The following is a 72089-nucleotide window of genomic DNA, read 5'->3' as shown; positions in this document are numbered from 1 at the left end:
AACCAATGGGCACAAGTTTACATAGGGGCACATATGTGTACCAAATTTCGTTCGATTTCATGCGGTAGTTTTTGCTGTAGAGCGGCTACAAAAAACTGGTCACACACAGATGTGACACACACACATACACACAGACAGGCAGACATTTTCCAAAAATAGTCGAAATGGACTCAGCACACCTCAAAACGTTCGAATGCGTCAAAATTCGAAATTCGAAAATTTGCACGAATCCAATACTTTCTTCTATATATTAGATATAGAAGAAAGTAAAAAGGGGATGTCGAGTTATAAATAAATTAGTTTTAGCCTAAGTAGCCAATTGTTTAATAAATAATAACCTCAACAAGTGGAGCAGCAGAAGAAAGGTCTTGATTTTTTAAATCAATATCTTATTCTTGAAATCTGTTTTACAAGATCTACAAATCTATTAACAAGCCATATTTTAATTCAAAACTAAACCAAGATATAAGCATGAATTTTTCTATTTTTAGGAAAATAAATAAACTTTTGAAGACAAATCATCATTCTTGAAAGTTAAAACATTTTAAAAATTTTTAATTAATATCAAATATTTTAATAAAAATATTTATTTTAATACAGGAGTGGATTTTTTAATTTTTTTTTTTTTTTTTTTGTATACTTTATAATTTGACAGATTAACATAAAACGTCATCTGAGATATAGTGCAAAAATGGTTCCAGCAGTATTTAGTAAATAAAAGTCTGAAATAGGTTAAAAGACATATATAAAATTAATTTATTATTAAATTAACAAGATTTGTAAATTGACTCATAACTTTACGAAAAGCAATCCTATTTGATAGATAGTTACTAAATTAGAAGATCCGCTCAATACATACCTTCTTTTCAGGGGTAACAAGTACACCTTTCGTAGGTGTCGCATGACAATCCCATGTTTTTGAAAATACTTTCAAAGGGCTTTGTTCTCTACTGCTAACAGATGCTTCACTTTCGTCAGCTACCTTGGATATGTCAACAGTATCCTTGAATTTATTGTGAATGCATTCAAAGGAACCAGATGTAGAGCTACAAGATGAAACACTAGCAGATCCTTCACTATCACTCTCAAAGTCAGGCGTGTATACAGTATCTCTGCAGGGCGATGATTCAACACTGCTGTATGGTGAAGGACTTTGAGACACACTCAGGCGATTTACAGAAAAACCACCTCTGTGATTGTGCACAGTTAGCTCACTTAAAGCACTTGTAATATCTAAAAATAAATCAAAGGTAAGCTAAGTTTTTAAGCAATAAAATCAGTCCTGTCATTTTAAATTTTTCCGGGAGGAAGAATACCACATTATATAACACACTTTTTGTAAAGATTTGTTGTCAACAAAGCATAGCAATAAAAATAAAATAAAATGGACTAGCAATTATAAATGTTTTCATAATTTGTTTAAAGATACTTTGAACATAAAAGTAACTACAATAATGTTCAAAGACAAAAAAATTTTAATTGTAAACTCTAAAATGTTACAAAAATACTTTTTGAGTGATCACACTAGCAATTTATTTGAATACACATAAAAGGACATTTTAACAATCCCAAAATGTTATACTGAGCATTAAGAAGGTTGTGGCAATTAATCCTTATTTACTTTTTTGAAACTCTCCCCAGATTGATGAGTTTAAGCAACGTTAAATAAACATAAAAGCATTTTATTAATTTTTTGATGCACATCTTGTTTTGAAATATTTTATGAAGATTTAAAACAAAACACAATGTTGTCCATGTTTACAAACATAAAATGGAAAGGGTAGATCAGTAAATAAAAATGTCTGCACATTTAATAAGTTTAGCTATGAAGAACTAATAATGAAAAAAACGAAACTACTTCAAAACATGTAAATATACCTTCAGCAGATACTCCCCTCTTCGGAAAATTCTCGCCAGCAAGTATTTCTCGACCTTCAATGATGATAGGGCGTTGACTGCCTTGATCTAAAGTTTCATCAGACAACCATTTTATAGATTGAGAAGGCTGCCAAGAATGCATTACATCTTCCTGACTTCGAGACAAATGATTTTTTCCAATTTCATTCGAGTTCCCATTGCTCATACTATCTTTATCCTCTTGTTGAGAACATGGCGAATTACTGATATCTGATTTTGAGCCCTCATCGCTTTCCATGTACATATGATCCACTGTGGGCAAAACAGATGTTTCATACATTTCCTCCTGCTGACAAGAGCCTGAACTTTGAGACATTCTATCTTCATCCATGAATATCTCATTACTGCTAATTGATACATTGGAGTGAATGGAAGAAGGACTGGTTATTTCATCAGTTAACTCCTCCTCAATTATTTCATTTTGCAGGCAGAAGTTACGATACATTTGATGAGAATAATTTGAGTCAGGTGAAGGATTTGGACTTTCTGAATATTTGACGGCAGCTAAAATGCAAAAAAAAAAAAAGATGAATTAGTTTTTGCAATTTAAATTATATCTTTTTTTTTCAAATGATATTCTGGAAAAACAAGACATTTTTTAAAATAATTCCCATAAAATTAAAATAACAGTTATTTAAACTATCAAACTTTTGTTTGTTTCATCATTATGATCATTCTATAATATTTGTAAGATATGAAATGCATATCTTTGTAAAAAAAAATAGTTGTGTAACAATCATTAATTAATTTACACAACTGTATGATTATTCTATCATAGCAAAATTAGTGGTGAAATTTTTTTAAAACAATTTGTGTGAAACTGATGTATCTAAAAGGCTTGCAAAAGCTATCGATAAGTTGCAACTTGTATTTCTCGAAATTTTTTAGTTTGAATTTTAGTCCCAAACATTTTTTTTCTTTTAACCTAAAATGTTCTAGAGAGAAAAAAAAAAAGGAAACAAAAATCAGTATTTTAAAATTGTATATATATTAAAAAAACAAGCTTTTTTTCCCGTTTTTGCTAGCAAAAAGGAATATTTTGGTAATTTTTAGCAAGGGGGTAAAAGCTGCGATATTATTTAACTACTTCAACCATTTCTGTATTCTCTCATTCAAAATGCTCAGATTTTGTTTTTTCCACAACACTTGTCCAGTTATTCAAAGATAATCCACTTTTATTCCATTAAAATTAAAAAACATACTTTTCAAAACCCAGAAGAACATTTAATACTAATTTTTTTAAAAATTGGAACGGTTGGGGGGGGGGATTAAAAACTGACTATTAAAATACAAAAAAAGAAAAAAAATAACAATAATAAAAAAATTAATAAAATACAAAATAAAAATTTGAAAATTTACGAACTTGGCAAAAAATGAGGATATACAATCAAATCTTGATAACTCAAAACTTATAACTTGAATATTCCTTTATTTCAAAGTTTTCATCGGGTTTCAAAATCTTGAGATTGTTGTTTTAGCTGGTAACTTGGGACTCCAAGTTATCGAGAGTCGACTGTATTTCCCTAAGGTTCAGCCACGGTGGGAGGAGGAAGGTCCAGAACTTTATTTTTTTGCTTTTTAAACTTGTGATTCCTTGTCTGAACTCTTAATAATCCACTTTTGAATGCATTTTCAATTCAGATTTTTGCTAGTATTTTACTATCATTATTTTGCCTTTTAAATACTCATTGGCTCCCTGTCTCCCCTCATGAATTGATTGCCTCCTTGAAGAGTCAAATTGGTCTTTTGGGGGCAATTACCTCCTGGTTGGGAACCACAGTCTTATGCTTTATCATTGCATATTTTTTGCATACGTATACCTACATAAATAAAACGAAAAATATATATTTGTGTATATGTTTACATATATGTGTGTATGTTCCCAATATAAATCCACAGTTTACATCGGATCTCAACCAAATTTGGCAGGGAGGTACTTGGATACTCGAGAAGGGAAGTAGGGGGAGTTTTAAACGCCAAAAAAGTACCGAACCATTCAAATTATAATTTTATGTTTCGAAAATGGCATTACCTGACTCTTTCTACTGGAAATAATTATCCAATCAGTTCAAATTTAGCACCATGCGAAAGCCCGAGAAAAATACACCTAAAACTAAATTAATTCCGTCGAATTAAAAAAAAAAAGCTGTTAAATCATCAGAAGAAAAGTTTTAAGCATTTTCATGCCTAATTGAACAGAAATTTTCTATCGGAAATTTATCATGTGACCTCGTTTTAAATTACTGTGAATAAAACCATTCAGAAGGCTGAAACATTTTTCCTCGAATGTGACTAAATAAAATTTTGTTTTTGTTTCGAGGTAAAATTTTCCTCTTTTGATTGTTATTTGGCGATTTATCTTTTTTTAGGATCTTAGATGCATTTTTGAGGGTTGCATTTAATTTATTCGGGAATTTTTGATTTGTCGTTTTCTTTCTTTATAAGAATGATTATTTTGACGGGAAATTTTACAGTATTTTTTTTCCCTCTATTTAAAGCCTGATTGTTGAAAATGCGTCACTTGACATAACTTTTATTTTCAAGGTAGACTGTGCAAAGTTGGGCAATGCAGCTAGTTAAATAAATAAAGCTCACATTGTCTTCATTAATTTGTGGAAAAAAAAATCACTTAAGACAACTTTAGACTTTTTGTTTTTTAAACATTTTTAAAGGGGAACCACAATTGCTTCTTTTGGACTATAATGGGCAAAACCATGGCAAGAATACCTTTTAAGCTTATTTTGATAATATAAAAAAAAGAAGCTGTGCATTTGGTTTCCTAGAATTTACTTGATACATGTTTAGAACTTGCTTTCATTTGTATTTTTGACACAAAAAACAAAGGTGCCTATAGCTATACAAGGGAACGAAATGACTGCCAATGTTTCAAGTCTGCTAGAGTGTTATGGATTGAAATAAAAAGAAGGTAAGAAAAACTGTTTTCTTTATATAAATAAAAGTTACCAGTATTTTTTATGTATATAATGTAATGCAGAACGAAAACCAGCTGCTCATCTCAGGTTATTTCTTTTAAATTTTTTACTTTGAGTACCACCATTACAGAGCTGATAGTGCTATTATAGTTCCAAGGTCACATAAACTATCAAAAAATGATGTTCAAAAGAGTTTACACCATGATAATTCGAAAAATATTGCTAAATTTTCAGATGTTTTGAAAAATAGAATTATGTCCCAAACGAAAGAAACGCTTTGAATTAATGTACATAGTTGAACTGTGAATAGTTTATCTAGGTTCTATGCTAGTATAACTTTAGCTTGGATTACATATTTAGAGAATAACTGTAAATAACAGTTATATCTGCAGTACTATTAAACAAGCATTAAAACAACATTATTGAAATAGTTAATTACATTAAAAAAATGCTTGTATGCATGAATAATTACCTGGTGATGATGATGTTGAATCACAAGTGTCAAGATTCATAGAATCAGAGGATTCCTTTTCATCATCAACACAAAAAGAAGGATTCAATGTTGGTATCACTTCATATTCTTGAAGTAGTTCAATAGATCTACTGGGCACAAAACCAATGAGAGCCTCAGAGGAATCTACAATTATCGCCTCGTCAGTTTCGGTGTTGATTTTCAAAATTTCATCACTGTCTCCAGAATTTTCAAAATCATCACAAGGTAAATAACTTTCGGTTAAAATTGTCTGTTCCCCAGTCACCAAATCCTCCACTATTACTTCACTATAAGGATGAAGGGAATGATCATTTTCTTTCATAGCAACATCTCTAGCATTCTCTTGAGCACAATCACTACTGAAAAAGCCATTAAACTTTTCAGACGGGAACGAATTTGATTTCTGAGGCCTTAAATTGCCCGCAAATTTTACTTTATTTTCAGCACAATGAAATGGATCTGGTGACACATCAAAAGCATTTTGTGAAAGTTTCGACTTTGAAATATCAAATTCTTCTGAAGAATCATCTATAAAACTAAGTTGTGCATTAGCATAATTATTTTCATGACTTTCTCCAATGAAATTTTCATTTTTATCCAAACTCAAATTTTCCAAATAAGTGAGGTTTTTATTTTCATTCATAAAAGGACTGTCTTTCAAAATGCCAGCAATGGAAGAGTTGTTTGGAGAATCAGTTGAAATTGTTTCAAAGTGTTCATTTATTGAGTTACTATTTGTATCATGAGTAGTGTTTTTACTAAAATCTGGAGAGTTACTTAGAGAGTGAATCAGTTCTGATTCATTAGTTATTACAAACACATTATCTTGAGAATCATTTGCAACAGTTGGTTGATCAATAGAATCTACTGGAAACTGGGAAGTTTTTAAATTATAATTTTCTGATTTGGCAGTTGCGAATTTCTCAGTTACTAAAATATCACCCACATCATTTGAATTCAAATCTACATCTTCAAACTTTTCACTCTCTAGGTGTTGGGAATGAATTCTAGAGTCACCAACATTGAAATTAAATAGCACATTAGAATCTGAATCAGATACTGTGGGAGTATAATAACTTTCTGTACTTATTTCAGTGGACAATTTCACCGGGTCTGATAAAGTATTTACAGATGATTCTGATGCAATATTTTTTGATGTACTGAATGATAACTGAGCAGTAGCAAAAGATTCACAAGAATCTCTTCCCAAAGAACTTTGATTGCGAATGTTAAAATCTGCATCATCCACTTGAGAATTTATTTCTTCACGACAATTTATTTTTACTTGATTCATTGAACAAGGTTCTGCTGTTGATGCTAATTGTATGTTGTTTTTCTTCTGTGACTCAGAAAAATGATTATGTATTACATGATTACTGTTATTTGAAAAAGGACTATCTGTTGAGAAGTCTAAAATCTCATCATTTGTACTATTATATTCAGAACTTTTCATAGGAGTACTTGTTAAAGGCTGAATGGCATTACTGTCTGAAAATTCCAACAAGCCATTGTATGACTTTTTAGTAGAATTCTCAGAATTTTTATCACTAGTATTAGCCTCCTGAAGTAAAGAATCTGATTCGTCTTTGAAAACAAAACGAAAGGATTTTTTCGATTCAGGACTACTTTTAACCAGTTCGTCACTATTATTCAGATCACATTCAATGGAATCATTGGACTGGTTTATAATAGTTGGTGACTCAGAAACAATAATGTCAGGTACAACTGATAATTTTTCAGGTTTGTTTTGATTGATATCTAAGGCGTCATTTACTTCAGTTTGATTACATTCAGTCACATTTGTTAACATTTTGTCTTCAGTATTGATTGTTTCATGATCTATATTTGCATGAATACTAGGAAGAAATACTTCTATTTGCATATTATCTTTTGAATTATTTACAATAATTGAACTATGTACATTAGGCAAGTCAGAACTTTTTGAAAGATTACTATGATGACTAGAATCATAGCTAGTATTTTTACTGAAAGATTTATATGAACCTGAAGTTCTTTCATTTAGATCTCCAGAGTGACTAAATTCAGACATAGAACTACATGAAAAACTCTCTTGTGATTTCATTATTTCCTTTGCATTGCTATTATTTACATTTGACTCGACAGAAAATCTGTCATGCTTTGATAAAACCTGATCTATTTCTTTCAAAAATGCTTCATCATCTTTTTGGTTCAAAGAATCCATGCTAAGAGTATATGGCGTCCCACTGTTAAAATGCTGTAATGTTGAGTGTCTAGACGTGTGAGGTCCAGGATTAGAGAGCACTAAATCTAGATCTTTTATAGCTGCAGAAATTTGTTTATGGACTTCGGTATCTTCAATTTGACAATGGTTCAAATCATCATCTGATTGCATGTTGTCTTTGTCAGATATATTAGAAAGAGTGTCTGCATCGTACTTTTCATGGCCAAAAGAGACACTGTTTACGAAAGGATCATTGTCAGTGAGACCGTCAATGCTGCCATTTAAAACCCTTAGACTTGGGGACAAATACACATTTAAGTTATTTGACGGTATTGTATCATACGACATTTCTAAAGAAGAAAATAATTCTCCATCAGATGAGCAATTTTGGGTATCACACTTTTCTGAGAAATCATTTTCAAATTTTAGTGGAACAGGTTCATTTACTGAAAGGTTAATTTCGGTGTACTTAGATTGCAGAGCATTCCAGCGCTGTTCGAAAGATGCCTCAAGCGTCTTCAAATTATGACGTTCATTATAAAGCTGCACAAGAAATTTTTCAATCTTCTCCATTGATGGTCGATAATGGACAGGTTTCCAACATTCTTTCATGACTAAGCAGCTAAAAATAAATAAATAAAATAAAATTAGAAACAATACTGAGCTTTTTGGTGATAGATTATAAGAATATTTAAACGGAAAACTTACGACAAATATAAATGCCATTCATGTTATCTTCTTAAATATGTACATGAGAAATATTTTTGTTGGAATGTTATGAATTCCTTCTTTTAAAATGCAGTTATAACTAACTGAGTTAATTTTGACAAACTGAAGGCACACATGGATTCCATACCAGCATTTATTGCTACATTTGTCAGAATTCATATGAGCCTTCAAGAGCAAAAGTAGTCTAAAACTATTTTTTTTTTTTTTTAAATTTGTATTCACATTATCAGAAATTAGTTTTAACTTCATTCTACTGCATGCGAAAGTGGCGTGAGTCTTTCAACCGGTTGCTGATAGACAATAAACCTAAAATGGAACAGCACTTTTTTGCTTTATTAAAAGTGGTTAGCAAACCATTCATTTACTTACAATCTTGTTTTTTTGACTTACACACCTTTTGCTTTCATATATAAAATATGGAATATGAAAATTATATACCATGTTTTTCTCAAAAATAAGACCTAATAAAAATATATATATATATAGGACTACTTCTACCCCTGCCAGACGGGAGCCTTATAAACCAATAATATTAAGGGCGCCCAAAGTCCCAAAAACGCAGTTTTAGAATATCTTTGGACAGTGTAAGGAGGGGTAGTCTTGAATTTGTTCTCTAAAACATGGCTGGATTGATGGTTGTTTATTTTTTTTATGTTTATTGAACAAAAATAAATACACTGAACTTTAAAAAATGTAGCTCTTAAATTAGAATAAATGCGCTGATTGAACTTGAATGAATGTATTTTTTGAGCATGAACTAATATCAGTGATTGCGCACAAAAAAAGACGACATCCCCTGAAAATAAGCCCTAGTGCATATTTTGCTATGAAAACTATTATAGGACCGGGTTTTATACTTGAGGAAACACAGTAGATACAGAAAGTATATTTATTTGTCTTACCCTTTTAAACTTGAAAACTACCCAATGGATTTCACTAAAAATTTCTATTTGTTCAATTTGTTACTCGGTGAAACTTTTAGAAACCAGTTGTAAAAACATCTGATATGTACTTCTTTTTTTGTTCTAATTTTAAACAAATGTTTCAGAATTCCGTAATTTGAGAACAAAAAATATTTGCACATATTAAAATTCCATATCAATCGAAAATCCAGATTTTTCAGCAGGATGTAATTTGTTTGAATCTTTTAAATTTTAAACCAGGGTTGGCAAGATGTTGGACACTACAGTAAAAACCCTGGTTTTTACCGTCCTGTCCAAAACTATATTTTAGAAAAATTGTATTTTGTGAGAAAACATTAAAAACAGAATAAAATGTATTCAAGAAATGTTTTATATTGAACATTTATTCAATGAGAACAATTAGCTCATTTATGCAGCTGATTTTAATCTAGTTACATAGAAGTTAAATTCTTGATTAAAATTTCAATTTGTATGCATGAGTTTATTTTATTTATTTATTTATTTTTGTGATAATAGTAACCAAATTTCCCTTTGTTTAGTCATATGTGTAAATGAAAGCAGGGTTGGCGAGGTTTTTACCATCCTGTTCAAAACCCTCGAGTCCGAAAGTGTCCAAAACTATTTTTTGAGAAAATCTTTTGTGAAAAAATATCAAAAACAGAACAAAAAGTGCCAAAATTATTTTTTTGACTATTTAATATACTTATTCAATGTGAACATTTAAGTGTAAATATATATGTAACTTAGCTATGCAGCTGATTTTACTCTAGTTACATAGAAATAAAAATCTTCATTAAAAATTTCAGTTTGTATGCAGGAGGTTTTTTTTCCATTAACCAAACTTTTCGGCATTATTCATGAGTGCAAAAGAAAGTTTTCAAAATATGGTGCAGTAATTGACTTAAATGCAATAAACTACAAATTTTTGTAGTTACAGAATGCATTATATTAAAAATATGAACTAAAAAAAGAATAGCACAAGTTTTATAATATAAGTGTTCAAGCATCAATTTCTTGTTCTTCAATTTATGATTTAAGAAATAATTTTCATTAAAACATCATGTAAAACGTATTTGCAAAAACCATTAAAAAAGTTAAGCTTTTTCTTTTTTTTTGCACCTAAATATTGCACATTTAAACATTTCTTTGAGTCAGAAATGGAATTGAAATTAGTTGTCTTGGTAGTGTTGCAAATTTCCTCCTAGAATTGAGCTACCTATACAAGTTAAAATTATGAGCTCCACAATAATGATTTTTTACATAAGTAAAACCAAATTGGAGGGTAAGACTAGTAAAAATCAGAAATTTTTTTAAAAAGGGCCTTTTTTGAACCGCCCTACTGTGCACTGAATAATGCATTTTTTTATTTCTGGATCATTTAAATGTGTAAGAGTAGCTAACAGAAGAAAATGAGTAAAACAGCTAATGCTAAGTTAACTCCATTAAAATTGATAAAAATGTTAAATGAAATATTAGACATGAATAATAAAACAAACAATTTAAGAGCAGTTTAACAATATAAGAAAAGAAAGAGGGATTTGACGATGCAATTACTATTTTGAAGGCTTTAGTTTGTGCTGATTGAAAAATATCTGATACATATCAAAATAGTATCAGATATTTTTGAAACTATTATGATATTTTCAAATCCTGACCGTTGCACACGATATTACAGTCATATTGAAGTTGCTAAAACCAAATCTAGATTCAAAATTATAGAAAAAAAAATGACTGATTCATTTAGGATAAAGCATAATACATACATCTCATTTCTAGATTGAAAATCAAGAGTTGGAGGAGGTAGTTGGACACTTCTTTCAACTAAAACTTTTTGGATAACTTCTTCATTCGTTAACTCTTCATATGGCAGTTTTCCAAACTCAAAAATTTCCCACAAAATTACACCAAATGCCCTAAAAATGAATAAAACACAATATTTTAAATTCAGAATGCTTTTAAAACAAAAAAAAAAAAAAAAACTAAGACATTTAGTTGAGAATAAAAAAAAAAACTGAGTGCAACGTTGTTCTCATTATTTGATAAGTCTTGATAAATTGGTTTGATCCCCCACCCCCTAGAATTTTTTCTTCTGCTTTTTTAAAAGTAAGAAAAACAAAATATGTTTTATTTTGGGGATTTAAATATTTTCATATGAAAAAAATGTGATTTTGAATTTAGAAAAAAGGATTGTCATTTTTTAACAACCAAGATTTACCATAGATAATATCATTGATTGTTCAGTTCTTAGTAGAAATTTTGCAACATCTCATTTTGTTTTAGTTATTTTAATTATGAACACTTTTGGCATAAAGACATGCTTTTCATCTAGATTTTAAAATGTTAAGTTGACCTATAACAATGTATGGAATTTTTTTAAAAATCAAATAGGGAAAAAAAATAACATTCATATTTCAATAGTTTTAAAAATATCATTTAGGGAAGTAAAACTTTAATGCCTAGACAATTTTTTCCCAATAATTTCAAATAAGAAAACCTTTATTTATTCTTAGGCTTTCTATACATTAATTTGTACATGAGTGTAGTAGGTGTGACATCAATGTCAATATTTTAGAAAAATCTATGTATTTACCATAAATGGTTTATGGTCGTTTTTAAACATCCAATGTTTTTTCAATATCGATGAATTTATGTTTGAACAAAAGTTTCATAAAATTTGGTGATTATAGGTAAGAACATACAGTTGTTAAAAAAAGTTACAGTATTAATCAGAGGAGGAAACTTTCTATATTTTGTTATCTTCAAAGAGTAGCCTTTATAGGAGAAAAAGGTTATATCAACATTTTTTTCCTTAAAATTATAAATGTAAAATATTAAAACCCAAAATAATTAGAATAGTTTTTCCATTTAAACAGATAAAATAAATATTAAAGTAATAAATATCACTTGAATGGTACCTTACCATTTAGTAGTTTGTATATTTAACACTACTGTAACTACTTCTATTATTCTTTCGAATTAATTAGTGTGAAAATGTAAGAATTTTTGATTAGTTGTTGTACTTAATAATTTGTACAACATTTGAGCATCACGTTATTATTATTAATTTTTTTTTTTGCATTTATTCCCTTCTAAAATAAAAGATATTAAATGTTATTATTTTTATTAATAAATATCTTTTAACAAAACAGTTGCCATGATTCATCATTATATATATTATTATTATGACTATTTTTATTGGCTTTGCTTTGACAGTCCTAAAGTCTTAGAAAAATAAATTCATAGAGACACTTTACTCAGTTGCTTAGGAACATTAGTTGGTTTCTATGAATGTAGATCTGTAATATAGTCGAAAATCAAAGCAATATATATTTGTGAAAGATCAATGTTTTCTGGTCAATGTATCAATACCATCAGTAAAATTCCTGACATTGATGTTTTAAAATATTGACGATTTGTTGTCAATCTCGCTCCTCAAGGAGTATGGGTATGCATTTGGGAAACAATAACTTCAGTATAAGTTTTGTGTGTGTGTGTGTTCTGAGTTTTAGCTTTTTCCTGCTAGCTACAAAGAGAAAATATGAAAACAGATTTTTAATATATATGTAGAATAACATACCATACATTAACATCTTTAGTTATTTCTTTGGTTTCAAGAGTTGTTTCAGAGCAAACTAAAGTTTCTGGAGAATACCAGCGAATAGGTAAAGCAATATCTCCAAGACAGTAATAGTCCCCCTAAAATGCAAAAATGTTTAGAAAATTTAAACATAGATAGGAAAAGATTCTTATTACCTAATTTCACACCCTCAATCAAATAACAGACACCACACAGATCAAAAGTCCAGGGCACTTTAAATATATTTTAAAATATTAAAGCAAAAATTAAGATCATAATAAAGATGTATTAAGGAACTTAAATAATTGTTTGTTTTCAGAAAACCAAGCATCAAAGATCATATGGCAGAAGTTTATTACATACCATTTCTAGAAAGTAAAAATTGAAAACAATATATTAAATGCATGCAAAAAATGCAGTCCTTATTACATCAAAAATTTCACACATTTTTAATTTTACAGTAAAAAGTTAATGATAGATTAAATTAATATCCACCTACTTTAAAATGGTCAAAAGCTATTCCATAGTCTCCAATTTTTACATTTAAATCTTTAGTTACAAAGCAATTATGAGCAGCAAGATCCCTAAAAATAAATAAGTAAATTTAGGAGCAGTAGGAACATTCCTATATTAGTACAGTAAAAAGAGGTCTCACCCAAACATCAAAAAAAAAAAAAAGCTAAACCTGGTGCAAATTGTTTATTACCCTCCCAATAAGAACAGGTAAAAAGTCCCAACCCATTGTGCGTCGGGTTTTGGAATGGGGGGCATCTAAAAACTGCTGTTTTGGGTATTTTTCCAGAATTTTTAGAGTAAATTTAAAGTGAGAATATTATGTTTTACTAAATTTAAAAGCATGAAATAAAAGGTGTTTGACCCCCAAGAGGGATGACATAACCCACCAATGCTACAGAACCCCCCCCCCTATCCCCGTAAAAAGGAAGCAGTACCCCCGAACCCACCTCCATACATTTCATATGGAAACATTATTTTATGCTAAGTTAAAGTTAGAAATCGAGTGTGTCCATCTTCCAAGATTGATGGTGCATCTCCTCTCAAAACTACAGCATCCCCCCCCCTCCGCCAAATAAAATAAATCCCCCCCCTCTTTTTATTTCAAGTAGAAGTATTATTTCATGCAAATCAAAAATGCATTAAATCATGACTGTCCACCCCATAAGAACAGTAGCTCACCTCCCAAAACGAAATTATATACTAAAATATTATCCTCCCCCCCCCACCCCTTCTAATGGTGCACATTTGATTAAATGGCCAGAAAAATTACCCTGAACTGTTTTTTGCTTTCAAATGATTTCTCCTAAGCTTGTAACCAAAAGTCTTCGTTATCAAGATATTTTTTGGAATCTAGATCCTCAGCAAAATCGTTATTGTTGCAGCTATGTCTCACAGTTTGTGCACATAATTGAGCACTTCAGTCCAATTTCAGACTTTTCAAACATCCACTATATCCAATGAACTCCTTAGAGCAAGCACAAGATTTGAGACGCAGAAAGTCTTCTAGAGCAGAAGGCTTGACTGTTGTAATAGGACGTAGATTATATTTCTGTGGTTCTTTCTTTGCACCCATCAAAAACGACACTAGCTTTCCCATACTTACAAATTACCTATACACTGCATTGCCGGCATATTTTCTTGAAGCTTACAGATCATTACCAAAAATATGATCAAGCAGGTATCTTCCATCTATTACATATGAGGCAGTGAGAAGCAAAGGGATGCAAGTGGCAAAATTAAAAAACCAGTACAAATGGTTGGTGAACCTCTCCTCTATCTTGAGGAAAGAGATGGTACTAGTAGACCTAGTAGTTGCTTCTATACAGCATGATTTAGAAAAGAAAATCAATGAAAGCCTACCTAGGATCTTATCTTTAAACGCGTTTAATTCAAAACTTGAAAATATCCACTTACATCCCTTTGCTTCTCACTGCCTCATATATGACACCAGATGTTCGTTCTGTGATGGTGGATGAACCTTTTGCTTCAGTTAATAGCACTTTAACGATACAAGATTTCTTTCCTTCTGAAACCAGATTCATCGAATACTGATGGAGGATCAGCGCATAACTCGTACCAGAAGTTTTTACCAATTTGTTATTCCATCTTTACTGTTCATACCATTCGGTGTAAAAGATAATTTGGGTTTACACATCTTTACAGATAGTAACTACTCTCGTAACAGAAGCTAAAGACATAACTGTTTACCTCCTTTACAAAGAAATACCACAAAATTGTTTTTCTTCAATATCCTTTGATGTTACTACCCGAACGTTAAAGGTCTCATCGCAACTCATCTTATCATCAACGAGCAATACCACTACCAATTTAAGAGGGAAGAAACTTCTAGGGGCTTTAGAAACGGATTGTGATTTCCAAACTGGGAGACAAAAAGATGTAAATATTTAGCATTCTATTGTTGTATTGCTCATTGCTCTCATCAAGACTTGTTCTATCGTTGAATCACTACAGGTTCTAGACCACCTGAATTTGTCACTGCGTTAGATCGTTGGATAGCTGATGTTTGATGTGATCAAATTTTTTTTATCGCATAATGTACTCAAAAGTTTGAGATAGTGTTGAAAGTATATGTCCGCATATTTAGCATAATTCACATAACCAGCTGCGTAAAAGAGAGGTAGGTCGGTGTTTGCAAATGAGAACCCCCACTGACTTAGAGGGTGCAGAATTGCAGCATTGCCCGTCTCACTATTGGCAATTTCGGTTTGTCCCCCCTTACGGTGATGGCAAAAGTTTGTAGAATAGTTGAAGTTTGTTAATCAAGAAGTAGGGAAACTGGTCAATTTGGACTTTTTTTATGCTGCACAGGAATTTTGTTTTCCAACGCTCTAAACAGTTTAATAACTCCAGTCACAAATAATTTGGTTACTGAGCTCGCTTAGATCTTTTAGAATTATCATTCTGACATTACCATATTATTGTGTGGCATTTTGTACTTCGGAAAAGTTTAAATCAGGGAAATTTTTTCGTGACCTCCACTGCAATAGTTGATTTTAGAATGTAAATTCAGGGTCCCCCCCCCCCAAAAAAAAGCGATGTCGCACCCCTTAAGTGTGACTGAGTATCCATCCAGAATAAAAGCCCTCAAAAAAGAAAGAAATACCCTTTGAAAAAACTGTCTTAAAAATTTCAATAATGCAAAGCTGCTCCATGAACCTCCCCCTTCCCCCCTCCCCGCCTGTGCACCCCTGTTAATTAGAATTTTTTTCTGTGAGAGTTTATTATTTTACTATTATAGAGTGGTTTCTGAGAGGTTTGAGAATTTTTTTTAAGTAATAGAAATTATTTTTATTTAAATAGAGGATTATTCCGTCCCCCCCCTTCCCCCCAAAACCCGACGCGCAAAGTGCTGGGACTTTTTACCCCTTCTTGCTGGAAGGGTAAGAAGTAATTTGCAACAGGTTTAACCTTTTTTTTTTTGGATGTTTGGGTTTGGCCATTTTTTGGCCTAATTTTACTGTACTATATTCAAAGTACAAAGAAACGAACAAAATGTTTGTTTTGTGCATGATATTGGAATGAAAAAAATGATTACTTACATGTGACAAAATTCATTTTCATGCAAATACTGCAATCCAGAAGCAACACTGTTGGCCATTTTCAATAAAAGTCCATTGTTTATTAAAGTTTCTCTATTTTCTTGCTGAATAAGATAAGTTTTCAAATCCTGTAAAGATTTTTTTTTTTTATTCATAGCACAAAAACATTTTATATGTTCTAATTCTCTTTCAAGAAATGAAAGGAAAACTGGAATTTCAGCAACGTCAAACTATTTTTGCCAGTTAACTATTTAATATGAAATCATATTGCATGTTTTCAGTTTAGTAACAATTTTTCCTAATGAAAAGATTATAATGCAATTTTTTTAAGCTACTTAATAACTCCTAATGGTTAAACACATAGTACCAAAGAGCAAACAGAGGCACAACAAGAGTGGAACCTAGCATTGCTGCCCCCCTCAAATCCAAAAGTATTTTTAAACCAGCTGATGTGTGCATCACATGTGTTCCTTTTACTCCAATTTCAATGTCATTTTCCCATTATTGGCAATTTTAATGTGATTCAATAGTTTTTTCTCTAAATACCATCACCAGTGGCTAAATTGAAACTAGATTAAAAAATAAAAAAAAAAATCGCCAAATTGGCGACCAATAGACTGGCGATATATCGCCAAGTGTCTGCCAAATTATAATACCACTTGTGTTTACATCGCAATTAACAATGATTCCCCCCCCTCCCAAAAAAGGGGCAAAAGACTCCTTTAGAAACACTCGAATGCAACCAAAACAGGAGGTGCACAACTAGATCCCACAAGGAGTCTACATACCAAATTTCAACTTTCTAAGACATTCCATTCTTGAGTTATGCAATTATACACACATATGCAAGTACGCACATACATACATAAGTACATACAGACGGCACGAGAAAACTCGTTGTAATTAACTTGGGAATCGTCAAAATGATTATTTCGCATTGTGAAAGGAAGTAAAAATCATGCATTTAAGAGATAACAAAAAATTAAAAGTAGAAAACTGCTTCAACTTGCTCTAGCCTCTACAGGATGGCATACTGTAAGTCCTACACAAAACATCAGCATTCATAATAGAAGAAAACGGTTTCATAAGAAAAGTACTTGAAAGAACATCACCACACATGTTCCAGGGTCATCCGTAAAGTAGTACCTTTAGTCCCACACAAAGTGCTGACCATAGGAGTAGCCGCCAGGCAAGGTCAGACCGCTTCAGTGGCTTACCTGCCTTTTCTGTGCCAAGTTGTGTGACGCTAGATTGCCTGTGTAGTTTCTGTGATCGTTAATAATGTTAAAAAAATTGAGAATGCCTCAGTTGTGAAATGAGGGCTGTGATTAAATTTCTCAATGCAAGAACATTAAAGAAATTTTGGAGGCAATACAAAATCAACAATGAGGCCTATTGTCTACTCGCGTCATTCCCCTTCATGACAATGCCAGGCCTTATGCAGCTGGGATAACACAACTTTTGTAGCAATTCAAATGGAAACTTTTAGACTATACACAGTATAGCCCATGGACTTGACCCCTTCAGATTTGCATCTCTTTACAAAACTTAAAGGCTTTTTGAGAGGAAAGATTTGATAGCAATGAACTTAAAGAAGGCATGACTACATATCTCAAAAAGCTGGCAGCAGAGCAATACAAAAACTTGTCACACGTTATGACAAATGCCTATATTTGCTATACGTGGCGAAGTACAGGGTCCATTATGAAAGTAATGAGCATAATGTTATTGTGACGCGACGATAGATGGCAGCACGGTAAAACCGGCTGGGAAATGTGGTGCGGGATATGCCCTTTCAATGCATCCAGTCGTTGCTTTTGAGCAGTGTGAGCGGAGATAAGTGCCTCCGCTTGAAGTATGTTTTCAACTTCTGTAACGTAACGCAATGGAGCGTTCGCTTGAACAATGATACGCCATAAAGTTTTGCGTGAGGTTTGCAAAAAATGCAACCGAAACATTCCAGATGCTGCAAGAAGCCTTGAAGGATGATTGCATTTCAAGATCACAGTCTGGGAAGTGGCACAAGGCATTCAAAGAGAGCCAGGAGGGGGTCGCCGACGAACCCCGTTATGGATGTCCCCCCCCCCCCCGTGATCCCTCACCACCTTACAGTCCCTACTTAGGTTCATGTGACTTCTTTTTGTTTCCGCGACTCAAGAGAGAGAGAGAGAAGAAAGGAAAACATTGGGGAACCTTGGGAAACATCCAACACCATGTTACAATGTTCCTGAGAGGCATTCCCTTGGAAGAGTTTCAGGGTGCCTTTCAGGCATAGCAAACACGTCTCCGCAAGTGTATTGATGCAGGAGGAATGTATTTTGAAGAATATTGAACATTTGTACAAATTACGATCAATAAATATATTTTGCCAGTAAATGCTCATTACTTTCATAATGGACCCGGTAGTTTTAAGTATACTCTTTCCAAGAAAAATGTTTATATTTGTTAGTATTTACTTCTGTATCTTTATTTCAGAAACGGGTACTACTTTCCGGATGACCCTCCTATATTTTTGTATAAAAATTATTTATAAACTTACTTTCATGCTATGGTCCAAAATTAGAAGAAATGGATCAGATTCCAGACAGCGACCTAATAAACGCATAACGTTGGGATGATTTAAATCCCTGAAAAAAATAATAATTGCATGTAATGAATTTGTTTCTGACAAAAGACAATACATTTTTTCGTGCAAACAAATATGAACTGTAAGGATAAAAAAACATGATTTACATAACAGTGAAAATTACAATTGATAATTAGTTTGTGAAGAAATGAATTGAAATTTTTGTTGTCTTCTGGAGAAGGGATATTGCTGTATATTAGGTTAATATTGAATAACTGAACAAGGGCTGCAATCTTTGATTTTGATGAAATGTTGGGAGGTTGAAGGTGCATCCTCCAAACTAACTTTGATAAAATATTTGAGATAGTGACTTTTTGGTCCTTTTCTGACCCCGTGTTAGACTATATAATGTCTAAAAACATTTCCAAATTTGAGTGGTATTTTTTCAGCCAATATTCAATCAAAAAAGTTGAAACTTGGACGTTATGTGCAAATTTTTATGCTTTCTCCAATGATACCTGCAGTATATGTAACTTTTTAATATTAGTACCAGTTTTAAGTGAGCTTAAAAAACTGACAGTACAGTCAACGTGCTGTTAAAATCTAAAGAGAAAAGTGGAAGGGGGGGGGCATATTTTTTTAAACAATGTTTTCATAAAAGTATTCAAAAGTTCACTAAAACTAGATCAGAAAGACTAACTCTACACACTGTTATGCGTAATTTTAGCACTATGATTTAAAAATTCAAAAATTATATAATCAAACCAGAAACTACTAAGCATCAACTATACTGTGTTACACTCCAGCGTCCCCTCTACTACTTTACTGTTTATCCGGTTGGGTGGGGCCCAGAAGACAGTTGCTTTTTGATCCAAATCAGGAGTCAATCTTTATTTATCAGATAGGTATTATACTGCAATGCTCAAACAAATGAACTGAGAAGCGAGTTCATTCCAAGTTTTAAAAAAATATTAAAAACTCATATAGGGTGAATGATGAAAAGGGCATGGTTAAGTGTATTTTTCCAGTTTGGAGTGTTGTTAAACTGTGATGGTGCACTTCTAGTTCAAGGGAAAAAAAACTAAAATTACATATTTAAAGCTATGAAACCACACCAAAAGCCCATAAATGCAACACAGCAAAACTAAACTAGTCTTTACAGTTGTTGATGAAGCCAGTTCTAATTATTTTATTTGCTGGAAAAAATTATATGCTAATATTTTGAAAAATGAACTTGAAAAAACTACCACTTACAATTCCTCCAAATTTAATGAATCTTCTATCATCAAAAAATTCTTTGCTGCTTACAAACTTTTCAAATTGCTACATCCTGAGTCTGTTAACTTACCTTACTAACATGTAATTCCAAAATTTCATAAAACACCTGTTGGTTTTTGTTTTACATGCCCTGCAACCAATACCATTGGAAAAATCTGAGTGCAAAACTGGTTGGATCAGTGATGATCATATTCACTTAGTTCCATAACTAAGTGAATACTAGCAATGGTACGGCTATCTAAAGTCAATAAAATTTAGCAAATACCCGAAAAAAGTATTCAACTATATTTAAACATTTATTTTTCTTATAATATAATCCCTTACAAATTTAAACAACATCAAATTTAAAAAACGGGTAACCGACATCTCTTTTGAAATTTTCATCTGAATAATAACAACAAAAATAAATTAATTAAATAAATAGAATGATTTTGCTGCTGCATTTTTTATTTATTGTCTATCAAATTTAGCTTATATTTTTGAATAATAATTTTGAGTAAGAATGGCCAAAAAATCAATCATGGTCATATGTGCATATGAGGCAAGAATTGAAATACTTAATTTTACTTGACTATTTACGAATCCATCAGCTTGAAAGAATTTAAGTACCTTAATTACTGACAAAAGTATATTTATATGATAGAATAAAAGCTAATGAATGAGCATGTACCAATAAAACTGCAATCTGCTAAGAAAAAGCTATCACAGGACTTTACGAAAGACACACTTCAAAAACTTAAATGCAAAGAAAATTGCACTTTTTCCCTTTTGAACAATTTTCTCAAACATAAATAAAACTTATGTTTGGAAAAATGTGGTGGAGTTGCTCTTGAAAGACGTAATTTTAAGAATCCACTGATGGTGTTCCTGCAATATCGATTAAAAGCATGACCCCCATTAACAATATAAAACAAACCAGCCTATTGCTGGTTATGTGTCCATAACTAGTCATTTAACCTACCTGAGCACTAAAAATGTTTTTGTAATAAGTTTGAATTCAAAATATGTGGATATTTTTAAAGACATTTCCAAAAATTAAATTTAAAGAACATTGGGATCTGAGAAGGGTGTCTCAGTAGAGATCTTGATATTTTTAAACATAGCACACATGGAAGAAATTTATACAGAGAACTACATTAGAGGATGCAAAGATTAAACATTCTTTCAAAAAAGAAAAGAAATGAAAGAATCAAATAATCTAAGTCTCAAGAAGCCTCTTTTTTTTTTCTTTTAGAGAAGTTCAGATAACTTTCAATAGGGAATTTCGATTGTGCAGAAAATCTATAAGAACAGTAATTTCATGAAAGTTGGGCCTGCTACTATGGTTAGAATATATCCTCCATAACAACATGCAAAGCTCTACATAAAATATTTAGCAAATACAGTCGAACCTCCATATATCGAATTTCCACATATCGAAATTTTCTATATATCGAAATCTCAACAAATTTCTATGTTCATTACATAGAAAAATTGTTTCTATATATCGAAAAAATCTCTACATATCGAAATTTTTTTCAAGACATTCGTAGATTTTTTTCCCACTTTAGATTGTTTGCCTCATGAAAAATAAAGGTTAGGGGAGAAAATTATGTTCACTAAAGGTTGCTACGAAACTCATAAGGAATCTGCGGTTGAGGGGTGTGTAGATAGGTCGTTTCGTTCTGGAGTTCTTAAATTCCTTTAAGTTTATTTCAAATATCTTAGTTGTAACCACTAACATTGTAAAATCAGTTTTAAGTTAGCCCTTTTGTCTGTTTATAATCATTCCTAATCCTTTTAGCTGCAGTAAAAATCATTTAAGTTAAGCAGATTGATTTTTTACTTTTCTCGCGATTACATCTTCAAAACAAAAATCCCCCATCGTTGCGGATCAAGTAGTATTGCCGAAGAATGAAGATTTATGAAGGCACAAAAATGTAATTTCTGTATTTTTTTAATTATGAACTTTCATTTAATCTGATGCTCGTATAAATTAGAAATTAGGTTTCATGTACGAAAATTGTGATAGGAATGAGTTTTAATTTTAATGTTTTAGGAGATTTTTAGGATAAAATAAGATTGTTTTTATATATCAAATTATTTTTCTGGCAATTTGCTACTTCGATATACGGGGGTCTGAGTGTATATATACATGCCTGTAAGGTCGTATCTCATGCAAGAAGAACAAATGCTCCGATGGACTAGCTTCTTCACGGAGTATTTTCACAATAACTGGAGTTTTTTCCTCATGATTACTTATGTGCATTGCTTCACCTTCAATAACACGGCCAAACCAACCATTTCCTATCTCTTGAAAATACTGTAGTTGCTCACGTGGAAAGTTACTACTTGGGTCATCTAAAATAAAATGATAGTCATGTTGTATTAAATCATATGTTTTACATTACTTACATAATTTTGACCAAAATATAAACTAAAATACAAGAAAGCAAAAACACACACAAGAAAATGCTCACTGCATCTTCAAGCAAAATATGAAATAAAAATAAGCAAATAATCTTATCTAAATCAGAAAAATTTAATTGAATAAATTTTTAAAGACATTTTTTAATACTACACTTTGTAAAAACGGCCTTTTGCACCTGTAACTTTTAATCAATGCCAACATTCTGATTTTATTTTCTTAAGCATTATTGCACTACTTTGTTAAATTTATATCATCAAAACACTCCAGTTTGCATTTCCTAAAAGTTGCTAGTGGTCATTTATAACACACCACGCATCTAAAAATGCATCACATGTGATAAAACTATATAATTATGGCAGAGAAGTATGGCGAAAACAAAATTTTAGCTATTTGAGAATTTTTATTGAAAACTTAAAAAAAAACTGAAAATTGCAAAAACTACTTATTTGTGGCAAAGGGAAGAGCTATACCACACACCCTAAAATTTGTACGGGAGTTTAGTGCCACCAATGGCACTTTCTCCACGCAACTCATCACCGAAAATAGAAACGTACTATTTTTACTAATTCTGGCGCAAATCATGATAAAACAACATTTTTTCGAAACTTCAAACCAATTCCAAAAGATCAAGAAATTGCCAGAAAAAAATTCAAATTTTTTATGTGCACTTTGCTCTACCAGTGGCACTTTTTCCGCACTACCCATCATCAAAATTAAAAAAAGTTGTTTTTTAGCCCACCCTACTGTACAATATGAGACTCAATTCCGGAATCCCAAAATCCGAAAGACCCAAAATTCGGAACATTTCTTCCCCTAAATAATTTTTTTAAATGAATTTTTTGCTTCTTTTGTACTAAGTACACACTACAAATACTGTTGAAGAGAAGTACAAAATCATTTTCAATAAAAATATAATTTATTTACTATATTGATTGGCACATTGCATAATAATAAAAAGCAATATCCACGGACTACATGCGCTTCTGACTTTTCTTTTATCATAATAAAGTATATTTTCATTCAGATTGATCAAAAAATAAAGAAATTTAGCACTAACATTAGCGAAACCAGGAAAAATGTGACAAATGCCACACGACAGGAGACATTTTAACTATTTTTTGATCAAGAATCCAAAATCTGGAAAATTACGAAATCAGAAAGGTCACGGTCATGAGTATTCCAGTTTTGGGGTACAGATTTAACTAAAGACACACATTGATTTCCTCTCATGTTCAAGCAGAACCAGAAATGCTACTTGAGAACTTGTGATGGATATTTTCCACATTTTTAACTGGCCTGAGACCAAACTTGAAGGTTTTGTCAGTTTTTAATTTCCATCATATGCAGTTTAATCCATTATTGGATGGCAGCAAAAGATAAAATTTCAGAAGCTTTCCTATTGAAAACAGATTACATAAAACTAAGACAAATGAGCACAGCACTGATTTACTAACCAGGGGATGGCGGAGAAAGGCTTGCTTCCTGAATGCGACTCTGAGAGAAAAAATTTTCAGCAAACCTTACACTTTGAGAATAACAAGTAAAGTTGAAATTGATATATTTTTTTAAAAAGCAAGTAGAAGTTAAAGTAAGAAATAACGTCAAAAAAGCACAAATTGCAGATTACTGCAGACACGTGTTTTGGCCTTTTTCAATGCAAAAGTAATAAGCTTATTGATGAAAAGACATCCTACAAAAGCCAAGAGCTAGATAAGCAAACAGCTTAAAAGAAAAAAAATAGTGGATTAGCCAAACACCAATGAGAAAATCATAAACCAATAAAGAACCAATAGGAATACAGACAAAGGGCAGGAGCAAGGGTGCCCATATAGGGGGGCAAGGGGGGGGGCTCAGCCCCCCTTTAAAATTAAAACTTTCTTGCTTTTAGTACTTTTTTCTTTGTAAGAATGAAAAAAAACATTTCTTTTCCAGTTTATAGTGAATAAGTTATTAAAAATATCAAATTTTAATAACGCTGCAAAGCATTTTTTCACATTCTCCCTCTGAACATTCAAATGAAAAGGCTAAAATAAAAAAAAATAAAATACAATTCTAGAAAGTTATTACATTAGTTTTATTATTAAGTAAAAAGTTAAAAATATTCAAAAAACAAATTAGCAACTGCACATTTTGCTTACCAAACCAATCATGGAGAGACACTTTGTTTCTTAAAAGAGCTGTGAAATGAGCAGGCTTAGATGAGCAAGCAGCACTTGGACCACTTGTCAGATTCCGAGGCAGAATATCTGGCAGAGGTTCAAACGTAACTTTATCATCAAATGGAGAAAATGAACTCACTGGCTGCAGATCTATTACAGCTGCATGTGGTGGGAAGATTGCAAATTCTGAGGGATTGTCAAATTGTAATGAATTTTCATTAAGTCGACTAACAGGAAATCCATTCTGATAACTGAGAGCCTAAAAGGAGAGAATGTTTAAGCATCCTTATTGAGAGCCAAAATAAATTAATAAATAAAAAATAAATAATAATTTCAATGCAGCAACACAAATGTCTATATACAACAATGAGCCCTTTTTCATGAATTAATTAACATGATAAAAAAGGAACTGAGTTTAATTGAGACTGCCTTTGTTTTCTTACAAGTTTTTACACTATTTTTCCTTATGACAGGATATCACGGGTAGTGTAGTTTTTACTGCTAGTTCTCACTAAACTAATTTAAGGTTAAAAAAAAAAATATGTAGTTATATAACATTCTAAAACAACTAATACTATAAGCAATTTTATGAGTGTTTAGCTACCAAGATATGTAATTGATCCTTCAAATGGTTGCCTTTTCTTTGTTTCGAAGATTTTGATTTTTAAAGAAAGATTTAAAGCATTCATTTTTGTAAGTTTCAATTGATATTCGAACTAGTCTATCATTTTAAAGCTTTGCAAGGGGGGTCAAAGGCTGGTTGGTCATTTTGATTTTTTCCAAAAGGGCAAAGTGGTCTTCTCTATGCCCAGAATTTTTCACAGGGTCCTGTTTTTGCGAACTTTCAAAAACATTTCATGAAAAATAAAATCTTTTTGTAAATTTCAAATGTAAACCAAAATATGTATCAACATAAAAATAATTTCTGACTTGCATACTGCTCAATTAATAAATAAGTTCGTGAAAGATCCAATTTGTACAGTCAGAATTTTGTGAAAGGTCCTTTTCATTATTCAAAATTTTGTGAAAGGTCCTTTTGATTATTCAGAATTTTGTGAAGGATCCTTTTAAACTAGCTTCGACTTTTTGATTTTAATTCTGGCAACACAGTTCTGCTTTATGTATCAATGAATAATTTTACTCTAATTACAGCAATGTAAAATTATAAAGAAAGATATTTTTACCTTTATGCTTTTATTCGGACAGCATACACATCCAAAAATAAAATAGACAAGCAAAATTATAGCAGCAAGTGATATGAAAACAGTAACATAGCCAGGCAAATAAGCACCCAATACTCCAACATCATTCAAACCTAGATTCAAAAAGTGTAGCAGTTAAGTAATGATAATTTATAGTCAAACAAAAAAGCAAACTAAACGTAAGCACAGTAATCCCAATTCAGTTTTTATTCCTCTTTCTATTCTTTCAAATCAAACTACTTTAAATACAAAATAAATTTTCATATACAAGGAGTACGAAAATCCTCGATACATTTTTTTAAAATTCATAGAAAAGCAAGAAACTGTTGTATGAATCAAAGGGAAAAAATTGATTAATTAAAATTTGATTCTTCTTATATCATGGAAATACAAATGCATAACTGTGTGTGCTCAAATTCGAGTTTTCTTGTACTATATGTGCAGGAAAATTATGTGTGAAAAAAGGACATTTGCAATTTTGAACTATTTGCTTTCTCATTTCAGGGAAGGTTTAAACCCATTTGACCATCTCCTTGGCAACATCACTGGCCTACTTATATAAAAAAATCGACTTTCCTCAAAGCGATGGGGGGAGGGGGGATTGACCCCCAAATGATGAGCCTGGTCTTCAGATAAGAATTTTAAAATTAGGCAAAGTTGCTCGCTAACAATTTAAAATCTCTTGCACAAGCCCTGAAGATCAGCGTCTTTCACTGTAATCCATTTTCCAGAACTATGCTGTTCTTAGTGCTTAAACTGATTCAACCATTAATGGGGTTTTTTTCTCCCTAAGCTCTTTATGCAATACTAAAATTAATGAAATGTGCAACTGCATTTGCATTGCATGTACCTTCATAGTAAAATTTTCAACGAAATTAATGTAGAATAATTTTAATCTAAAACTACCTATTCATCGATTGCATATTTTAATTACTTTATCAAAACATCCATCACTTGAATTTGGTTGTATAATAAGTAGACATGAAAACAATCAGAAAAAAATCCGGAAAATTTCGGGGGGAAACGGAAAAAAAAGTTTTTTCTTTTTTCTGAAGGGTTTTTTTTTTCCACTCCATAAAATTTGAAAAAAGTATGCTTTTAAAACATTCAGGAAGTTTTAATTGAAATTTTCAGCAAAAAGTGATTAGAAATTTCTCATTCTTAAATTCTGATGCAATTTCCTTCCCCCACCCCCTCCTTGTATGCTAAAATACTGTCTAACTTTGATAATGCAAGTTGTTGTATGATAATATGAGTTGCATATAGATCAAAAAACATTCAATACTTTGCAAAAAAAGTAAACCAATATCCTTAATGAAGAATTTATGTATGTATGTATATATATATATATATATATATATATATATATATATATATATATATATATATATATATATATATATATATATATATATATATATATATATATATATATATAGTCATTTTTTTATAAGTTGGACACTTTTGATAGTTGAATGGATTATTTCAGAAAGGGCTACTTCCAACTAATGCAACTTTTTGGGAATCAATAAAAAGTGATTATTTCATCCAGAAATGAACTAAATTTTCTGCAAAAATTTTTATGACTAATCTAGCCTCAACTAGGATCATTACCTCACCTGAAATTACATTTCATTTCGTCACTGAAATTATTATTATTATTTTTTTTTTAATTTGGACTTACTCCCTTTCTGCAATAAATATCCTGAAAGACCAGTATACAGTGACGTAAATGTGAGAGTTTTTTTTTCTTTTGCTGCCTTCTGTATACAGCCGCGCTATGTACAGTGGAATCTGCAGTTGAGCTCAAGCTGAGATGCTGTGTTTTAAAATTTGGCTCTTCCATATATTTGATTATGATGTCTTTTTTTTTTTTTTGAGATTTTTAAAAAAAAAATAGTTCTTGATCAAATGATCTCAAAACATTTTATTTATTAAGTAAAATACGAAACAGAGAAAAACTTGGTTATAACAACTCAGTTTTGTTCAAAAGTGCAGGTATGATTACTTTTACTACTGTGCTTAGCACGGCCGTATGAATACACTGAAACTCCAGTTTAAGTTCTAATTCAGCTTTAGAAACCATTATGCAGTTTTGGTTTGGGGTTTCTGTTGGAAAGACATAGGAAGACCAATTTAGTTTTGATTTGGAGTTAGACTAGATTGAAAAAAATGAAAGCTTAATAGCTTTCATTTTCAGATAGTAAAGTTATATTGCAAGGAAGGGAAATCATATTTATTTTTCTTTTAAGCAATATCATTATGTGTGAAAGCGAAAAATTACAATTACTATTTCAAGTTTCAAAGGCAAGCTAAAATAGAAAATGTAATTGTTATGATTAGACACACCTTACCCGATATTATTGGTTGAACGACAACTTGACTTATTTCTGGTGATTGAACGAGTTACAGAACGACAGAATAGACAAACTCAGTTATAAAACAAAAAGTTTTTTTTTTAAATTAAACTTACTTTTATGTGTATTTCTGACAAGCAAAAAAAGATTTGTGGATTGCATATTATATTTTTTAATGCTTAACCTTTTATATGTTCCAAGAAACACAGAGCTATTAAGAAACCCTATTTTTATTCAAAAAAGAAATCAATTTTCCTGAAAAAAACTGGTAAAAAAGTTTTTTTTTCTCATTGTTTCAAAATTTTCATAAAATTTACATCTCTAATAAGTCATATCTATAATAAACATAAAGCTCCGGTGCATTTTTTTTTTTTTTTGGAGGGGGAGAGATTAAGCTGGTGTAGAGTGGGGAAAGGATGGAAAAGCAACTTAATTCCCATTTTTTAAAAGATAATTATTTTTGCTTTGCAAGAAAAATATCTGACAACACCAGTTGCCTGCCTTTTTTTTTTTTTTTTTCATTCTCTCATCTTTTTAAGAAAATCATTGTTTAACAAATTGTTTCAAAACATTGCTTCAAAATCTTCATAAAATTTACATCTCTAATAAGTCATATCTATAATAAACATAAAGCTCCTGCGCATTTTTTTTTTGGAGGGGGAGAGATTAAGCTGATGTAGAGTGGGGAAAGGATGGGGAAGCAACTTAATTCCCATTTTTTAAAAGATAATTATTTTTGCTTTGCAAGAAAAATATCTGAAAACACCAGTTGCCTGCCTTTTTTTTTTTTTCATTCTCTCATCTTTTTAAGAAAATCATTGTTTAACAAGATTTTCCCCCCTTTCCATATCATGTTTTAATAGTCTGGTGATATAATTAGGATGAAAGTTGTTGAGTACCATTATCAGTATCGTCTTTTAATCTTTGATTCCCATAATTATACTTAGTACATCTAGATATAGATTTGATAAACAATATTTACAATAAATACTAATAATATGAAAATAAATATCTGTAAAGTCTTTACCATCTGAAATAGGAAATGAATGGCTTGATTGAAGAAGTAAAAAGAAGATGAGACAAACTTGAAGTGACCAAATGTAGATTTTCATGGTGCTAATTTATAGTTTTTCATGGAATTTTTTCTTTTAATTTTCACATCCTCTGAGATCATATGTTTCAACCACAGAAATTATTTATTCTGAAATCAGGAAAATAAAAACACACATAAAAGACTTTTGGTAAACAGAGAGAAAGCATTTTATTTTACAAAAAAGCAACACATTTTACTTTCTATTAATGTACTAATGTCGTTATAGTGTAATTATTTGTATTAAAACTTCGAGAAATTCACGCCTCTTAAGTAAAACATGCCAGGTACTTTACATGAGATCATTAAATTTTAAATGTCAAATCCTTCCAAATGAATGCCCTTTGTTTACTTTACATAATGATGGCATTCGATAAGTCTCTCCAAAATTAAAAATGATCAAAAATCTTCAACTTACTCTGTTTCCACACCATGATAGTCCTTAAGTAAAAACAAATGAGAACTTTCACACATTTCATTTACACTACTTTCACTTACATGAATATTTTAGAACGTGTTTTATTTCAAAGAAATTTCTTTTAACCGTTTCGCTTCATACATGTTTCCAACATTTAGTTTAACTTTAAGTCATCACGATAAAATTAAATAACAACCATCAGAGTTAAAAACAGTTGAAACACCTGCAATTTAATCACTTAACTTCGCCGTTATTCGCGACGAAAACACAACATTGGACATCTGTCCATAATCATGCATTGGTGTTGCCCCTTTTTCATGTACTGACGTAATAGTGAGGCTCACAAGCTAGCCAAAATTTTTCTGCTCTCTTTCAATCAATAAAGGACGTTGCTACTACTCCTCGAAAATAAGCAGCTATGATTGGCTAACGTAGTCTACTCCAATAGGGCTTACTTATTGGCAAAATAATCGCTCATTTTGGCGAAAAACTTCTAATTCTACAGGAAATAAATTACATGACGAATTATACAGTTGAGTAATATTGTCGGTTGCCATTTTTTTCTTGCGTACAGAGAAATACGCTCGGAATCAATGTTACAAAAGCTTTGAGGCTTTGTCGTAAGCGAAAGCAATTTAAATGTTTCCTTTTTGATTATTCCTTAAGAAATGCTGATGTGTATGAGAATTTTGTGGGATCCTTATTGCGATGAGGACTTCCCTTGAATTTGCTTTTTTCCTTTTTTTGTGGGGGGGGGGAGGGGAGAATGCACTAGTACTAGAGTTCTCATGGGTTTTCGAACTAGTATTATAGAGTCCCTACGGAGATTTTTAGAGGGCGGAAATGGTTAAGAGGAATGTATTGGAAAGGAGATCTCTTAATACTCTAATGGAGACTTTTGGGGAATGTTTTTCTTTTCATAATATAGCTCGATTTCTTGAGTATTAAATGTCCTCCTTCCTTCACAGGGGTACCGACCTAGGTCGAGGATCATGGCGTTTTTAGGGGGATTCTTTTAGGGGTATTTTTTTCATTCGGGGGGACTCTTGCTCGGGTGTTTTTTGCGATATTGAGAGGAGATGCGCCCTTGCCCATCGGGGATGAGCACCCCTGTCATTCAAATGAAGCTTTTCAGGGACTACTGTCCTTAATTTGATGCGTCGCTTGAACAGGACTGTTGACGTTATTTATTAGGAAGAAATATACGCGGAGAGAGAGAGTTCATGGTGCACAGGCTGCTTTAACTAGTTTTTTAAGGGGGTAGTTTTAAGTGATATGTTTATCCTCATTTTAGAGGGACTCTCTTTATGGGGGGGGGGGGTACTCCGGTCATAGACGCTCATATGGGTGGCAAGTGAGGGCTCAAGCCCTCCCCTCTTCCCCCTTAGAAATCACAGAGGCGTCACCCTAAGGGCAAGGGCGCACTCGTCTCAATATTGAGCTCCTTCCCCCAAATGAGAAAAATACCCCTCCCTATAAATATTTTAATGGCGCAGTATGCGCCATAACCCCCCCCCCCCCTATCCCAGGTGGGCACCCTCGGAAATCAGAACTTCTTTGATTTTAGTATTTTTTCTTCGCAAAAATGTATTAACATTTCTCTAGCTACTAATGAATAAGTTATTAAAAATGTCAAATTTTAATAACTCTAATCTTTACAGAAATCGGTTTCCACGGGGAAAATATATCCTGCTACACCATGAGGAAAATATCTGGTCCCCCTCTTCTCAAAATGTTGCATATGGGCTCCCATTTTCCGGGATCAATATGATATATCAAGGGGTTAAATGGAGTTAGGACATCGCTCATGAGAAAGATTTAGGCACTCTTTTGATACTATTAAATTGTTTCTTCATTCCAAGATAGTCACTTTTGGAGATCGGGAGGGGTCGATGCCCCCCCCCCCCCCGTTATAAAAAAATTTTTGGACTAATGTCAACTATACTTTATCTTAATGAACATTTTGGCAAGGTCGATGCTATTCCGAAACTGTTGACTTTTTTTGTTCAGCATCATTTTTAGTATTTCTTCAGGAGAGAAATCCGACACTGCCTCTGTTTCGGTTTCTGACTTTGTATGCATATCGCGCGTCAGCATTACGTTAACGTCATATGTTCCTAAGCATGAATCTTGCTTTGTAACCGTGTTTCTGATCTACGCACAGTCAGCACAGCTTATTTTTGGACGATATAGTTATGAATCCCCTACTGTATATATGTACAATGGGAGAGGGGAGCATGAGTGTCCTCGGTTCCAGGGCTGGATCTGCGTACCTGCACACCCCGCGTTGCGGGGGGCCCAATGTCCCAAGAAATTGGGGAAAAAAATTTAAAAAAATAAATAAATAAAAAACTACACAAAGACTTAATTACGTCACAAACATACTACTAGGGGAATGGCCCTACAGATTTTGGGGCACAAAATTTATAGATCCGGTCCTGCTCAGTTTAAAGTAAAATAAAAAACAGAGCCCCTTCAAGAAAAAAATTGGGCTACCAATACAGGGCCGCCAGAGCTTAAGTTTTCCTTCAAGATCTTATAGTTTTTTCAATCGGAGACTACCTTTTTTTAAGACCAAACTGTCCAAATAACGAGCCTGAACCTCCCTCCCCACGACCATATGGCCTATTGTGGCAATTGTCCCTGATAAAAAAAAAAGTACTTTGTGCTGATTAACTAATACGAATACGACGACCAGCCAGCAGGGGCGGATACAGAAAAATCATTTGGAGGGGGTACGGAAAATTGAATAGCCCTCCCCCCCGCGTCACCTTTGATGTTTCATAACAAAGCTTTAATGACTTTATTTTTAAAAGTGAATGTTTTTTATTTCTCCTTTAGATCGAGGAATCTACTTCGAAGTACATGAATATTATGCACTAATATACTTTTAATGTAGACCGAAAACATGTGAAATACATGAACCGAAAACATCTTTAATGTTTCAAGCCATTTAAATACTAAACCCAATATAATTTCACCGAGATGCTAGACAATGAGCAGTTTTACTCAGGAACATTGCCGTTAAGGTTATAACAAAAGGGCAAAGTTAGTAAATAAACCCATACCTCACTTGAAGTTTTTTAAATTAATTTATAAAGAAAATCATAACATATAAGTTTTACTGAAGAATTCAGAAACTATTTTTGTGTGAATTTCAAAACAATTGCTGATTTGTTCTTGAAACCATGATACAGTTGAGATAACATATTGATACTACATGCCGTTTCCATTAAAAATCATGGTTTTTCCAAGAAACTATCATATGATTTCTTTCATTTTGCATTTTTTATAAGCTGAAAAAGAATCGCAAATAGGTTCCTGGATCAAAATGACTCTTTTAGGTGCGCCTACAAATTAAAAAAATAAATAAATAAAATTAAAAAAAAATCAAAATAATTATTGATTCCATCAAAGAAGAATTAGTGGACGAATCGCGATAATACGCTCCCTTGAATTCGAAACTAGTGAGTTAAATGTATTCTGCAACTCTGAGCCTCTGACTCCAGTAATACTTCCTTAGCAAGCAAATATGCTGTGTGTGTTTTGTGTTCTTTTTAATTAACTACGTAAAAAATGCAAAAGAAAAGTCAATTAAAAAGTAATAACTAAAATAGTGAAATTAATTCATCCTTTGGGGGGGGGGGCGCAACTCCCAGCCAGTCTAGCATAGATTAGGGTTGGTGACAAAACCTCTCCTGAAACGTTGGTCCAAAAAAAATAAATAAATAACTCAAAGCCATTTATTCCTAGAAAGAAAAAAAAGTGCGATTTTTCCGTTCATGTCATAGTTAGGAACAACTGCCTTAGCGCATTACAGAAGTGGGAAAAGCAGATTCTGTAGGTCGAATTTGGAGTTTAGGTTGGGTAGGGGGGGGGGGGGAGGGGAAGCGCCAAGAATAATCTCTTTAAAGATTAATCGGTAAAATAAATTTAAGCGATCGATATGCTAATTAATGGACGTATCTCAACTCCACATCAAGGAAAATTGATATTCCGTTGAGATTCTTGAGTCATTAAATACAAAATTAATCAAAAAAATTATTTTCCTTTTTTCTTCCCATAATAGGAGGAAACAAACATTAAATATGTATTCTCAAACCCCAAATAATGAGGGAATTAACAAAATATTTATAAACGAATAAAAATTTTATGTTTTAAATATTTATTTGGCGAGACTTATTTTCGTCGTCATGGTTACAAATCGTCTGCATTCAAGGCTTATCTCAAATAGTTTTTGCATAAAGGTTTTTTTTTGTGTAAAATCAAATATTTTCAGGAAAAACATCTAAAAATACTTAATTCTGGTAATTATAAAAGTATAACATTATACGTTGTAAGTTTAATCTTTATGAAAAGTGCACGAGTGCAATTTGGTCATATCTTTATTACCTCATCCTAATTACTAGTTTTTTTTAAGAATATGCCTCCTTTTACCTAACCTAGAAAATCACTGGTCATGATATGAGTGTGAATTTGTCCTCTACTTCCATTCTATACATAGAAACAAGAAACTCAACGAGTAGGGTCCTATCGCAATTTATGATTTCGAAAAACATAATTTGAAATCAAGACGTCAAAATTCAAATGAATGCTAGGGCCTTTTTTTTTTTTCAAGTTACAACAATTTATACGTTTTGAAGTAAAATTGTGAAATCAAAGTTTGTGTGTGGTCTTTGTATTAATGTGGGGTCTCTTAACTAGAATGTGCTACGCTGCAAATGCTTGAAAAAAAAAAAATGACAGAATCTTGAAAAATCGAGGAAAGAAACAAAATTTTGAAATCTAAGAAATCATGGCTAAAACTAAAACAAGTGAAAATGTGTGAGGGCTATCAGCTAAATAATTATAAATCATGTATTAATTTGAAAAAGAAAGGCATATCCTCTCCAATATGCACACTTGAAGGATCCGTGAGCAGTGCACGTCCGAGACAATTTCTTTTACTCATCATTTGTCCTAACATAACTGAACCAACACTTATTTGCAATATTAGCAACCAAACTTCAAACGATTAAAATGTTTTTTTTTCCACCACACTTCTAAGATTTAAATGAAATGGCTAGATGTAGCTGTTAAAAAATATCGTAGCTAATTTGAGAGGTTGCAGAAAATTTATAACAATTTGGTAGAAAACATTAAATATACAGACACAGAGATTTGATACAAGAACTTTATTTATAGCTTCCAAAAATATACACATAGTAGGTACCAATTCAAATGATCAAATCTTTATTTCTTCATGAATGAAACAGAAATATATCTGTTTAACAAATTGGATTTGATCAAGGGAAATGGAGCAAGCCTCCAAACAATATGGTAAAAACCTTTTAAAAATTAACCAATTCCTCTTAAATGAATTATGAGGCATGTCATGTCTTCAGATACTTCCACCCTTTTTTGATGACAAGCAGACAAATTACACAGAATAATTTCAATATTTTGCCCCAATGTTACGTTAGCTCTACCATTATCCTGCTTCACACTGTTCCTTCAATGTTCTACGTAGGCTGTCTTAACAAGCTTCTAGGCAAATATCTAGAAAAAGGAGGATCCAAGATTTAAATCTTCAAGAATATGCTCCAACTTAGTCTTCCATTGAGCTTAAAAATTTACTTTCTGAATTTTCATTTAAACTATTTTACAAAAATTATGTTTGCTATTAACAAAGATGGGGCAAGAGATATTAAGACATGAAAGAAACAGGTGATCTAAAGAAGCTCCAAACATCTCTATATGGAGTAAAATTGCGTAACAGTTTTTCATCATCACTGAGCTGTTATTTTTCGCTAACAGCTCAGTTAGCAAAAGCTAACACAGTTAGCTTTTGCTCCTCAGATGTGTAGACAAAATACTACATAGTACAGTTAACTCTCAATCACTGTACTCAAAGTCCTGAAAAAACCGGCTATAACCTTTGAGTTACGGGAAGAAACCACAGCCTTCTCAAGAGTTAGGGACCCAATGAAATCTATGAGATAAAAAAATATTAGAATTAGAGTCAACTGCATAACACAAATCAATGAATAATAAAAAGTTAGAACATAAGAAAAAAATTCATGTACACTTGTTATTTGATGATTTTAAAGTTGAATAATTTCCTCCTTGATTACTTATTACAGATTAAAGCTCATGAAATATCACACACATTCATACTTCTGTTGAATCAGTTATTACTCTTCAGGCTCTGACTAAATTGAAAAGCATAAGCAGAGGAAATGACAGCAAATGAAGCCAAATCTCTCTACTATGTGCCATTTAGTCAGAAATTTTCAGTTTTTGCATCTGCACATGCGAAATACTTCTTGGACTGAGGGGGAAAAAACAACTTAATTTAAAACTTAAATGCACAAATATTGCCATGCATCATAATCATACTGGAATAATACACAATGCATTGTTTTTTCTCCTTTTTCAAATATCAAATTGCAGTTGGTTCTGTTTAACGACATTCTATTGAATGACTTTTCATAGTCCCAGATACTCCACTGCAGTTTTAGAAGCATTCTATTTAAGTACGATTCTTTTGTGGTCCCCTGAAAGTCGTTAGATAGAGTCAACTGTATTATATTTCTCATCTATTTCTAATTAAATCATTTATTTAATAGTTTTAATAGGTTAACAAGCTGTTTTTAATAGCTTACTCTGCTTAACTTTTTTTGAACACAAATCAATAAACAATCACAAGTTAGAATACATGGGAAAAAGTTCATGTAGGCTTGTGTCATTTATCAACTTTTAAAAATATTACTAAGATAATAAGTAAAAATACTACTTTATCTACTTTAAAAATACTACATACAACTAAAGTTGTATGATTTTCTACTTGATTACCTCTTACAGATGAAAACCCTTGAAACATCATACAGATCCATACTTCTGTTGATTCAGTTGTTACTCTTCAGGTTCAGGCTAAACTGAAAAGTACAAGCAGAGGAAATGACTGACAGTAAATGAAGCCAAATCTCTCTACCATGTACCATTCAGTAAGGAATTCAGTTTCTGAAGCTGCACGCCCAAAATACTTCTTTAACTATGGGGGGAAAAACAACTTAATTTAAATCTTAAATGCAACAATGTTACAATGCATCACAATCTAATAGTATGCAATGCATGAGTTTTCACTGTTTTCATAAACAAATTATTATATTTCTGTTGTGTATTACACCACGTTTCTACTTACTCAGATGAACAATATAGAATAGCATCCAAAAGGAGAACAATTATAATAAATTAATATGAATTTCTGCTTTCTGTGCATAGAAAAAAAATCAAGAATACCAAATGTCAAGCGGGGAAATGCTTTGCACACAATGCATTTTAACCAGGAGTGCTCACAGACATATAAGATAAACACACCAGTTGTGATCAGTGCTTCAGCAGTAGCCTCTTCAAGGTTAATACTTGAGAAAATAGGATTCCAGGTCTCCCAATAGATTCAAAAGTGCATCAAACATCATTTACACCTCAATAGCGAAATATTAAATACATTGTAACATTTTACCCGCATCAAATCATATTATCGACATGCAAGGTCGAGCGAAACAATTTTGTAATAGATTAACTAGGTGCATCAATTTTTAAATAAATATTTTGATTCTTTAAGAATTGAAGTTTTCAATACTGTTTTTTTGGGCACTTATCTAGTTCTTTTGTGAAACATAAAATAAACTTAATTATTAAAATTTGCCTTACCAAATTATCCTTGGGTACTTTTCGTTCGTTCATGACGTCAAACCATTGCAGTTGCCTAACGTCATAGTTGCCATAAACTCCAGGTCAAAATCACTAACGATTTAGCTGTTATTTACATCTACTCGACAAGATGCTGTCCATATTTAGATAAAAGTAGCCTCACAAAAACTGGCCCAGTAATGCATTGCCATGAAAAGAAAAGAGAAGCCAGGAATATAATACAAACATTACAGTGCAACAAGAATAACACACAGTAAAAGAGCTGTAAAACACTATTGAAAAGATATTACATGAAGCAATTTGGCATTAAGTATAAAATAATCACCTATTGCTATTTTAATTGCCTGTTGAGCTGTAGGAGTTCTTAGTACAAAAAATGTCAGTCAATGCAATAAATGTATTATCAAACAGAAAGCTACATTAATGTTGATTAAAAATACACCAAATCGAGGTCTCAAAAACAATAGATATCTTCTTTGGTGACTAAATACGTTCATAAAACCAATCATCGGCAAACTTAAGAGTCATTAATGAATTTTTACACATTTTGAGCAGTGTTTTTATTTATAACCTTATAAAACAGCTAATACATGCAACGTAGTATTATTTTTTAAAGAGGAAGCAACTTGTAAGAAAATTAGATTATAATTCTTATATGTAAGTTCGGTGTACTGGTCAACACACAAAACTTATACTCACTTATAGATTTCCTTTCATTTTTGTTTTCTTTCCCTTTTTTTGGCACTCTCGTCCGCCAAAAACATTGGTGTATTTTAATTTGTAATACACCAATTCGACATTTCCATGTTTTTAACGTGTCGAATATGAACATCACTCGTCAATTTAGCAGAATCTTACACATCAAAATGCACAAAATTCTCTTCTTCCGTAATTTGTCTTGTAAGCTTTCAAATGAGGAAAACTTCGCCCCTACTTCAATAGTCATTCCTCTATAATTACAATAATTAGATCATTAAAATACTATCCATATAGGAAAGTATGCCGAAAAAGCACGAGGCGCAGTTGTTTTTCGCTGGAATAAACAACGCGAACGCGATCGCCAAATATCGAGGACGTCTGAAACCACGCCAAGTTACTACAAAGGTTGCTAGAAAAATCGAGGAGTAGCAGACACTTCCATCAATAAAAGCACAAAAATTTCAAAATATTCATTTTTCTCGTGTTTTCAAAATTTTTTTGTATGAAAATTAATTTTTTTACTTAGATTATAATCGCATAAAATTTTCAATGCGAAGTGATAAATGCAGCATTTAGTACTACTCAACTTCAATGTTTAAATGTCTTTGCTTTGCACAATTTGAGAATTTGACGCTAGCAGTGCAATAATATTGAAATTTTACATGTGTAGATCAAAAAAATTAATCAAAATCTTGAATGTAAAAAAGAAAAAACCATGTGAATAGCTCAAGAAAACCGCTGCTTTTTTAGAAATGACTGATATGATTGAAATCTCTCATAGTACGGAAGAAATATTGAAAAATTACAGATATTGTTTACATCTGTAATTTAAAAGATGAGCATTGCAATGAGAAATCATATGGAAGGTTTTCCTGGAAATGGTGAGTTTATTTAATGCAACATTTTTCTTTGAAGTTCATTCTAAAATTAATGTGGAATCTCCTGCTTTTATTTGTAATGTAGGTCTAAAAAATTTCTATACAATTTTATGAAACTTTTGTTTTGTACTAATCTTCAACAGATGATATTTGAGTCTCAAATTATGTTAAAAAAATTTTAGGAGGTATTTACTTTTATTTTCATTTATTTTTAGGTGAACACCTAAACTGATGATATTTTCAATCACTCTATCAGTAGTTCCTTCCCTTTTTTTTCCCCTTCTTTCTTAAGTTAAATTGTTCCAATTTTCAGTTTTTTGCATTCATTCAATTTGATGTTGCATAATAGTTTAAGTTCAAAGTTCTTTTGTACCTTCTGCATTTGTACAACAATCTTTGATTATTAGAATAACTGATGCCATAACAGAATATGAGCTAACTTAAGGTTTCCCCATTCTCTGTTATGTGGTATACTGAGCTCGCTTAGCCAAAAAAATGGAGGAAATTGTCCCTGCCATTCTTGGATTACTCCATTTTATTTTCAAAATTTGTATCTCCTTTCTGTAATTTATATTCTCTAAATTAGTAGTTCTCTACCTCTTCAGTACTGAGGGCTACTTGGTACCCTTTAGGATCCTAATCCGATCACATACTATAGAAACAATATTTTGTGGAATGAGATCCATAAGTTTTAGTTATTAAATTTAACTGCAACCATGAAAATGATATAGATTATTTTTTTGCTAGCTGTTTGCAGACCACACGAAAATTTCTCACAGACCGTAGTTTGAGAATCACTGCCTAAATCACCAATTAAAATACATATTTCTATCCATTTTTATCAGAAGGAAGAGCGATAAGATCCTATGCTTTTCGGTTTGTTACTAAAAAAAAAAAACCTTGTCATGGTATGACAGGGGCAAATTGCCTGTTTACCAAAGAGGTTGGCCGTCAAATTTGGCTTGTACCAAAAAAGTATCTGTATCTCAAAGCAGGACTAACGTAAGTCACATTTTCACTATTTTGCAGGAGAGCTTAAAAACTTTTGTTTGCTGTATATGAAGGTTTTGATTAATGCTCTTAAAACATTGCTAAATAAATATAAAAGGTTTTTGTTTGTTTTTCTAAACTGAATAACATACAAATACAAATACAAAAGTGACGACCAGCAACAGGCTCTGGGCCCAGCTAGGCTGGTCCTAGTCAATTTATTAGTCCCCAATGAAGATCAATGGCCCTCTTAAAGCTATCCACCCCCTTGCTCATTACCACCTCTTCCGGTAAACTGTTCCAAGGTTCCACTACCCTGCTATAATAATAATTTTTCCTAATATCCATGTTAGCCTGAGATTTAAATAGCTTAAAACAATGGCCCCTTGTCCTGTTTTCAGTGCTAAACTTCAGCCCCGTAACATCTTTCATTTTCATAAATTTAAACAACTGAATCATGTCCCCTCGGTCTTTTCTTTGCTCAAGACTGTACATTTTTAACCTTCTAAGCCTGGAATCATAGTCTAAGTGAGAAAGTCCATTTATTAGCCTTGTAGCTCGCCTTTGAACCCTTTCCAATACATTAATGTCTTTCTTAAGATAAGGAGACCAAAACTGAACAGCATACTCCAAATGAGGTCTTACCAAACTTCTATATAAGGGCAGAAGAACTTCTTTAGATTTGTTTGAAATAGATCTATTGATAAACCCAAGCTGATTTTGTTGCACTTAGGCAGAGCTTGAAAGAGGTTTTTTCGTCAGGATTGGAAAGTAGCGACGTAGATCAGCAGTGGACCGAATTTAAGGATAAACTTGCTAAGACGGTTGGGGACTATGTTCCATTTAGGAGAAAAGATGTTAGTACCAAAATTTGGCCCATGTGGTTCTCCAGGGAGATTAAAGAAGCTCTTAATTATAAGCAAGTCACTTTTCGTCAGTTTAAAGAAACTGGTCAGAGTGTGGAGAGGCTCCAGTATGGTAAGGCAAGGCAAAATTATAAGTATTTGGTACGGATTCAGAAAAGGGAATTGGAGCAAAGGCTGGCAGATGACATTGATGGGAACCCTAAGAGGTTTTTTGCTTACGCTAATTCTGGGAAAGCTCGAAACAGTCAAATTGGGCCTTTGGTTGATGAGTATGGAAATTTAATCCAAAACGATAGGGATATTGCAAATGTTCTAAATAACTTTTTTTCCAGTGTGTTTAACGATAACTGTATCTCAACAGTTGACACTAACAGGACACAAGCTATTATACAGCTTGAGGATTTTGTATTTTCCAGGGAGGAGGTTTTATTTCATTTGAAAAAGATTAAAGCAACTAAAGCTCCGGGACCAGATAATATTTATCCAAAAATTTTGGTTGAATGTGCAGAGGAATTAGTGGATGTTATTTTGAATATTTTCAATGCTTCTTATAACTCGGGGACGGTGCCAGAGGACTGGAAACTGGCTAACATAACGCCACTCTTCAAGAAGGGGTCTAAAGGTATTGCTGGGAATTATAGACCTGTAAGTTTGACTTTGGTGATTTGTAAGATTTTCGAAACTTTGATCAAAATTAAGATCATGAAGTTCTTAGAGACTAATAGTCTGTTGACTAGTTTGCAGTATGGTTTCTGGAAAGGTAAATCCTGTACTACTAATTTATTGCATTTCTACGACAAGGTTACCTCAGCTTTAGATAACAAAAATTGTGTGGATGTTGTTTATATTGATTTTCAAAAAGCTTTTGACAAGGTACCGCATGTTGCTCTTCTCAGCAAGTTAGCTGACATAGGAATAGGAGGAAAAACTTTACTTTGGGTTAGAAATTGGCTCACTGGTAGGAAGCAAAGAGTAGTAGTGAGAGGAAATCATTCTAATTGGAGTGATGTTTTAAGTGGGGTTTCTCAGGGATCAGTTTTAGGGCCTCTTTTGTTTATTATATTTATGAATGACATCAATGAAAATATTTCTGGAAGCATGAATTGTTTTGCTGATGATGTAAAAGTTATGGGGATTGTCGAAAATGATGAACAAGTAAAACAGCTGCAAGAGGATTTAGATCATATTACTAAGTGGGCAGATAAATGGGGTATGGCAGTTAATGTAGGGAAATGTCAAGTGCTACACTTAGGTCATGGAAATAAGCGTATGAGATATCATTTACAATGTTCAGTCATAAATCAGGCAGAAAATGTTATGGATCTGGGTATCTTTATAAATCAGGACTTCAAGTTTAGTCAACAGTGCAGTACTGCTAGTAACAAAACCAACAAAATGCTTGGGTTTATTAATAGATCTATTTCAAACAAATCTAAGAAAGTTCTTCTGCCTTTATATAGGAGTTTAGTAAGACCTCATTTGGAGTGTGCTGTTCAGTTTTGGTTGCCTTATCTGAAGAAAGATATTTTTGTATTGGAAAGGATTCAAAGAAGGGTAACTAAATTAGTAAGGGGACTCTCAGATTTAGATTATGATACCAGACTAAATAGGCTTAACATGTATAGCCTGGAGCAAAGGAGAGTCAGAGGGGACATGATTCAGTTATTCAAATTTATCAAAATGAAAGATGTAAATGGATTAAATTTTTGCGGGGAAAGCAGGACAAGGGGTCATTGTTTTAAGCTATTTAAATCTCAGACTAACTTGGAAATCAGGAAAAACTACTACTTTAGCAGGGTCGTGGGCACTTGGAATAGCTTACCGGAAGAGGCGGTAATGAGCAAGGGAGTGGATAGCTTTAAGAGGGTCATTGATCTTCATTGGGGACTAATTAATTGACTAGGACCAGCCTAGCTGGGTCCAGAGCCTGTTGCTGGTCGTCACATTTGTATTTGTATTTGTATCTTATTGGCCTTGTTACTAGCAATGCTGCACTGTTGGCTAAACTTTAAATCCTGACTTATTAAGACCCCCAAATCAGTAACTTTGTCTGCCTGACTAATGACTGAACCTTGCAAATAATAACTTGTACACTTATTTCCATGTCCTAAATGTAGCACTTGACATTTCCCAACATTAACAGCCATACCCCATTTATCAGCCCACTCCGTAATATGATCTAGATCCTCTTGCAGCTGTTTTGCTTGTTCTTCATTATCTACAGTCCCCATAACTTTGACATCATCAGCAAAACAATTCATGTTCCCAGAAATATTTTTGTGAATATCGTTCATAAAAACAATGAACAAAACAGGTCCTAACATTGTTATGGCTTAATGCCAGTGGTTGGAAGTGGCATGCTAGTAGAGTAGCGACTCTACTGTAGTAGCTACATTTTTTACATTTTTTAGTAATTTGTAGTGTAGTGCACTACTTTAAAAAAAAGTAGAGTAGCGAGTAGTTCTCTACGTAAGAAAGTAGTTTATAGCCATTTTTAAAAATTACTTTTAAATAAAGTTTCAAAAAAAAAAAACAAGGTTTCAAAAAATCTAATTGTTGTAAGTCTTATGGGAGTAAAACTTGCATGAGATTCATAAGACTCTGAAACATACGAGCTGACATTAGACACATTTTGACGCCATACATTCAATCTGTTTGACGCCATTAGTTCGAAATTTTCACATTTCTCAAATATTCGCCTTGAGTAGAGCATGGCTTGTTAGAAAGAAAAGAATATGCAATAACTGCCAAGTAGTACTATGTTTGTGTTTTCTGTCAGCAGAGAATTAATTCCATGGATGAACATTTTAGATGTCAATGAGATTATTGTGCTAATATCCTCCTAATACGGAAGCTAACTGTAAATGCTATGGAAGAGATGATATTGAACTGCCTTGGCCGAGTAACAACAAATATTAGTGTTATAGAAATGTAAGATCAGTGGCGGCGCTAGGCGTCGGCGATGTCGGCGACTGCCGACGGCCTCGCGTAGATAGGGCCTCGCAAAACTCTCAGAAGTTTTAAGAACTTTCCATGTTTTCAATTGAAGCTCTTATTAAATACAACAGGCACAAAAGTAATCAAAATAGTGCGTGCAGGGGAGACTGCACAGAGTCGGCCTTAGCAAATGCGGGGCCCAATTCTGTCGGGGCCTGAATTAAAAATATTCAATAGCTACAACTTATTGATCAGCCAACTCTATTCCCCCCACCCCTATCCTATTTCTTTTCTTTTTTTCTATTGTTTTCTACGTTCGTCTAAAAATAAGAAAATATTCAAAATGCTGCTCTTCCGAACCCCCTCCCATCTCCATACACACACACACACACACAAACCGAAAGCATTATGGGGCATCAGAAATTTCGTTTCCAGGTCTTTAATTTCGCGATATTTCCAGCTTAAAGCCCCCATATATTCAACAACATCGAAAATCGCTTAAAATTGTGTTTTGTGGCTTGAATTTCAAAAATTAATGAGTATAATATTACAAAATATGGCCTTACAATCGCATTTTGAAGGCTTGAATTTCAGAAAATATTCGGGCAAGGGTCCCCATACTGCCTTTCTTTTATATCATAAGCAATTGGGTTTTTTAAACTACATTAACAAAAAGTTTAAGTGGAATGGCTGCAAAATATAAAATATTGCTAAAGTTTTTAAGACCGTAATTTTAAAAAATTTTCGAGGGAAGAGCTCCCTTCCTTGTCTAAAACTCCGTTTTGGAAACTTCAATTTCGAGAATTTGCAGGAGATTGATTTTGACTTTTTTTTTTTTTTTTTTTTTTTTTTTTTTTAAAGAATTGATCTGGGACAGTCTCTGACCCTAAAGTCAATAAATATGACCTATAATTGCGTTTTTAAGGCTTCAATTTCTAGAAATTTCCACCGAGACCTCTGTACCTCTTTTCCCCTAACATCAGCAAACAAAGCTTAAAACGGCATTTTTAAACTACAAATTTCAAAATTTTACCGGGGGAGAACCCCCGGACCCCCCTTTCTATCAGGTCACTTTTTTCCCTTCAATGTGCCGTCCCCCCCCCCCCCCCCACCAAAAAAACTTCTTTTTGATTGCGCTAGTGGTCATAAAATATTTTTGTCCTAGCAATTAAGTGGATTAGGTACTCAAGTGCCAATAGTTAGTACAAAAATTAATTCCATGAATTCAATTATTTGTCTGAGAATATTTTATGATTAAAAAGGCCTCTCAAAACTGCATCGCCGACGTCTTTTTTTGCTCTCGCGCCGCCACTGTGTAAGATAACGAAAAATTTTCTATTTCATGCAAACTTAACCAGCAAAGCAAAAAGCTTTCGATATCAATGTCATCTGCATATGCTATGCAGTCGAATCTCAACTTACGCGAGGGATGCGATCCAAGACTTCTCGCGTAGGTTGAAATTTTGCATTGTGGAAAAGGGTATTACAATTTTTTATGAACATGCCAATTATTTCAGACACTTGAAAACATCTTTCAAACTGTTTTAACAATTTTCTTAACTTTATTTTACCGAATTTAAACGTAGAGAACTGAAATTTTACTGCATTTAATAAAAAAAGCTGTGTTATTGAATAAAAATACGGTCAGGATGCACAAAATCAATGAGAGAAGCATAAAATAAAACAGTATGGTACACATAGTATGTAGCAATAATAAAATGCATCATTGCAATAGTACTTTTCAGTGAATAAATTACATTTGACGCATATTTTAATTGTTCGAGCATATTGAAAATCTTTAAATTTCTTTAGTTGTCTCAGAAACTTTCTATTTTTCCTTCCATTTTCAAACTTTAAATAAATAACCCGCTTATGTGAAATATTTCATCAACCTCATATTTAGAATGAAAAAGATGCGGAGTGGAGATTTGTAAATTAACAAAGCAATGTTTCAACTAGTACAGTGTAGGATTCTTTTGCTTTCAGTGATGCTAAAGGGAAAGTTCATTCACGAACTAATATTTAGTACCCAATAAAGAAGGTGATACTTAAAGACTTAAGATTCCCTTCCGAAAATTTTTGTGTTGCGGGGTGAGGAATACGCGTTAGCTCCAAAATTCGTTACTCGAGAAAAGCTCGCTATTCAACTAATTGCGTAGGTCGAATCCTGTAGTAGCGCGAATCCACTGTAGTTTGAAATTGCACATTGAAGTAAAGTAAGCATTCTTTAGTTATTTTTCATATTTCGGATATTTATTTAATTCGATTGTAAATACTAGTACGGTTTGGGATATTTTCCTACTTTGTTTTTTTTTTCTTTTTCACTGTTTGAGTGTTGATATATATCAACAAAATAAAGGTAAATTATTAAATTGTACGTTTTTGAGGTCATTCGGTAAAATTGAAAAATGCTTTTATTTCATTTTTATCAGTAGAGTAAGAAAGGAGGTGGTGTCCAGGTCCGTACCCCTAGCTTGAAGCTCAAAATGAATTAACTAGTTCCTACAAAATATAAGTTCCTATAAAATGAACTCCTTTAATGAAAATGAAAATTTTTCTCTTTTGTTTAAAGGATGTTTTTCACCATTTAAATGAATTTTATGTACATACATAAAATTTTAATCAAATTATGACGGCATTTATTTACGTTTTCAAGTAACCAAGTTGCACTTGAATGAAATATTCACCATCAGGAAAGGATTAAAAACTTTAAGGTTGAATCCTTCAACTGTTTAAATCCTTTCTTGTTGCAAATATTCGTAAAAATCGTAAAAAATGTTTGGACTCACGAACTAGCTCAGTAAAGGAATAAAAGAATAAATAATTCTTAGTGATATTCCATGTTCAAATCAGCCAATTTGTTAAATCTAATCCACTTTTTGAATTTTTTGGTTCAATCCTCAAATGGTATGCTTTTGTATGTGTATGTGTATGCTTTTTATTTATTTTTTTAAAAGTAGCGAAGTAGCTACTACTTTTCAAAAGTAGTTTGTAGTTGCTACATTTTGGAAAAAGTAGTTGTAGTTATCTACATTTGTAATAAAGTAGTTGTAGTTCGCTACAAAAAAAAGTAGTTTTTTCAACCACTGCTTAATGCAGAATAGGATTCTACATGCAATGCAGTAATAACCTAAAGATAACAAATTGGGACATGTGTTTATGGCTCTAAAGGAGACATATATGAGAGAGAAATGCAGAGAGTAATCTAACTATCATCTTATCAAAATTTAACAACTGCACAGATGACACATGCTGTAGAAAGACACATTACAAAAGCAGTTTTTGCTACAGAAATCGCGAGATAGCTTCGTCCGTGCATGTATCGCTTCTCAACAGCTAATGCCCACATCTGACTCAAACTTTAATTCTCTTATTTTCTTTGGTGATTGATTGTGGTTTTTGATTCTATTAATTCTTTTAAGTTGACTGCACTGAGTAACAGTTTGCATCAAATACTGTTAATTTTGTAATATCGCTTATTAGTGTAAAAAAAAGACTGAAGAGAGATCAAAATATTTTTCATAAGTTTTGAAATTTATACAGCATGTTCTCATAATCATGTGATACCTTTTGGCATGTTTTTGGGCTTTATGGTTACAAGAAGAGAAAAGGGCATCTTGAGGTAATTTGCATAAAATGTTTTGAAACTTTAAATTAAAGTTTTAGTTGTGTTTGGTGGTGTGAAAGAGAAGATAAAAGGGATTCCAGGTCCCTCTTCAGGGAAATGTTTGAAATTGACTACAAAAACCTTTTGAATTTTATGATTTTAGATACTTTTTGGTATAGTCAGTGGCGCAGCCAGAAAAATTTTCTGAGAGGGGTTTTCAAAATCGAAAATTGTTGCTTTCTTTCCCATTCATTTATAATGCGAAAATATTCAATATACTTAATCAAAGAGTTGTTATCGATTAGTAATTATTTAATTTACAACACTCACTTAAAAATATTGATTATTTTGTATTGATATCGCTATGACTTTAAAACGAAGAAAGCGGGAAAAAGCACAGTATATTTATTATTTGATTTATTTCTTACTTTTACTAAACTATCTTACATTCATTTTTTGTTTGTTTTTTTCGCATGATCATGCAAAACCTCCTCAAAGGCATCAATGTCTTTGTGAATGTCATGTCAAATGCTAGCTAATAACGGTTTCAATCTTTCGACGAGAATAGGAAAGGAGCCTCAGAAAATCCAGTGTGGTAGACCTTCTCTCTAAGTTTCCCTAAAAAGGATTTGTGTAGTTCTGAGTGACCATGATACCTTGTTGCTCTTGATTGAAACCATTTTAGCTCTCTTATACCCGTAGGGGTGCACATCATGATATATTACCTGTATATTTAAGAATTGGAACGTAATTTGTGACTGTTGCCCGACCATTAAAAACAGTAAGATATTTTGTTGAAAACTATCCCGCTTGGAAAAGTTTAAATACTGTTTTTTCCCTTGATTTGTACGGGGGAAATGCATGTGTTCGAGTTCTGGGAGGGGTTTTAACCCCAAAACCCCTCCCGTGACTGCGCCACTGGGTATAGTTAGAAAAAAGGGGAGAATAGTGGTTCCCTCTCAATATATTATTATTATTTTAAAACTGAACTCAATTATAGGCTATTTTTGTTGAATCAAGGAACTCCTAGGCATTATTAATGGAATCCAGAAGATGCGAGAGCTCTCTACTGATTTTCGATTCGAAAAACTGCAATTGTATTCTATCTGTGGTCATGTCAGGAGAAGCAGGGATTGGTGATCTTCAGAAAATGATTGCAGTAAGAGATCCTGCTGCTCTCATTTGTAAAGTTTTTGACATTGAAGCTTTGAAATTCAATTTTGTGCCATGTTGGTAGTAATAGAGAAAGGGGACAGGATTCCCTTCTGATTTTTTTTTTTTTTTTTTCAATGAACAGAAGTAAGCTATCTTTTGGAGGGAAGGGTAGAAGTCTCCTTGAAAACTTTTAACAAGTGAAACTTTAAGCCATCTTTAGAAAATTAAAGGGAAAGTAAACTTCCAACCTTGATTTCTTTAAAAGTCAAATTTAAGCTATCTTTTGCTATGTTAAGGAAATGGGGAAGGTTCGGGAGGATGCTGAGAAAATTTTTCTACATTGAAGAGTGAAATGCACAATTTTAGGTTATCTTCATTACATTTGGGATTGATATCACCAAAGGGGCTGTCCACAAATGTCACACTTTGAGGGGCAGGGGATTCATGAAATTATGACAGCTTGTGACAAGGGGGAGGGAGGGGGTTACAAGAAATGTACAAATGCCCATTTTTTTAAAAAGAATAGGTTAATAAAAAAATGGCATGACATGTGACAAACTGGGCTAGGGATACAGTGAAGTGTGACACTTTGTGACAAAGGGAGGAGGGGTTCAAAAAAGTGAAAAAAAAAAAAGCATGGCATTATTTATGGACAACCTCAAGGAGTCATCCCACGTCAACTGACCTGATTTTTCAAATTTTTCTAGCTCGACTTTCTATGCATTGGAGAAAACTTTATAGAGTTGTAGTTCCTTTGAAATAAGCCTATGTAAATGTTTAGCTTCTAAGATCCAAATCCTGGGAATCTAGGATCTTCCAAAAAAGTGCTCAAAATGGTGGATCAGCTTTGTGATAGGAATTACCATTTTTAGGCTAAGGTTGCAGAAAATGGTATCACACTGGAAGCCTGAAATTTTGAGAGCTTAAAGTACATTTGGCTGTAAAGAGCAGTGAAAACATTTTTTTTCATGGTTGTCATAAATTCTGAAGAAAAGTAGTTCAAAGGCTCATACTTATTCTATTGTCAAAATATTTGTTTTTAATATATTGCAGCTGCAGAGGATAAAAATTGATTAAAAAAAATATTTACATCCGAATAAAAGTGATAAATCATGAAAATAAAACCTATTTTCACAATGCTCCTTAGCTCAAGTTAGTCACTAGCTCAAGTTTGTCACCTTGCATCTTTTTTTAGTTAGTTTCTCTTTTTTTTTCAGTTAGTTCCTCTTTTTTTAGTTAGTTCCTCTTTTTTTTTTAGTTAGTTCCATTAGAAAGAACAGACTTTCTGTCTATGGTTTAGGAGAAAAGCTTCTGTATAACATAAAGTTTTTGCACTTATTTAAAAAATAACACAAAACACACATAAATAAAAACATTTTTGTTGCTAAAGAAATACAGTTGGCTCTCTGTTTAACGACTTTCAAGGGGCCATAAAAAATCGTCCTTAAATAGAATGCTTTTAACACTATAGTGAACCATCTGGGACCATGAAAAACCGTCATTAAATAGAGCGTCGTTAAACAGAGAGCCAACTGTAATACTGCAGTCAGAAGCCAAAGTGGCAGAATAGGTTTCAAATTCAAGGAACCTTAATATCTCGATTCCACCATTAATTCTTCATTGATGGAATTGATAATTAACATTTTAAAAATAATATGTAGACATACCTTGAAGAGTCAGTCATTTTGATCCAGGAAGCTGTTAGAATTTTGTAAAACAGTGGATACCATCACTTTTGGGGGAATAAAAAAAACGCATTTTCTTCAGAAATAAACTTTAAAATTGAGACAAAATATTTAACATTTTTTAATATGATTGTTTTTTCTCTACTTTATTAATTCCTACTTACTTTATACTTTTCATTGAACATTTCAAAAAAAAAAAAATAAAGTAATATTTTAAAAAACTAAAAAAACACGCTTTCGTAGCAAAATGAACTAAAAAGTGAAAAATAATCTTTGGATGATAGTAGTTGACCAATCACTTAATTTTAATGTAATACAAAAAAACGTGGGGTGCTGTCTATTTACATTTTTGCATGAACAACAAATGGAAGAAATTCAAGACAGCTGATAAGAAGCCCCCCACGCTTTTTTTGTATTACATTAAAATTAAGTGATTGGTCAACTACTATCATCCAAAGATTATTTTTCACTTTTTAGTTCATATTGCTACGAAAGCGTGTTTTTTTTTAAAATTTTTTAAACTATTATTTTATTTTTCTGTTTTTTAGTCTTATGTTGGAGAATTATCAGGCAAAATTGCAATTACTTCTTTTCGTAAAAGTCTTAGTACTGCAATATTTTTTACTTTCATTAAGTTTGACAAAGTTTTATATACAGAATATGACTGGCAATGTAGACGAGCAAAACATTTTGAATTGTATTTCGAAAAGTTGGGCTATAAACAGAAATTTATACCAAGCCCATGTGCAGTCAGGGCCGTCCCAACAGGGGGGGGGGGAGAGTGGGGCAATCGCCCCGGGCGCCACGAAATGAGTGGGCGCCGCAATGCGCCCCTTATTTTGACGACATTCACGCAAAAACGACATTTTCACGAAAAGGATTTTGCGGCGCCACTCATCGTATAAAATGGCCCGATTGTATAAAATTAGGGGTGCCTTGCGGCGCCCCCTCATTTCATGTATCATATATACACAGTCATAGACACACAAAATATGGAGTCATTGCACTGAGTCTCTATTTTTTCCTAGAGCACGAAATTATTCCTCTCTCTCTCTCTGTCTCCAAATCATTCGTTCTCCTTCCTTTGTATCATTGAAGTATATACAATTTTTTGGAATACAACTGTTTAGAATCAAACAAAAGGTACTTCTCCTTTGTCTAGTTCTCACCAAATTTGCTTGAATTCTGCCCCTGCGTGCAGTGACGTAACCATAAAAAAGTTTTAAGGGAACACATTTAAAAAAAAAATCTCTTTGGTCGGATAGGAAAAAAGGTCAAAAGTTGTTCGGTCAAAATTTTGAGCATTTAGTTTTAAAAACGCGATTATAGGCCATGTTTATTGACGTTGCGGTAAGGGTCCAGACTCTTTCCGATCGATTTTTTTTTAAAAATAGATTGAAATCAATTCCTTCTCCCCCTGCAAGTTTTCGAAATTGAAGTTTCAAAAACGCAACTTTAAACAAACTTTGAAGATTTTATAAATAGGAGGATCTGGAGCATTTCCCAGGAAAATTGTTCAAAATTATGGTTCAAAAAATCTAAGCAATGTTTTACATTCAGGGGCTGTTCAACTTGATATTTTTTGCAAGCGTCGTTTAAAAAACCCATTGCTTGTGATATTAAAGAAAGGCGGCATGGGGACCCTTGCACGAATATTTTCTCAAAACTCAAGTCTTAAAATGCGATTTGTAAGGCCATATTTTGTGATATTAGGGCCAGTGATTTTTCGAAATTAGATCTACAAAAACGCTATTCTGAGCGATTTACGATTTTGTTGAGTATTTGTAAGCTTCTCCCTAAAACTTACAGGTATTTGATGCAAAATAATTACAGCTTTGTTTATAACATATATGAAAACTGGTATTACGTTGGTACAAGTAAAACGAAAAAACTCTTGAAAAGAATGATGAGTCTAGTTCAAAATTTAATTTTGATGTAATTTACTTCGATAAAAATATTTTCTATTTATAATCAGCAAATTATTTATTCGTGTTCTTAGTTTGATCAATATGAATAACCAACTCAGTTTTGATTGTTTGTTTTTTATCTAGTGGGATAACATTTTACTAGATAAATATTTGCATTTTCAACATTTTTGTAAAAAGTGGACATACAGTAAACCCTCGTTTTACGTGGGTTTATTTTACGCGGTTTCGAATATACGCGGTTTAAGATTTGACGCCTTTATTTTATTTTGAGTAGGTGAGTTTCGGTTTTACGCGGATGCAGCAATGCAGACAGATAAAATTTTCCCCTCTTTCAAAATCCAAACTCCTAAAGATTGCAGATAACGCGTAATAAACTGCATTTTGGCTTGCTAATAATCGAGCTTGGGCCACTGGAGACATTTTATGCGATTGGTTCCAGAGCGCTTTCCAGAAGTAAAGTTATTAGACTCACACAGTTCAGAACTCACTGGAAGAAGAACTTTCAAGAGTAACAAAAAGACCAAAACCGACGAGGATACCGACATCGGTGACGCACAACCAAAAACGTTCACATTGAAAATATTGAGCCATTCCTAGGCAATAGAAATGATCTTTCTGATTTGTTAGTGAAGGAAGATTCTGTCATGGAAATGACGCAAGTGATCATGGATGCGTTAATGCTCTGCAAAGAATTACAGAGAAAATTTTTTAATGACTGTCAAAAGACTATCATAGCCAGCCTTTATAAACAGGACACAAATGTTGTGCATAAAAGTAGATATAAGTACATTTAACTTATTATACATCACTACAATCAATTGTTATTCATCACTACAATGAAGTATTTTGTTATCTACGGAACCAAACCCCTATTTTAACACTTTAGTGTTAGGTCTCAAGTTTAGAACTGAAAACAGGACAAGGGGTCATTGTTTTAAGCTATTTAAATCTCAGGCTAACATGGATATTCGGAAAAATTATTATTTTAGCAGGATAGTGGAACCTTGGAACAGCTTACCGGAAGAGGTGATAATGGGCATGAGCAAGGGAGTAAATAGTTTTAAGAGGGCCATTGATCTTCACTCGGGATTGTAAATTGACTAGTACCAGCCTAGCTGGTCACAGAGTCTGTTGCTGGTCATCACATTTGTATTTGTCTCAATTAAACGCGGTTTTGATTTACGCAGCATTTCCATGGAACGTAACCCCCGCGTAAAACGAGGGTCTATTGTGATCCGTTTTGAAAGTAAACTCCTCAATTGTATTAGAGTTTTAAGAACAAATTGGCAACTGCTTTGAGAAATTCGCAAAGAAAGAGTTTATGAATTCTTCAATAAAACTTATATGTTATGAGACTACGATTTTCTTAATTATATAATGTTTTATAATTAAAATATAAAGTAATTTATAAAAATATACTTTATTTAATAACCTTGCCCTCGTGTTATAATCATTACGACAATGTTCCTAATTAAAACCCTCATTTTATAGCATCTCGGTGAAATTATGTATAGGGTTTAGTATTTAGTTGACTTGAAATCTTAAAGATATTTTTACATCCACATTCAAAGTATATTAATGCGAAATATTTATGCACATAAAAGTAGATTAATTGGCCTTAAAGGATCCTAAAAAACTTTTAGAAATAAAGTCATGGAAATTTTGTTATAAAACATCGTATGGGGAGGGGGACGCTCTTTAATTTCCGGCGCCTCCTTCAAAAATTATTTCTGCATCCGCACCTGGATGGTAATTGCCGTGCAAACCGGCTTATAAGAATTTTATTAGTCAGAAATACTTTTTTTTTCCTTTCTTTTAAAAAGTTAGTTTTCAAATTAAATATGATCAAAACGGAAAAATATCTTGTTCAGTAAACTGACAGATATGAAACAGACAGAACAAGATCTTTTCTCATTTCTCTCATATTTAATTTACAAACAAGCTTTTAAAAAGAAGAAAAATATATTTATGATTAAAAACAGAAGTAAAATCACTATAAACCGGTTTCCATGGCAATCACCATCTGTTTTACATTGTGGAACAAGTTCTTCTCGTGATCGAAAGGCAGATTCTGATGAATATCAGATGTGTATTGAATTATTTTTAAGTAACATAACAATTATTAGAACATATAATTTTTGTATTATGTAGAAAACGAACGTTATGACAGTGAACACTTAGGGGTGCGACATCGATGTCGATGTTTCGGAAACATCGATGTTTTTGTTAAAACATCGATGTTTTTCTTTCGATGTTTTTGGACCATCGATGTTTTGGTTTCGATGTTTTTTCGATGTTGATGTTTTTGCATTTTAATTGAAAATTATCATAAAATTTACTCCAGTTCTCTCGCTAGGTAATTAAGTTTACTTATAGAGTTGCCAAATAAAAAAAATCTTTTTTTTTTTTTCTCTCCCATTTTTAAGATTAATTTTTCTGTGTAGAGGATGATTTTTGGGAAAATCACTACAAGATAGTAAAGGATTAATTAGAGAGTGAGGAAAAGGTCAAAGCTATTGGAAGAACCTAACACTGGTAGTCTGGTGCCAGAACTTGCAGTCTATTTCAAGGCCCCAATTCTTAAACTAAATTGATATCCTATACGTTACTAGGGTGAAAATTATATCTGGTATGAGAGAGTTGGTAGAAGTTGCTTTCAAGGTGTTTGATAGTGATGGCAATTTCTGTTCCATCGGAAAGAGATGTTTCTCTGACTGGTGGGATAGTCTGCGAAAAGAGAAATGCGCTTCTGTGGGACAAAGTAAACAAACTTTTTTCTCCAAACTGTCAACACCAATATTCGGGGTTACTTATCGACTATCCCCAACAAGTCGTTCCTCTGTTGCTTACAATTTGTGTTTAATTAATAACTAACAGTACAACACATATTTCTTGCTCTTAAAAATAATTGATAGAATTAATTTTGTATTTTTAAAATAATTAGCACAACTTTTTCTCATCATTAAACTGATGGTAAGTGCTATGATACATTTTTCTTAGATTCTTTTTTGATGTAAATTTACTTTTAGTTTCATTCAGTTTGAAAGTATTTCCTTATTACTATAACTAGTTGTATTAATCGGTGCTTGTCTTATTATCAATTTTTGCCCTACTATAATACCAAGATGTTGCGAAGTTATTCTTAGTAAATTATTTTCAATATATTTGTCGGATACGTATTTTTTTATATTGCTTAAATTAGTGTAGTATGTTCAAAAATGTATGTTATACATTGATAAAAAGATCGATGTTTTAAAACATCGATGTTTTTTGGTCGATGTATCAATACCATCGATGTTTTGATTTCTAACATCGATGTTTTGAAACATCGATGCTTTGCCATCGATGTCGCACCACTAGTGAACACTTAATGGCTTGATCTGTGAGCGTCCTACAGACAAGTCTGCAGTCGGTGATTACGTGACCGCTGTTTTTTATAATAATTCCGTAATTAATATAAGTTTTTTTTTTTTTTGAAACATTGTTGTATGTAATCACCTTCGAATTTGATTACAACTGATAAGATATTATATAGGGGGAGGTGGGTTACGTTAGACCGCAGGACACGTCCGGACCAGTCTTAATTATTTTAATACTATTGATATTTTTCATTTTGTTTTATGACCAACAAACAGCACCTATGGTCCTACAAATCCTATAATGAAATAACGTGGTACAGTTATATTGGACAAATTCTATTCCAGAAAGTGTTATTTCAGTAGTCCTGAGTAATTTTCAGAAAACTGTAACTTGATTTTTTTTAATGGTTTTCATCCAGATTGCGGGAAAAAAATTGAACTTTTTTCTTAAAGTAAGTTTCTTTAGTTCATAATAATTGTCAATGTTTTCATTTTTTGTCAAAAAGAAAAAAATTATGACAGCACTTTTTCAGACTAAGAAGGTTGGGTAGGTTGGTCCACTCTTTGTGAGGCACGTTGGACCAGACCAACCTACCCCACATAATTTTAAAACATTTTTTTTCTCTTAAATCTCAATAATTATAACAATATTCTCACTGTTTTTTTTTATTATACATTCATTTCATGTTACACGTGTTCCAAAATAATAATAACTTAGGGTAAAAAAAGCAAAGATATATTTTATAATTATTGAACAAAAATTATACTGAATTAATTTTATCAAAAGGTTTATTTGATATCTGCATTTTTGACTATTTATATTTTCGGATATACTTTTAAATTTTTGCAGACAATTGTTTTCTAAGAGTAAAATATGCAGTACATGCTATAATAAAGTTCCTGTATTAAGCATTTTTTTTTGCTAAACAAGCATTCTACATAAAAGCAAAATAAAACAAATAATTGATTAAAGGAATACAAAAATATAGTTTTACTTAAGATTATCTAATTTTGATTTTCGAACATAAAGATATGCTAACTTAAAGCTGTTAATTTTATTGTACTTTTTCTTTGAAATATATGGTACTAGCTGCGTTTCCCGGCTTTACCCGGTCTATCTTGAAAATAAGCATTGTGTAAAGTGACGCATATTCAACAATCAAGCTTAAATGAAAGAAAAAAAAAAAAACTCAAGCAAAATTTCCCCTCCAAACAATGACGACAGATATTAAAATACTTTTAAGAAATTAAAGTGAGAAAGATGGATTTAAAAAGCGTAACCGTGGAAACACAAAATAAAATAAGTTTAAGAAATTTTAATGTGAAGGATGGAAAGAAACAATGGATTCAAAAAACATTACCGTGGAAACACAAAATAAAATGGTTAACAACTTAAATAGAGAGCAGATTTTTGAACTTCACTTAATTCGCTTGTAACTTTTTTTCTAATTGAGATAGAGGGTTGAACTTTAGACCTTAGGTCGAGTAAGATCTGGAGTTAAAAAAGCAGCTCTTCCCAATGGTGTCAAAAAGAAAACTGTGGGAAATTCCTTCACTTTTTATTGATAGATTTAATGAAGAAAGTAGTGCCTAACGCCGTAATTAAGTTAGAGCATAGAAACAAATTGCGAAAAAGGCGGAAAATTCTACCATTTCCAAGGATATAATATTAATATGTGCAAGTAATTTTTCACCCTCAATATTCGGAAATTTATGCGAAAATTGGGCCTAAATTGGAATAAAAAAAGAACTATTCATCGGATTTTTTTTTTCGAACCGGTCTGCGAACCTGTTCAGAACTTAAACGAACAAGTTGTAAAAATTTCAGCGAAATCGGCCAGGTAGTTCTCGAGTTCTGCGAGTTCAAACACACAGACGCTTTTTGGAGACTTCATTTTATACTATGTAGAGATTAGTATAAGAGGATTCTTTTCTTTTTGGAATTGTTTCATGCAATGCAATGAAGTAAAAAAGGGCTCCCCCCCCCTCCCCCAGCAAATCTTGATGTAACTTGGCATAAAAGCAACATATGACTTATCCTTCCAAAACCAAGTCCAATAAAAGTGCTACTTTCAAAGCACTTTTAGATTCCCAGATATCATTTAACGCTTCTTTAGTTAACTTTAACCTGCATTAATTGTCTCATGAATATTCAATAATTGATTTTGCTTTTGAATTTTAAAAAATAATTGCGTACTAATGGTGAATACGTATTGCTGTTTTTAATTAAAAATTATTTATCAATTAAAATCAATTTAATATGGTACATTGATCTTTAAAATCCATATTTTTCACTCTACACACAAAAGAGAATAAAGTAGTTACAAAGTTTGATAGTATTTATCACTAAAATTATAACATGTTGTTTGAGTTATGCGGTCCAATGTGCCCCACAAGGCGGACCAACGTATACCCCACCCGTGGGGCACGTTGGTCCACTTTACGAGGTTCCATTAAAATATATATATATATATATATATATATATATATATATATATATATATATATATATATATATATATATATATATATATATATATATATATATATATATATATATATAAAGTTTATCTATTCAACACTTCCAAAAAAATCTGTGGTGTTGAGAAGTGTGATAATATCGTCGCCTCAGAGCAACAGTAAGAAATCTAATCCCAGGAATAACAGTAATATATCCTACTGTTGCTCTGAGGCGACGATATGAAATAATGTAATGAGTGGTCTGGGAAAATTCATTTTCAGGGTGAATTGGTCCGTAGATGTCTGCGTGTTGGGAACCAACTGGTTAAACTATTACTATATAAAAGCATTGGTTACAGTAAATGTTCAACTATGGGTAAAATATGCGAACTCCAAGTTTCGCGTACGCGATTTTTTTGTATAATAGTATACAGGAAAATACGAGCTTATTGTAGAAAAGGGAATAAATTAAAAATCGAAATTTTAATGTTATTAACTAGAAAGGAATGCAATAATAAACAAAAATTGTAATTGCAAAACCAAGCCGTTAACGAAAACCGTGATTGCAAAAACGAAATCTTTTCTGCCAGGAATATGAAAGTTGCACAGTTCCGATCTTAAATATGTTTTTGTTTTTTCTGAGAGTGAATGTTTTTGCATTATTTTATTTTGCATTTGCCTTCAAAAATTTTCAGAGTAACAATCAACATCTTTGGTGCGAAAATTTAAAAAACATTTTCCAATAAATGTTTTTTTTTTTTTTTGTCCTTTTTTAAAAATTTCTGAAGATTTAGTAAATTAACCATTGTAGTTCCTCCCCCCCCCCACCGTAATTGTGACCATGAACAATCACATTTTACAAATAGTTTCGTATTTATATCGATTAAATATGAATTCAAATCAATAGACAATATTTTTAGGCATCGCATTTAATAATTTATGAACATTTTTAGTAGGTCAAATAAGACATTTTTACTAAAAGTTGGCTTTTTTCTGAAGAAGGAACGGAACTGGTAAACATACTTTACGGGAGAATGTTCGAAAGGACATACCTTGGAAAATTTCAATTTTTGACATATGTCCCTTTTCAAAATGAAACTATAAATTATGTCTTTGGTAAAATTAATGTACTTTGAGATCCTCAGGGTATCAACTATTATTTTATTTTAGCAAAAAATTAAATGTGAAAGTGCAAACAAAACTAACTCGCTTAATTTCGTGCTTACAAGCAATAAAATCTCTGCTTATCTTTTCTATTTGTTTGTGGGTTGGAGGCGAACCAATTTGAGTTTATTTAATTTTTTTTTTCATGGATTGTGCATTTTAATGTACTAACTTGTGCCACGATATGAGCGTTATTTTATGGCTCTTGTTTGATTTATTAATCACCTCTTCTCTATCCACACCACATCCCACGTCCCCAACACCTGATTTTCTCTTTAAAACTTTGAGATGTGATTACCTGACTTTACAATCGCTCTTTGAAAGGGTTGACGTTTCACATTCCCCCGTTTATCCCCGGATAAGGATAGTTGTAGGATAATGCAGAAAATCTCACATTGCAAATTCTGTCAAGTGAACAATGAAGAAATGGGACAATTTTTTTGATTAGCCCTTTGAGATATGGTGGCTTAGATTGAGGTCACCTATAGTTGGGACAAGCCTAACCTAGCAGCATTAAAAAGGCTACGCACACCGAGGTTGCCAGGTTAGGTTTGCCCCAAAAGTAGACATTTTTTCCCCCATCCAACTAACACAGTGACTTCAACAATTGACTAAAAAAATAAAATTCAAAGTGGCAACAAACGAAGGCACCATGCCTCAAAGGGTTTAGAGAGAGGAGTTAGTTCTCGAAGCGTGTGACATTTGTGAGCAAGTCCTTGACACATTGACAACCTTATTCAAAGTTACCGGGACCAGAAAATTGTCTTTTAATAAGAGGTGTTCCCGGGGATGTACACAGAAATTTCGGGGCCAGTCACAATTGACTTTTACGGTCTCCCCTCCATAATGTTTACCCTACCTACATATACTTCACCCCTCCATTAAAAAAAATATCATGCCCCCTTCAGGCTCGGTCCCGGGCCAACAGGTGTCCTTTCTCTTACCCTGTGCACATCCCTATTGTTCGGTGTGTAGTTTGCTTGAGGATAGCTTCAAAAGTAAGCTAATTTTGTTTTTATTCGTTTATTCTAGCTTGTTTAAATTTCGTGAATCAGACATCCCACCATACTCAAGCGTTTAAAAAGTTTTTCGTCGTTGTTTGTCCGATTAAAGCCAATTTCTAATCAAACTGTCACTTTAATAGCGAGCCGTTTGCGTAGGCGCCCGTATCTGATCCATAAATAGTGCGGGCGCATCTCAAAGACCCACGCTGCGCATCCTCTTTCTCTGCGACTCCTTCCTGGTTTTCAGTAGCCTCACTTACTGTTGTTCATTAATCCCTCAGCCATCCACGATGTTGTTGTTGGAGTAATTTAGCGCATCCCCCTCTCACAATGCATGATTTGGAGGAAGTATGGTGTAAGCATTTTTTTTCTGTGTGTGTGTGTGTGTGTGCGTGTCTATTTTTGAAATGCGCATGTTTTTTAATGTGGGTTGTATGTTTTTTATTTATTTACTTGTTTATTTATTTTTTCATAACATGTGCTTATTTTTGGACTGGAACGAAAACGTGTTTCTTAATTTCTGCGCCTTATTAGGGTGGTACCAACCACTGTCACGTGTGGGACACATTGTACTCAACTTAACGTATCAAAAATGTACGAAAAAAAAAAAAAATGCTGACCTAGTACCTTGTGAAAGTATTATTTCAATTGCGTGTTTTTTTAAGCAAACCCCCTTCCGACCCTCTTTTTTTCTCAATTCTAGCAAAATATCCTCCGAATCTATAAATTGTTGCAATTTTTTTAATATATCGCTTATTTGGAAGAAGAGTCACAATCAGGGCTGTGGAGTCGGAGTCGGAGTCGGAGTCGAAGAGTCGGAGTCGGACTGATTTTGGAATAAAGGAGTCGGAGTCGGAGTCGTTGGAAAACATGCCGACTCCGACTCCGACTCCGGGCTTCTTTTTTTCTTTCCTTTTCACTGACTCTCCTTGCATTTTTTAAAAATTGATTACCAATTGGTTCGATTACATGTATAAAAAGATACTAATGAGAAAATAACTGCCATTATGGCAATCAGCTAGCTTGAATGCTTACCGAACTTTCTGTAGCCGTCCCCTAGTTTGCTTGCTTTTTAACTTAACTAATAGCAACTGTCAGCAAACGGTTTTGTTGAATAACATTTTCAAGTAATCACTTTCAAATAAAAATAGAAATATAGTGTTTTGTTCTATCTCAGTTTAAAATAGTAAAAGAAACGTAACAAATTAGTAAGTCGACGCCTGTAGCTAAGGTTGAAACGTTTAAGTGTGATCGGCTAATTCAAAGAAGTTCTGGCTCGAAAGCACGAATCCAAAAGATTCAATGAAATAATCTAATGTTTTTTTCTTTATTAAGACTATTTCTGTAAGCTTGGTTCTCACTAAAAAGTATGTAACAAAATAAGTGTAAAAAAATTTCTTGATTACAACACTCAAGAATTGCAGTTAATCTTAAAATCTTCAGATTTAGGTTAATTCTAAAGCAGCCAATAAAATTTAAATTGAAAATTTAGCGAAGAAGAAATATAGGTATAGTAAAAGCTATTCATACAAATTTGTATACCGCCGCGTTTTGTGTAAAATTAGCTCCTGACGCATATGTGCCCTATTTTCGTTGAAATTTTATTGATGAAATACAATTTAAAATATATTCGTGAAAATTTTCAGAATTAAAGTATTTATATTTTTTATAAACTCTGAAATTAACTTTGGGTGTCATCTACTAGATGGATGTCACCAGGGGCAAACCACTCCCTCTCAAGAACTTGGATTTAGAAAAAAAGTTTTTTTTCTCTCAAGTTACAGCTTTCAAAAATTGAAAGCACACGATTTGATCAATATATATTTGTTAAACATTAAAGGGGGGCAAATTGCAGATAATCATTTTCAAAATTTTTAAAAGGGATTTTTAAGTCATCTCACTTTTTAACTCGTAACTATTGGAAAGTTTGATTTTTAAATTGAATTTCTAACGTTGTATGACGTCTTGGGTTTACAATAAAAAACAAAATGCTAAATTTTCATAAAAAGGAATTAATATTTCAATCTCTGTTAAGAGGTTTTCCCCCTTCCCTTGAATGGAGAGAGGGAGTTTAAAAAATACAATTAAAAAAATTTAAAAAAAATCCGGAGTCGGAGTTGGAGTCGGAGTCGGGCGTTTCAAAATCCAGGAGTCGGAGTCGGGGTCGGAGTCGGCCATTTTCCTTCCGACTCCGCAGCCCTGGTCACAATACGAAGAAATTAAATTTTACAGAAGAAGCGTTTGAGGTTGAACTCTTCCGGCAATTTGCATTAAGAAAAGTAAGTTTGCTATGCTCTCCAGTGGTTAATATTCGAGCAAAAAATCAATCATTATTTTCCAAAGAAGATAATGTTCTTTAAAGGCCTTTTAGCAAAAAAAAAAAAGAAAGAAAATTTTAAATTTCGTATTGTGGTACTCTTTTTTCAAACGAGCGATATACTTTGCTTTGATACTCTTTTTTGTTATTTTCGGAAAGAAACAAATGGTGGCCATTCCGCAGAAAATCAGATATTTTGTCCTGCGCGTGGCAGTGCTCTGTATTTTATTTCAAAAGTCATATTTAAAAAATGTAAAACCGAAATTTTTTTGCCTAAAAAATCACACATTCGTGTTTCTTTGGCAAAATGTTTTCCCTTACTTAAGCGTTTTCAAATAAAACATAGAAATGTAACGTGCAGGACCCTACTTTTCCGTGGAATGGCCTTATTAGTTTCTGCAAGAATAATCTTTAATTCATTGGAGAACTAAAAGCAATGCATTGTATTGAAGTGTTTCGATTTTTGTTAAAACTTTGATCTAACTCTAACCATATTTTGGATTTTAAAATACATTTACTGCATATAAGATTTGACGGTAAGTTAAACTTGATCATTCCGTGGAAAAGCAAAATATTAGCAATTGTCTATGTATTTCAGCGCTACAAAGTCTATGTCGAATTATAATATTTAGTCGTTTATTCATTCTGACATGTATGGAAAATTAACCTTTGATCTATGCCAAATAGTTGTAGTCGAACTTGTTGTTACTTATTAATTATCATTTTAATTTGCGAGCACTTTTTCCTTTCTAGTTTTATTTTTATGTGAGGTTTATGTGAGGTCTAGGTTTATTTTATGTGTCTTGGGTTTGGCATTAAAACTTTTTTTAAAAATGCGTAGAAATTTCTCATTGTATATCCCGAAGATTTTTGGGAAAAATTATTCTCAAGTTTCTCAAAACTGTTCAACAAAATACTTCAATAATACGAATTAAACTTGTTAGATATCAGACGAAGAAAGGGCGCTTTGAAAATTTATGATGTCATGAAGATTTACTATTGATTATTTCTTGACTTCGGTTCCCTACCGTTTTCTGTTTTGTAACAGCAGAAAATTTTCAGTTTTCTATTTGTTTGCTCGAATTTGAAGTGAGATATTATTTAGTTTATTTTATTAGAATTTAAGTTTTTTTCTATCAAAAAGGTAGTTAGGTCTCATTTTCATATAATCTGTTTCACAAGTGCTTTGGAATAATATAAAATTTGATAGTTTATGGAATTGTGTAAGAATGTACTAATTCAACTGATAATAACCATCAAATAAGACTACTTAGGGGCCGTTCATTAATTAGATAAGGATGATTTTGGCAATTTTTGACCCCCTCCCCCCATGTAAGGGTGCGTAAGATTTTTCAAACCCCTCCCCCCTACTCTTACGTAAGATTTCATTCAGACTGAATGGTTTTTCGACATTTTTTTTTTGTGTATAATGCATACCAATTACTAATAAAACATGTCATACGTAGTGCGAGTCTTGTATAATATTTTTCACTAATCATTCTTTGTAAAACAAATAAAAAACAGCTCATCCTAATGCGTTTTTTTACTCTCCAGACTCAAATGAAATATAATCCCTGCCAAACCACCTGAACGCGCGATTTATAATATAAAATATCGACTTGAAAAATATTACGTAAGAATGGGTTTGACCGCCCCCCGCCCCCCAAAGTATGGGTATGTAGAGATTTTTCGACCCTCCTCCCCCCTCGGGATCCTTACGTAATTAATGAATGGCCCCTTTTTTTATGGTAGTATTTGATAAATGCATTCATTGAATGTAAAACTGCTCAATGTCACCCGAGTCGGTTCTAGATTTTTTAAGGGGGAGGGGGAGGGGTCAAGCTTCAGTAGCCAGGGTTATAGAAATATTTGAATTCAAGATGGAGAAAATTATGTGACAAATTTAAATCTCTGAATTAGTACTGTTTAAAATGGGGATTTGGGAAACAATGTTTTGCGTCCAATAATTCTAGAAAGCACACAATATCATTGAAAACATTTAAAAATTGTAAAATTACGTTGTGTCACTCTGTTCACAGAGTTTCGTAGTTTTTGTGAACTTCAGTCTGGTTGAGTGAGTTCTCGTCAATCTTTGAAGACGCTGCTTCTACATTTCCTTTCGCATCCAATTTATTCTTTTAGCGGGCTCTCCATTTTCGTTGAAGACTTTTTTAAAAACACTAAAAGCATTTTTAATGTTTTTTATGCTGCTTAAAAGAGGTTTTAAATCCTGCACTTACTAATACTCACTAATCATACTTAAGCATAATTCAGTTACAAATGTAAATTTTAATGGACTCAAGTTCTTCAATAGAATTCGTTACACTGATACGTTACACTGATAACGACATACTTGTGTATCGATATAAATGTATCGTTTGAATTTCGACTGCTTTTCATGAAAAATGTAAACAAAAAATGGTTACACGTCATTTTCCCTATCATTTTTGCGCCGACTTCAAAATTTATATTTAAAAGTAGATGCTGTTCAAAGAATAAAATTATTTTTTACGTTTTTATAGCAATTACCGTCTACCGTTTTAAAGTCGGCTCTATATTTTCATTCAAAATTTTTCTTATTTACTCTATCTCAATCCGTATTCGAGATAGAAATTCTAATTCCGCAATTTTCCATCAGGTGGCGTTGTGAGGGATCTCATTCGGTTGCTCTTATCCGATTTACTATACCTAGACCACATTCATATATCGCAGCAGCGGTTCCGAAATCAAGAAGGTGACAAGAGACTTTAGTGGGCACACTGTATAATAAACATAGGCATGCTGCCAAATAAATTAAATTTCCTTTTTTAACACAGAGAGCCCCAAAGCGTTTATTTGAAATAACTTTGAAGGGTCTTAAATTATTCAAGTACGAATATCGTTCTTAGACATGAATGTCTAACCACATTGTGATTAAGGCCCAATTATTATTCTGCTAATTGACGAATGCATCTTATTCCATGTGTCTATAAAATAGAAGGGATGTAAATAAGTTTGAGAAAATTTTGCGGCTTCAGATAAAGTAATCCCTGCAGTAGGTTTCTTTCTTTTTTTTTTCAAACACTTTTTAATTACTGTTATAATCTTATGTTTTATAGGGAACATTTTTGCATTAAATTTAATTTTTTCAAAGTTATAATGAAAGTCTTTTTTTTTTCACTAAAAAAGATTCAAGAGCTTGAAAAAATATTTGTAATATTGATTGCCAATTAGCAGCGAAACTAGATACACCGCTACTGCAGTCTTTAATTATTATGAATTTTAGTTCTTGAAATAATTTTAATGAGCTAACTCTTTCAATCCATTTTTTGTTCTCTTACCTCTTTTTTTTTTTAAACAATTTTATTTTGAGGTTATATTCATTTTCAGTGCATTTTGTGCAATAAAATATTTTTTACCAGAGCCGTTGGTGTTCTTCAACTTAAATCCATCGAACGATATGGCAAAGCGACGAAAATAATTGTATATTCCCAATGACTGTAATTTAAAACATAAAACATCTTATATAATTAAAAACTGAGTGTATGTTGTATGTATCTATGTATGTATCTATGTTCAAGTTTCTTCTCCCAAACGACAGTGAATTGACCGTCGAACCAGGTGTCAATGGATTCGTAATCTTCCCGTCTTTATGTTTGGCTATTTAACTTAATTCTCCGATAATAATTAGCGGAGATATAAATTAAAAACTATTAATTACGACACTTAGATTTCGACATAAAATCCCTATTTTTCGAAGACTTTCCTCCATTCAAATTATTATTCAGTGCTTCATCTCAACTTTCCGCAACAATGCTTTTATTAAAATTTATAGTGAAGAAAATCATTGAGATAAAAGATCTGTTGCTATTTTTTGTCTCGAATATGAGCAAATAAAATTCTGGGTTTTGTTTTAAAGGCTTCTCCTGTAATCGGGGGATTTAAAATGTTTACTTTTTGGTTATTTTTCAGAAATCTGCCGCAAAAGTTTATTTCAACTCCAATAAACTATAGGGGACGCTGCAGCCACTGTCTAATGGTGGATGAAAAAGGTAAAACAAACAAATGCCGTAACTTATAAATTGTTTCGACGCTTAGTGAATGATAGTAATTTTTCATCGTGTTTGTGGGAAGCTTTTTTTTTTTATTCTTCTGGAATTAGATTACACCACATCTGTCTGAAGCATGTAATTTATCCCAAAGAAAACACGTGGAATGGAATGTTTTACCTTTTTCTTCAGAATTATTAATCACCGCAAGGTAGCGTATTCGAGCTCTGGAGTTGCGAATTTATTTATTAATATATATATATATATATATATATATATATATATATATATATAATTAATTTTTTTTTTTTTTCAAGCCTGATTGTTGAATACGGGTCACTTGACATAACTTTAATTATCGAGGTGGTCCGTGCAAAGCCGGGCGACGCAGTTACTTTTGTCATAAAAATTGAGTGCAGTGTCCTAACGTAATAATTGTTCTTGAGCTTATGCAATAGGAATATTTAATTAAATTTAATATTTCAATTTTGGCTCTTACGTTTTTCGTACCGCAGTCATAAAAAAATATATGTCTTAATTATATTTAATGCTTCATTGTTCCAGGTGGCGAGCGGTGTTTTTTTCCTTGTTCAGGTTGCATATCTTTCCCTTCCGACAATTCCACAGTAATTAATGTTCTTAATTGTTGTTCGTCGGCTGGGATCTATTGTGTTCTTGTGTGCGTACATTACTTTTAGAAGGATCTCACAAACGCGCGCTGTCCTGTCACCCCCGAAAGTCGCGTTGTTAATTCGAATGGAAAAGGATGTTCCTTCCAATTGGTTTTATGATGTCATTGTTTTGGTTCGGAATGCTGCTGTGCTAAGCGCAAAAGTCGTATCTGCAGCTGAGTTCAAAATGAGAAATTGCCGTTTAAAGTTTGGCGCCTCCTTTTATTTAATTCGAATGCAACTTTTTCAGATTTTTTGAAAAAAATATTTCCTATTGACTAATAACCATAAAACATTGTATTTAGGTGAAATGTGTGACAAAGAAGCACCAGGTGGCCGTAACTCATTTTTGATGAAAAGTGCAGTTACCACTTTTGTGCTTAGCACGACAGAATGTGCATGAGTGCGGGTATTAAAATCAGGGTTGGCCGGATTGGACCCAATGGAGTTTTTTTTTTTTTGAAAAAACCTATTTAAAAAACCCATTATTTAGCCCACTTTTGGGTTTTTTAAATTTTCTGAGAATTTTTTTAAAAAATTGATTAATTTAAATACTTTTACAATTTTAACTTATTTTTTATTTGTTCTTTACCACAGGCAATGGACATAAAAAATGAATTTTTAACTTTAATAGTATTTCTTAACTCTTGACGGCATTAAAAAAATACTTCAAAGATTTTAAATAAATATATTAAACTTTTTTCTTTAACTGGTCAATAAATAACTCAAATTATCTTGACTTAGTCCTGTCACGTCTGATTTTCTCAATATTTGTAGATTGTACAGAGGAAACTACTCTAGCTAAAAGGCTTTCATGTGAATTATTTTCTGCAAACCAACAACGTCACAAATCTCGAATAAACAAGGTATATTTTTTAGAGATCAACAGGTTTCTCAAACGGTCAGACAGAAAACATAATAGGAAGTACAGTATTTTCATTATCTTACGAAAAAGTTTAATATTTCTTATTCTGTACACAGAAGTAGAAGAACAGGCAACATAAAGTTCAAAGAAATGTCTTGATTAAGCTGGAATTTAGTAAAAAGGGATTTAAACTACTTGAGGTTCTACAGTAGTTTTGCATAACAAAAAGAAACACAATAAAGTAAAATGCAAAAAAAAAAAAAAAAATTGTAATTAAAAACGAACAATAGATTTTATCACTCGAGAAGTAACTTGGCCTTAACTGTTGGTAATCATGGAAACTAAAAAATCTGAAACTTCACCATTCTTGGGTTTTGTCGTCCTTTATACTTTTCTTCAGAAAACGCTGAATTTTAACTAGTTTTCCAGCTTTTTTACCCCAAGACAATTTTTGCTCTTTGTCTATATACTTACGCTACAATATGTTACAAGTACCCCAAATTTTCCCTAAAAAAAGACACCCCCCCCCATTTCTTTTTTAAAAAAACCAGCTTTAGTTGAGTTTTTTTGGGTTTTATTTAAAAAAACCAAAAAAACCCTGGGTCCATGGGCTTTTCAAAAAAAAACAAAAAAAAAAACGGGTTTTTGCCAACCCTGATTAAAATGTCACAGCATTGTAAAGCCGCCTTAAACATTCAGTTGTGTTCGTCATGTTCATACCTCTTTGGTAATCAAGATCTTTTCAAGAGCAAAATTTAAAAAAATTAATTTTTGCAAAATATACATTCATAAACCAATTTGTATTTGTTGATACTCCTATAGTTGGGGCAAATCTAACCTGGAAGCGTTGTGATGCTGTCATTAGAATCTGCGTAGCCTTTACAATGCTGACAAGTTAGGTTCTCCCCAACTGTTGAATAGGGGAGACCAAGTACAATGGGGTCGTTCCCGAAATTTTAAAAGTATTTTTTCTGAATGCGCATGCTTAGAAACAAAGGATATGATCATTGTTAAAATAATTTGACAAAGTTTAATATTTAAAAAAAATTATTTTAATCGGTACGCAGATTCAATTTCATTTTTACGCTTCTGCAGTCATGACATTACAACGGATGAAATGCCACTCACTGATGCCGTTAGAGCAGTGCGCAACATTTAAATTCGCATCATGTATGGCAACGATATGGTTGATTGCAAGCATAGAGCGCAATATTAAATTCGCTTCTGAATTATTATAATCTGGAAACGCGGTAGACAGTAGGCATAAACAGTCACCTCGCTAGTGGAGTACGCGCCTAAGTACATCACTTGTGACGTCATAAAAACCACACTTTGTTTGAAAAATTGGACCTTTAAAAAAATTAAAACTTAAACGTTTTGAAAATAAGATTTTCCTCGCTCCATGATATGTATGTATATATATATATATATATATATATATATATATATATATATATATATATATATATATATATATATATATATATTTTTTTTTTTTTTTTTTTTGCTCATTCAATCAACTTTAGTGACTAAAAGTAGTACTTTTGACTGATGGAAACAACCTCGTTGATACAAGTGCTTTGATTTTCGAATGCGTATGAGCCCATAGAACTGAGAGTCATATGAAGAAGCAATTGATTTGTGCTGATTTGACCTACGTAAGCAGAACTTTTTTTTTTTTTTTTGGAGAGAGAGAGAAAGTTATACGTAATTTTATGCACTATAAAATCATGCCTCCTATTCGGGAAATGCTATTGTATTCCTTGAATAGGAGGCATGATTTTTCCTAATAGAAACTGCTTTCATTTGCAACTTTTTTCACCGTAGTGCCGTTGTTTGGGCCAAACTGATACATCGCAGTTGGGTCAAACTCATAATGTGTAGTAATCTAACTGAAAAGTTTTTAAGTGTTTTATTTTCGTACATTCCATTTGTCACAAAAATGAGAAAAATCAAGATGTAAAATATGTATTAACTACACCCTTTTCGATTTTAGCGTAATTGAGAAGTTTTGACCTAAGCAAATTATATTAGAATAACTGTTGCATAACATTAATGATAAGTGGTGAAATCAAAGTTATTATCGTGTTAAGACACAAAAAATGTACTACTATACATGAATTTGCATAAATATTTCAGGGTTGCAAAAAAAAAAAACTTTCTATACAGGAAACGTTTTGAGCTCTGGATATTATGGAGCAGTGACAATTTTACTTATTGTAACTGCTGTTTAGGGCAGGAAGCTCCAATCTTTTTTTGCATTGAGAAAGGATTTCTTTGCACTAGCAAGCCAGAATTTACCTTCTAAGGCCGGTAATCATAACAGTTTTTACGTTATATGAATAAAATACCGCAACACGGTTTTCAATGATTTTAAACCAAGGATTCAAAATCGCCTTCTTGCTGCACCCCTTGTTCTTTGTTACCCCGAAACATGTAAACATATTTTCTTTCTTTTTTTTTTTTTTTTTCTACAGCCTTCCACAAAATTGTAAAAGCTGTAAAACAACCTAAAATTATGATCCTACTTAGTCAAAACGTAAAGTATTAGGATTTTTTCTGTTACTGGAAAAACAATATTAGCTTCATTCTATCCGATTCTATAGTCAATTAGGAGGTACAATAAGTTCTGCAAGGGGCATATACTTGTACCCTTGATTGAGGATTGATGATTGGGCGTCATCATGTATGGCACAAGAGCCCTTAATAACCCGGCATCTTGAAAAAAAAATCCCAGGCTGTTTCCAGCCACGAATCTGTAATTTTCTGACTTTCAGGCACCTGAAATCTGAATTCAGACAAACCTGCCATTTTTTCTTTGACTTACCTCTTCCTTCTTTTTAACTTCCGTCTTTTGCAAAAACGGATCACATAAAAAACCTTCATCCACGGTCTCCCCTTGGATGCAGTCTCGAAAGATCATCAGCCCACCTGATTGTGGATCAGTACTTATTCACTTTCAGCAAGTTTATGTAATTTTAACTTATATCTTCCCTAGACTGCATTTTCAAAGATGCCGCCAAACTTTCCCCTTTACGAAATTACTAATTCTCTTTTATACCCCGATATCAATGACTATGTTTCAGAAACGATTGTACGAAGTATTTCGATTAATTTAAACGCATTGGGACATCATCATCGACTCAACATACGGTAGGCTTAATCTGGATCAAGAATCTATAGTATATTTGCATGCGATCCGAGATGAGCTTTGCATATTTGAAGGCTTGGAGCGGGATTAGGTTTGATGTGTGTTTCAGTCATTCTGTCATAATTTGCCGGTACCGCATCATCATTTATTGAGATTGTCATATTTAATGGGCACTGTGCATTGCGGTAAAATTTGTTGTAGTCCATTTGTGTCGGTGCTCTGCTCCGATTAAAATTTCCGTTCGAAGGTAAAGTACAGTATCTGAAAGTTTTTATTTATTTATTTATTTTTGCTTTTTGTTATCTATTGTACTTTAGCTTTATTGTATACTAGCGGTACCCGCACTGTTTTGCCCGCAGTAGAAAATTAAAAGGTCATCGCCAATATGCTATGGTAAATTGCTTGTCCATGTTTTAGTAATTTACTCGTCCATGTTGTGGTAATTTACTCGTCCATGTTTTGATAATTTACTCGTCCATGTTGGGGGGATTCGCTTGGTAAACTAGGCGTAAAATTGGGAATAGAAAAAGAACAAAATCGAGTTTTCGAAATATCACTTCGAGGTGCTCACCCCTATTCTAAGAACTAATTTTGTGCCCTATTTCATGAAAATCGGCAGAACGGTCTAGGTGCTATGCGCGTAACAGATAGAGATTCAGACATACAAACTTTCAGCTTCATTATTAGTAAAAATAAAGAAACCTTCTTATTTGGTTTCCGCTGAAAATCAAGCATGAAAAAAGCGTCAAATGAAAGCATTCGTATCATTAGTGTGAAATCGAAAACGCATTTCCTCAAAT

General features: G+C 32.5%; 1 long non-coding RNA gene across 1 annotated transcript; it reads right to left on the bottom strand.

Annotated features, from left to right (window-relative positions):
* Positions 1–35532: 35532 nt before the first annotated feature.
* LOC129228271 (uncharacterized) lies at positions 35533–37633 on the bottom strand. Its single transcript, XR_008580910.1, has 3 exons — positions 37526–37633; positions 36665–36863; positions 35533–35801 (listed from the first exon to the last, which is right to left on the bottom strand). It is a non-coding gene; the product is annotated as an uncharacterized LOC129228271 (long non-coding RNA).
* Between the last annotated feature and the right edge of the window lie 34456 nt (positions 37634–72089).

This window comes from Uloborus diversus, chromosome 8 (assembly GCF_026930045.1).
Source record: "Uloborus diversus isolate 005 chromosome 8, Udiv.v.3.1, whole genome shotgun sequence".
NCBI classification, from domain to species: Eukaryota; Metazoa; Arthropoda; class Arachnida; order Araneae; family Uloboridae; genus Uloborus; species Uloborus diversus.
The sequence above is the reverse complement of the archived record's forward strand: the minus strand, read 5'-3'. Positions and strand labels throughout refer to the sequence as shown.